The sequence below is a fragment of the Notamacropus eugenii genome, chromosome 6 (assembly GCF_028372415.1).
Source record: "Notamacropus eugenii isolate mMacEug1 chromosome 6, mMacEug1.pri_v2, whole genome shotgun sequence".
Taxonomy (NCBI): domain Eukaryota; kingdom Metazoa; phylum Chordata; class Mammalia; order Diprotodontia; family Macropodidae; genus Notamacropus; species Notamacropus eugenii.
Window position 1 is genome coordinate 160,251,342 of NC_092877.1, and position 72,089 is coordinate 160,323,430.

The following is a 72,089-nucleotide window of genomic DNA, read 5'->3' on the forward strand; positions in this document are numbered from 1 at the left end:
TCACACAACTCTTCCCACACATCTCTAAGACTATGCATTTCATCATTTCTTATGGTGCTATCACAATCCAAAAGAACCTCTACTATATACCTTGTTTCTTTTAAATATGCAGAAACATATTGCTTTTGAAGTTATGCTTATTTGTCTCTCTCTGAATCTCTGTTTCTCTTCTGTGCATTCTTTCAAATGCTTCCAAGATCAAATATACAATTCTCAGATTTTTAAAGCTCTTCATAATCTGACATCTTCCTGCCTTTCCATTCTTCTTACACATTACTCTCTTCCACATATTCTATGACCATCCTTGTTATTACTCAAAAGACAGTTTATCTTCCAACTCCAGGAATTTTCATTGGCAATCCATTACTCTTCTATGTCTGGAACTCTTTCCTTCTTCATTTCCACTTCCAGGTTTTTCTGACTTCCTTCTAGTCTCACTTGAAAATATCACCTTCTACAAAAATCTTTTCCCTATCCTGGATAATACTGACTATCTGATAATATCTCTATTTTATTGTGTTTATATCTTATTTTTACATGGTGGCTTGCATTTCATCTCTTCCATTAGACTGTAAGTTTCTTGAGAATAAGGACCATGTTTGTTTTTCTTTGTATCCAAAGTATTCAGCACAATGCCTACCTGGTAGACATGCTGCTTGTTGACTTTGGTGTCCTTTTCTCTTTTCCTTATTTTTTCAGGGCATTAACCAGTCAGTCAGTATTTACTAAGCATCTGTCACATATGCATTACCACTATCTCTGTTCCTCCTAAAGAATGCCTCTCATGTAATAAATAAGCATGATCAACAAAAACAAATTCAGTAACTGAATATATCCAAAAATGTGTGCTTCATTCTGTACCTCTAGTCAATCACTTCTCTGTCAGGAGATGTAACACATGTTGTGTTTTTAAGTCTTGAGTATCCAGGGTTGGTTATTACATTGGCCAGATTTATAGAATGGTTTAGAGCAGTGTTGTCAAACCCAAATAGAAAAGAGGGGGCACTAAACAGTATATAAGGATCCTTGCTGCCACATGTTAACTTAGAAAACAACATCTTAACATCACATTCTGTTGTATCTTTATTTTGTTAAATATTTCTTAATTACATTTTAATCTGGTTCAGACTACGCTTGGAAGTGTGATGGTAACCCATGGGCAGCACTTAAACCTCTGACTTAGAGGTCTCAAAGTATTTCCATATATTGTCTTCTTTGATCCTCGAAACAATTCTGTTAGTTAGGTATATACAAATGGAGTTTGAATGGGCGAGTGACTTATTCAGTGTCACACAGCTAACAAATTATAAGAGAAGTAAGCAATGTTAGCTCAGTTCAATAAAAAAAAAATCTATTGCAGATCTAATATGTGCTGGGTGCTAAGAATACAAAAAATACAAAGAGTACAAAATGTTCTTTTCCCCTGATTGTTTCCTGAGGTAACAGAATTTCATCAGAATTTGGATTACCCATAGTATAATGAAGTCAGTTCTTCCTTTTGATCTTACACTAAATAAAACACAGCCATGGAAAAACCACATAGTAGAAACACAGCACGGATTTGTTCTTGTTATCCAAGACATTCCATCTTCCTCTTTATGGAGCAGGGAGGGAAAGATAAAGTTCATTAATTCTAGAATATTTTTGATTTCTCAACTATAGCCTTTGCTCACATTTGCTAAAAAAGAGGTTTCTAAGTTCTGTATATAATGTTTCAGTACTATTTGGAAAGTTCAGCTACATTTGTTAAAATATCTGTCTCCTCTGTGTCTACAGGAATATGGATTTTTATGTTCAATTCTTACAAGAGAGAAAACTTGAGGCTTCTTGCTGATTGTTCTAGGAAAAGTCCACAGCTCAATAAAAAGCTTAACATGTTACTGACATTATTTTATGAGGGCTTAAGTTGAGGGGAAATGAGAATTGAAACAGCCCCCTCAATCTTTTTTCTTGATATGCTAGGATAGATGAGTCATAGGAGATGATTGGATAGGACTTTAATTGGAAGGGCTGAGGAATATGTGACTGGTCATTTAGGACATGAACAAAGGGTCAAGGCCATGAACAGCAACTAGAGCAGGTTAGGTGATTCAAACCAGAGGTATGGATAGGCAAGAAATAAAGTTCTAGGAGGCAAGCCTAAACAGAAGGGTGTTCAGGCAGGAAAATAGTCCAGGCAAGTAAAGAGCCAGCATGGGAGACCCAAGTAATCAAGGTAAAAGCTCGTTCCTGGGACAGAAGGTTTTTATCTTTTTGCTTTATTTTTACTACTTATTTATTATTAGTGGTGCCATGTCGTCAGATATTGATTGTGATGACAATATTTTTGTAAGTGATTGAAAATGAATATAAATGCCAAGATTATCTCATAGCCAAATAGCTATGTTCCCTATTATCAATCCTTGATCCTGTCACCTGCAACTTCATGCCTATATCTTTTGAAAAAAAAGCAAAAAAACAAATATTGAAAAAAGAAAAAGTAATGATATCAAAAGAAAATAGCCTGAGTAGTTATAAAGGATGTTGAAGGGCAATTTCTACTTCTGTCCATTCAGAAAGGAAAATGAACAAAATTGAAATCTATTTCACATGGCCTCCCTGATCTCAGGTCCAGGTACTCAATTTTCCCCTTGCCCTTTCAAAAGAAAAGGAGGGAAATAGACAATAATGATGTACTATTCCTTAGAGATCAGAGAATCTGGTTTTGAGTATTGGCTTTTGCTGTTCCCTATCTGTATCAGTTTGACTAAGTCATTCCTCCCCAGGTAAAATTTGTAAATGAGAATGGTTCAAAATGACTTTTAAAGTCCTTTATTGTTCTCAAGACTATGATAGGTTGATCTTGAAACAGATGCAAATCTTTCTGCATCATAATATATTCTTTACCTTTTTCCCATCACCCTCTTCTCACACACCTTCTTCACTGGGAGAAATCTTATAGCTGATGTGACTAGTCTCAGACATGAGTCAATAGTAAAAAGAGAGTCATGAGTCACTTTAAAATTCTTGATTTGCCCAGTGAGGGTTTATAGGTTTGTTAAGATCTATATTTAAGCAACACAAGTGGGAGTTGCAGACAGCGGGTTAATTTTATAATAAATTTCATAATGAAATAGAGCAACTGAGAAATTAGTGGGTCAAAAGTGAATGAAATTCCAGTGGATATGATGGCTAGACTGATCAAGCTAAAATAATTGATGCCTAATTCTCACTTCAATTTTTGCTTTTTAGATGTAACCCAGACTATAGTTATTATTAGGGAAAGTAGCTGTGCCAACAGAATTATTGGACATTTTGTTCAGTGAAAGTACTCCAAATGTGTAGACTTTCTGCAGAGACATCCCCACTTATATTTAAAATGAATCGATTTTATTACCAATACTTCAAACAAATTGCTAAAAGAATATCAGTAATTCACTACATGAACCCATCATTTCATCTGGCAGAAAGAAGAAAGAGCCAGTTGAATTTAAGGTCATATTTTTAACATATTTTTTGAACAGTGGTAGTTACTTTTGACCACTAAGTAAGGATATTCCTGATTAAAAACCTACTTAATGGGCTTATTCATAGTTTTAAAAACTAGTGGAGATTATTTTAAAATAAATCAATTTTATAGTCATATCACCTGATTAAAAAAGAGTCTAATTGCAGTGACTAATTTGGAAACTTCAAAGCAATTTGAACCATTTGTTTTGCCTATATACAAGAATATAGTTAAGTCCAGACAGCAGAGCACCATATAACCAGATTTGGGTCTAAATTGATTCATAATTTGCAAATTAAAGTAAGATAATTGGAAAATAACACTTCCTCTGCCACCATGCAAGCAGGAGGACAGGTTGGGCAATGAATAGAACACTGAATCTAGTCATGTAATGCTAATGACATTAAAGCTCTTCCCCACCCATTAATGGCCCTACCCATAAAGGGGAGTTTGATTAGGGGAGATTTGTAGGAAGACCCACACCTTTTGTTAATGTGGCACTGCCTGTCAAGGGTTGTGATGTTCTCTGGCTCCGAAAAGTGGATAAATACTCTGAGAGGAGGTTTTACTTTGGAGCCTGCTCATTGGAAGTGTTTGTTTGGCCAGATTCTGGGCAACCACTAAGAAGTCCTTCTGATTTGAAAACCCAGATGTTAGTGCTTCTCTCTCTGATAACTATGCAGGTACGGTCAGACATTTCTCTATCTGTTGATCAGTAATGTATGCACTGCTTACTGTCAGGAAATTGGAAACCCTGTCGTTTTTAATTTCTGTGTATTTTCTCTGAAGTTCACGGTGCTGACTTTTCTCCTTGAACTAAGTGAATGATATATGTACATGATTAAAGTGATTGTTCACCCTTCAAAAGTTGGTTTCTTTTTTAGAAAAGCAGACCAAAGAACCTATATAGCAGGCCCTCTGATGTATGCCAGGGGTTCTTGCTTTTATAAAGCAGGAAGACCTGAGCTCAATTCTTGACTCAGATACTTTCCAGATAAGTGACCCTGAGCAAATACCTTTCTACCTTAATCTTTTTACCTCTAAAATGGGACTAATAGTAACATAAGATTGTTGAGAGCATCAAATGGGGTAATATATATATATATATGTATATGTATATATATATATATATATATATACACATACACACATATAAAATATATATAATATATATGATGTATGTGATATACATATATCTATCTATCTATCATCCTTTATATATGCTAAGGAGCTATATACATTTTAATTTTCAAGAAACAGGCCATAAATGTAACACATGATCCTATTTGTAGAAAGAGAAGAAGGAAGAACCCATAACATATGATCTTTGGCTGTAAGGAGTGAATCACTTATAGTGATAGCCATACCAGTGACATGTGGAAGCTACCTCGATAGGGCTGAAAGGTGCCAACTGTAAAATTTGAAGTGAAAGCATTTAAAATTTCAGAAATTAACAACATCGGGGATTGATTTGTTGTTGTTACTGTTTGTCTTTGTTCCTGAAGTGGGCCAATATCATCAGGAAGGTGGTGTCTTGACTTGCAAGTGAACTCTATTTGAGTAAGGAAAGGCTGTCCAAAGTCTCCAGTCTCACTCTCTCTTCCAGAACCATCTCGGTCCCCTGGCAAGATGACCAGAGATGGTCCTGGATACAGCAGTAGATCCTGGCAATTTTAAGCTAAGTTCTTTTTCAGGTCTCAGCTTGTCTGAAGCAACACCTTATCAGTAACTAAGGCTTGGTAAGAAATCAAGTAAAAATGGCCTCTTTTACCTACTTAAAAAAATCAGTTTTTATTGCTTTGAGGCTTGAGAGAATGATGGGGAAAATATTAGAAATATAGCTTAAATTTAGAAGCATACAATGCATTAATATTTTTTGTTCACTCTCAAGAAGTTGGTGATTCAACAATTGCCAGCACGTGCCTGGTTATACTCCATTTTGATGAAATCTCTAAACTTTTTCTGTCTAGCTAAGAAATAAAAACAAAATGTTAATATTTTCAACAAGCATCTGAGTAAATTTTGTAATCAAAGTGATTTAAAAACAAACTTACCAATATGATCAGTGCTCATTCAGCTAAATAGGAAGGGAAATTTGATATAGAAAAGCCTTGGATTTAAAGACTCAGGGCCAAAACATTTATTCAAATACCAGAAAGATGAATCCCAACACCAGAAAACCAAAAATCCATCACAGCAAAAAGATCTCTATACACAATAACAATGAAGGGGGTACTATCATCCCCAAGCCTTCCCTCTCTTAGTCTTCCCACACACCAGCTCCCTTGAATGAATCACAAACATGCTCCCTTAAACAAAATGACAAATATGTTCTCCCACTCACTCTAGTTGTTGCTCCAGCTGTCTGCTTTCTCTGTCCTTCCCAGCTCTGACTAGTCTGACCATCTCAGCTCTGCTTCAGGTGTGCCTCTTTCTGTTACTAGTTTAACTGACAAAAGGTCAAAAAGAAGCAAAGAGACAATAATCAGAAACAGGGTAGGTATAGAGTCAGTTATGCTTCTGGTGTCCATGATCCCACTATCATAGCTTCTTTCACTGTTGCTTATTGTTTTCTAATTTGCAGTTTGGGGTTCATCATTCTGGCTAGAAAATTTCCTCTTCTCCCTTCAGATGTGAAGAACTTGGATACATTGTTTCAGGAGGATCTGTTGGGGCAGCTCTTATTTCCCTGCTCAGTCTAATATCAAAACTTTTGAAAGCAAAAGAAATTCTGCTGTAAGGTCCAGGATCAGCCACAGTCTGTCTCTTGGTACCAGACTATTCCTGTTCTCTAGTTGCTGCCTTCCACTCACCCATTGCAGAGATTTCTCTGGGGGATCCTAGAAGAAAGGAAAAGGGGTAAAGAGATAGGACATATGGTCTGACAGCTCAACCTTGTTCAAGACAGTATAATATGATTAGCTCAGATTCAATTTAATTCTACCTTTTGTGAAGCTTATTTATAATTAGTAAAGACCAGAACCATAAAACTCTTCTCAATTTGAGCTCAGAGCATCTGGAACAAAACTAGCATTTTAGGCAAAGGGGTCAGACCTCAATCTTTCTCATAGTATTCCAGTACCAACGTTGTTTCTATTTCCCTTTCTCCATTCATGATTAAAGACATTTATACATCTAAAAGCACTTGAGATTATCTCATTTTTATAGTGACTAAGCCAACTTTGGTACTAATTAAAGTAGAAAGAGTAACCTGTAAATAAAACTTTAAAGGACAGAAAAATTTGGAAGAAGAGAAAGAGTGTGTATGTGGATGTGCTTCTGCGTGTGTGCACACTCACATGTGCAATCCTTGCCTGTTGAAAGAATACAGATACTTTATAGAACCACGAAAAAATAACAGAATTCTATAGCGCAACAATGTTGTCTATGGGGTTTTCTTGGCAAACATTCACACATCCCCTTGTAATATATAAATATGCTTGTTTCCTGACAGCTCTCCAAAATTTATTATTTTTTTTGTCATCTTTGCCAGTCTAATAGGTAAGGGGGAATATCGGACCTGTTTAATTTGCATTTCTTTAATTAGTAGTGATTTGGGACATATTTATTCATGCAACTATAAATAGCTTGGATTCCTTCAAGAACTGCCTGTTTATAACCTTAGACCATAAGTCAATTGGAGAATGGCTCTTATTTTAATAAATTTGAATCAGTTCCTTATATATCTTGGAAATGAGCCCTTTATTAAAAGAAACTTGCAACAATTTTTAACGTGGTGTTATTTTTGCTTACTTTGTTGAATTTATAGAAACTATTTTTTGAAATTTTATATAATCAAAATTATTTATTTATCTTCTGTGATTCTCTCTATTTCTATTGGTCATTACCTTTTTTTACTATTAATAGATTATGAGAGCTAATTTTTTCCATATTCTCTAATATCTTCTTATAGTATGATTGGGGATTTTCTTGGTACAAGGTGTGAAATGTTGGTCTAAATCTAATTTCTTCCATATTACTAATTTTCCCAGGAGTTTTTGTCAAATAGGAGTCTGTACTTCAGTAGCTGTGGTCTTTGTTTTTATCAATTTATATATTTATATAGCAAGTAAGTTTTCTTCTATTATGTTATGAATTAATCTGTTCTGCTGATCAAACTCTCTATTCTTAAACTAGGACCAAATTGCTTTGAGGATTACTGCTTTGTAGTATAGTTTGAAATCTGTCACTGCTACATCTCTCTCATCCCTACTTTTTTCATTAACTCCCTTATTATTCTTGACCTTTTTTGCCTCCATCAGAATTCTGTTATTTTTTCGTAGTTCTATAAAGTATCTGAATGCCATTACTTTTTCTAGTTCTATAAAATGATCCTTTAGTAGTTGATTAGTGTAGTATTCAATAAGTAAATTTATTTAAATAGAATTGGAATTTTTGTTATTGTGACTTGTTCTACCCTCAAGCAATTAATGTATTCTTTCAACAGGCAAGGACCATTTTTATTGATTTATTTTATGAACACAATGTTGATGTTATTGCTTTTCACTATTTTTTTTAAAATGAGCCTTCTATCCCTCTTCTTGATGAGTACATTAACAAAGAGAGAAGAAAAATGGCATTTTGGTTCTTATCACTTTTATTTATTTTATGAACACAATGTGAGATGGAAGGAAAGGCTCTCATTGGCTAAGGAATGCTATTTTCACTTCATTCTATTGAATTTTGTTTATAAAAATATAAAATCTCACCCTGATAAGCAGAAGTAAAAAACAAAACAGATGTAATGAAGACACAATTCCAAACACTCCAACTGTGTTTCCTTGTTTTAATGCTTGTGTTTGGAAAGATCAACTACTAAAAAGAAATGATGTTCCTTGAAGTTCATCCCAGTATTTTCCTTCTTTGGCTGTGCCTGTTGTATTGGGCAAAAATAAAAGAAAAATAGTTAAAGGACATGAAATAAAAAAAAATACCATAGAATGAATGAGTGTAGGGGATCAGCTTTTGCTGGGAAAAGGCTGCCAATCTTGGGAAATGATTTCCAAAATGACATTTATATTTGTTCTGTGTAGACATTTGTATTAAATTTTCCAAAGCAGTAAATGGGAATGACTATAAGCATGAATGAATTCTTAGGGATAATTATAAATGAATATAATATATCTGTGAGTTATTACATAGGAATTCCAAAAGAACCTGTTTCATATTGTGTTTCCTCCAGGCTTTTGTTTACCTTTTTGTTTATCTCTGAACTCCTACCTGAAGTTGGTAGGACATAGAAAGAATGCAATTTGGATAAACTTAGTATTACAAACATCTTTACAGAGGATTTCTACTGCCAACAAATATAAGAAACTTAACATAGTGAAGAAAAGATGTCCTTTCATATATGACAGAAAAAAATAAGAAAAAAGGTAAAAATCTCAGCAAAAGAAAAAAAGCTAAGACTGAAGGGACTGAGAATATTTGTTTTTATTAGTGATTAACATTGTGTGCTATTGTCTATTGTCTCCAAAAAACATACCTCATCATCAGGATCTTCTCTATTTAAATCTCAGAAGGACATGAGAATATATGAGTTTCCCAGTAAATTGTTACGTTTGATATTTAAGGTAGCTACTATAGCATACACTATGTTGGTGGAGTTGAGAATTTGTTCAACCATTCTGAAAAATAATTTGCCTGTACTAAGAACATATCTAAAATATCCATACCTTTTCCATCAAGACATACATTGTTAGGTATTCAGCTCAAATCAAGTAAAGAAAACATTTTAATTCCTATAAAAATATTCATCTTTCTGGTGTCTATGTTTATAAAATTGACTAACTTGTTGGAAGAAGAACAACTTTTCTTAGAAAAAAGTAGGGTACTAGAATAATGTGGTAGAGTGAAAAGACCCAGAGGGCCCACATTTAAATGCCGGCTTTGTCACTTATTGTTTATGTAACACTGAGTAAATCATTTCACCCTTCTTGGCTTTACTTTCTTCTTTTCTCATATATAAAATAGGAGGTTTAAGGTACATGTTCTCTGAAGTCCCTTCTAACTCTAAATCTATGATCCCATAAATTTTAAGAAATTTTGTCATTTTTGCTTTAAAAAAAAGAAGAAGAAAATTAAAGATGCTTTGGGAAAAGTTTTGTTCATTTAATAGCATTGGCCTGAAGTCAAGAAAACCTTTATTCAAATTCTAACTCAGATGCTTATTAACTGTATGACCTTGGGCAAATCATTTAACCTCTGCTTTCCTCAGTTTTCTTGTTAGAAAGAGATAAAGTTTGTTTGTCCTCCACAGAAACAAATATCTGGTAGTGAAGTGATTGGGCGGGAGTACTGAGAAAAAGATATCCCAAGGTCATGCTTCCGCAGTAGAGGTATTCTCTCAAATGAACTTGCTTAATAAACTTCATGCATATTAACTAACATTCCTCACAAAGAATTAGAGCCTCGTTATCTGCCCACACTATGCATGCAGAAGAGGAGCATGTATGTGGTGGGAGTAGATGGGAAATTTTAACACAGAAGGATCAGGAGCAATCCTTATCTGGAAGGGAGGGGCCTTTAAAAATTAACACTATGAAGGTTTGTTCTGCTTCTGTATTGGAATTCTCTTTCAAGCATTTCAGGCAGGATCCCCCCTTCTCATGAGAATCATAAATAAATCTTTCCTTCTCTCACTGTAGTGTATAAGATTTTTTTTCCTCTCAGGGTTTCCAACATCCTGAACTATAAAATGGGGATAAGACTAACACCAACCTCCCTGGGTAGTTGTGGGGAAAAACTGTGATCAAATTTGTAAGGTCTTTATCATGGCATCTGGCCATGTAGTAGGTATTATATAAACGTTAGCAATTATTATCTAACAAACTATTTTGACTCTATCAGAATATTGGGATAGGTAGAACTTGAGGAATTTTTAGATCTAATATTGTTCCATTAAAAAATAGCAGCTAGCGTCTATATAATGATTTAATGTTTAAAAAGCACTTTACAAATATCTTATTTTTTTCCTCACAAGAAACTTGAAATATCAGTGCTTTTATTGTTTTCATTTGAAACTGAGACAGATGTTAAATGCCTTACTTGATCACACAACTACTACACCTGGTTCTACTGGGTTCAAATTTGAACTCGAGTCTTCATGATTTTGGTTTCAGCACTTCATCCACTGTGTGAGAATACTTCTTTTTCTTAGTCCAGATAATATTATCCTGCCCTTTTTTTTGTCTTGATTCTTTTAAGGTCCAACTTTTATTTTTGTCATTCATATAATATCAATTTATTTGATAAGAACCCCCATTGTTTTACAGTATTTAAATCCCAAATCCCATAATAGATTATTAGTGTTGAAAGACAAGTTGAGGCCAATCAATGCTTGAAATTTTATGTATATTTATCCACATATATGTTATATACATTACACACATTTACAACACATATGCAAAATAGACACATACACATCACACATATGTATATGTGTGGATGTGTATACACACATTCATGTACACATATACACATACAGATACATACATATGTATGTATGTATGGATGGATGTATGTATGTATGTATGTATGGATGGATGCATTCTGGGCCCTCACCAGTCATCTTGACCTTTGTCTTGCCACTGCACTTCAATGACTCTGAAGGAGAGAATGAGGCTGATGTCAAAAAACAACTTTTACTGGAAGAATTCTGAAAAGGACTAGTCCTCTATTTTTTGAGGCAGTTTGCTCTACATGGGATAGTGCTAATTTTTAGGAAACTTTTTTTTCCCTTTCCTTACATGAAAAACCTAGACTTCCCTCATTGCATCCTCAGCTCTTCCCTTTAGGGTCAAATAGATCACATCTAATCCTTCTCACCTGGCAAGTCATTAAACTCTTGGAGACAATCTTTTCCTGTACAAACATCTCTGGTTTCTTTTTTTAAAAATTGAATTACTTTATTTCTTTTCAGTGTTTGACAATCACTTCCACATATGTCAGATTTTTTCCACTCCCTCTCCATCATTCCACCCTACTTCCCAACTCTCTCCCTGAGATGGCATACAATCTTATATAGGTTCTACAGGTACATTCCTATTAAATGCATGAGACATATAAGAATTAAAATGAAGGGGAGAAACCACAAAACAAAACAAAATATAATACAAAAGAAAATGGTCTGTTTCCATCTGTGATCCAATTCCATGGTTCTTTCTGTGAATGTGGAAGGCATTTTGCCTCCAGAGTCCATTAGAAATTTTTTAAGTCTATGTATTTCAATGAAGTACTATATCTACCAGAAAAATTCCTCACACACTGTGGTTGTTGCTGTGTACAAAGTTCTCCTGATTCTGCTCCTTTCACTCAGTATCAGTTCATAGAAGTTTTTCCAGGCTTCTCTGAAGTCTTCCTGCTCATCATTTCTTATAGTACAATAGTATTCCATTATATTCATAAGCACAACTTGCTCAGTCATTTCTCAATGGATGGGTACCTCCTTGATTTCTAGGTTTTGGCCATATAAATATACTATACTATAAATATTTTCATACATGTGGGACTCTTTCCCATTTCCATGATCTTTTTGGAATAGAGTATCAGAAGCAATATTGCTAGGTCAAAAGGTATGCACATTTTTGTAGCCTTTTGGGCATCATTCCAAATTGCTCTCCAGAATGGTTGGATCAGCTCCCAGCTCCACCAACAAATCTCCCACATCTTCTCCAACATTTATCATCTTCCTGCTTTGTCACGTTAGCCAATCTGGTAGGTGTAATGTAGTACCTCAGAGCTGTTGTGATTTGCATCTCTCTAATCAATAGTGATTTAGAGCATTTTTTCATATGATTATAGATAGCTTTAATTTCTTCCTCTGAAAATTGCCTGTTCACATCCTTTGACCATTTATCAATTGGGGAATGACTTGTATTCTTGTACATTTGACTCAGTTCTCTATATATTTTAGAAATGAGGCCTTCATCACAAACACTACTTGCAAAAATTATTTTCCAGTTTTCTGCTACCCTCTTAATCTTGGTTGCATTGGTTTTGTGCAAAAACGTTTCAATTTAATGTAATCAAAATTGTCCGTTTTGCACTTCATAATGTTCTCTGTCTCTTGTTGGGTCACAAATTTCACCATTCTCCATAAATCTGGCAAATATACTATTCCTTGCTCCCCTAATTTGTTTATTGTGTCAATCTTTGTACCTAGATCATGTATACATTTGAACTTTATTCTTGTGTATGATGCTGACATCAATGTCTGAACATTGGTCTGTGCCTAGTTTCTACCACACTGTTATCCAGATTTCCCAACAATTTTTGTCAAACAGTGAGTTCTTATCCCAGAAACTTGGATCTTTGGGTTTCTTAGAGACATGCTTGACACTCAAAAAGGGTATCAAGAAAAACTTATTAAAAATGGAGTTCTGAGGAGGACAGGCCTAAATTCCTTCACCTGAAAGAATGGGTAGCTTTGAGAATGCCCACCGGAAGAACTACAACCAGAGTGGGATGAGGCAAGACCCTTATAGAATTTGAAACTTTGGATTGCCCATGATACCATCCCCTGGCCATGTGACTTCAAGTTCTCCTTCAATAGGCTTTCTCTCCACAACTTACTGAATATGCACAGCTGTTTTCTGACCTTCATCTCACTGTACTAGGTCACCCACATCCCCCATCAAAGTGTGGAAATAAAACTTACTTCCTGTTTTCTCACAGGTTTATGAAACAGTAGATTGTAATATTCATTAACTACAGTGTTTTGAGTAGCTAACATATTCCACTGATCTACCCCTCTGTTTCTTAGCCAGTACCAAGTGGTTTTGATGATTGTTGCTTTATAATACAATTGGAGAACTGGTAGAGCTAGGCCACCTTCCCTAGAATTTCTTTTCACTAGTTCCCTTGACATTCTGGAGCTTTCGTTCTTCCAGATGAATTATGATATTATTTTTTCTAGCTCTAGAAAATAATTATCTGGTAGTTTGATTGGTATGGCACTGAATAAGTAAATTAATTTAGGTAGAGCTGTCATTTTTATTATATTAACTTGGCCTATCCATGAGCAACTGATGTTTTTCCACTTACTGAGATCTGACTTTATTTGCGCAAAAAGTGCTTTGTAATTGTGTTCACACAGTCCTGGGTTTGTTTTGGCAGGTAGACTCCCAGATATTTTATAGTGTCTACCCTAGCTTTAAATGGGCTTTCTCTTCCTATCTCTTGCTGCTGGGCTTTGTTAGTAATATAGAGAAATGCAGAAAATTTATGTGGGTTTATTTTGTAACCTGCAACTTTGCCAAAGTTGTTTATTATTTCAAGTAGTTTTTTACTTGATTCTCTGGGATTCTCTAAGTATATCATCACCTCATCTGCAAAGAGTGATAACTTAGTTTCTTCTATGCCTATTCTAATTCTCTTAATTTCTTTTTCTTCTCTTATTGCTACATCTAGCATTTCTAATACCATTTTGAATAACATGGTGATAATGGACATCCTTGTTTCAGCCCTGATCTTATTGGAAATGCATCTAGTTTTTTCTCACTGTATATAATGCTTGCTGATAGTTTTAGGTAGATATTGCTTATTATTTTATGGAAAGTTCCATTTATTCCTATGCTCTCCAGTGTTTTCAATAGGAATGGGTGTTGTATTTTGTCAAAAGTGTTTTCTGCATCTGTTGAGACAATCGTGGTTTCTGTTAGCTTTGTTGTTGATACGATCAATAATGCTAATAGTTTTTCTAACATTGAACCAGTTCTGCATACCTGGCATAAATTCTGCCTGATCATAATGTATTATTCTTGTGATAAATCACAGTATTCATTTTGCTAATATCTTATTCGAAATTTTTGCATCTATATTCCTTAGAGAAATTGGTCTATAATTTTCTTTCTCTGTTATGACTCTTTCTTGTTTAGGTATAATAACAATATTTGTGTCATAAAAAGAATTTGGCAGGACTCCTTCATCAGTTTTCCCAATTAGTCTATATAGTATTGGAATTAACTGTTCTTTAAATGTTTGATAGAATTCACTTGTAAATCTATTTGGTCCTGGAGATTTTTTCCTAGGGAGTTTATTGATGGTTTATTCAATTTCTTTTTCTGATTTGGGGTTATTTAAGTACTCAACTTCCTCTTCTGTTAATCTGGGCAATTTATAGTGTTTTAAAATAATCATCCATCTCATTTAGACTGTTGAATTTATGGACATACAGTTGGGCAAAGTAATTTATAATTACTGTTTTAATTTCCTCCTCATTGGAGGTTATTTCGCCCTTTTCATTTTTCATATTGGTAATTTGGTTTTCTTCTTTTTTTAAAATCTAATTGACTAAAGGTTTATCAATTTTATTGCTTTATTCATAAAACCAAATCTTAGTTTTATTTATTAGTTCAATAGTTTTCTTAATTTCAATTTTATTAACTCTCCTTTCGTTTTCAGTATTTATAATTTGGTATTTACTTGAGGATTTTCAATTTGTTCCTTTTCTAGCTTTTTCAGCTTACATGCCCAAGTCATTGATTTCATCTTTCTCTATTTTATTCATGTAGGCATTCAAAGATATAAAATTTCCTGTAAGAACTGCTCTTGCAGTATCCCATAAGATTTGGTAGATTGTCTCATTATTGTCATTCTCTTGAATGAAGTTGTTGATTGTTTCTATAATTTATTATTTAACCCACTCATTCTTTAGGATTTGATTATTTAGCTTCCAATTAGTTTTTGGTTTATATTTCCATGGCTTTTGATTACATATAATTTTTATTGCATTATGATCTGAGAAGGATGCTTTGACTATCTCCGCCTTTTGTACTGGATTTTCAGGTGTTTATGGCCTAGTGCATGGTCACCTTTTGCATATGTGCCATGTACCCCTGACAGAAAGGCGTATACCTTTCTATCCCCATTCAATTTTCTCCAGAGATCTACCTTATCCAGAGTTCTATTCACTTCCTTAACTTCTTTTTTGCTTATTTTGAAGTTAGATTCATCAAATTTAGAGAGGGGGAGGTTGAGGACCCCACCTGTATAGTTTCACTATCTATTTCTTCTTGCAAGTCCCTTAACTTCTGCTCTAAGAATTTAGATGCCATACAGTTTGGAGTGTATATGTTTGGTAATGAAATTGCTTCATTGCTTATGGTGCCTTTCAGCAGGGTAATAGTTTCCTTCCTTATCTCTTTTGACTAGATCTATTCCTACTTTTGCTTTGCCTGAGATTAGGATTACTACTCCTGCTTTTTTTACATCAGCTGAAGCAAAAAATAATCTGTTCCAACCTTTTAGTTTTACCCTGTGTGTATGCCCCCATTTCAAATGTTTCTTGTAAACAACATGTTGTTGGATTATGGTTTTTAATCCATTCTACTATCTGTCTCTGTTTTATGGGAGAATGCATCCTATTCATATTCACAGTTTGATTACTGTCTTTGTCTTTCCCTCCATCCCCTTTCCCTTCGTTTATGCTTTTATTTCTTCCTTTTCCCTTCCCCCCCAAAACAGAGATTTAGTTTTTGACCACTGCCTCCCTCCTCCTTCCTTTCTTTCAACCCCACTCCCTTTTAATCCCCTTTTCCCTTACTACTTTTTCCCTTCCTTTTAGCCTCTGCTCTCTTTTCCTTCCTCTTTCCCTCCTACTGCCTGTAGAGCTAGTTGTATTTCTATACTTCACTGAGTTTGTTGCACCCTCCTTGAATCCAATCAGATGAGAGTACCTCTCAAACAGTACTCATCTCCTTCCCCCCTTTCCCTGTATTGCAATATATTTTTGTGGCTTTTCCTGTGATGGAATTTATTTTTTTCTGCCTCTTCCATTTCACATCTCCCATTAAAATGCCTTTGCACCTTTAAATAATATTTGTTGTCATCACATCATTTAATTTATACCCATTCCCTCTATGTATATCCTTTTTATATTTAATAATAAATATACAATTCACAAGATTAGCAAATATCATCTTCCCTTAAAGGGATGTAGACAGTTTACCCATATTGAGTAACAAGTTTTGTTTTTTTTCTCCTGTTTACCTTTTTATACCTGTCTTGAGATTTACGTTTGGACACTGAATTTTCTTTTGACTTCTGGCCTTTTTATCGGGAAGGTCTGGAAATCTCTTATTTCATTTACTGTCCATCTCCTTGCCTGAAATGTTATGCTGAACTTTACTGGGTAGTTGATCTTTGGTTGTAGTCCCAGCTCCTTTGCCTTATGGAATATTGTATTCCAATTCCTTTGATCTTTTAAAGTAGAAGCTACAAGGTCCTGTATGATACTGACTGTAGCTCCTTGATATTTGCATTGTTTCTTTCTGACTGGCTGCAGTATTGTCTCTTTTATTTGATAGTTCTGGAATTTGGCAACAATATTCTTTGGTGTTTTAAGTTGGGTCCCTTTCAGATGGTGAGCAGTGTATTCTTTTGATGACTATTTTGCCCTCTGAATCCAGGACTCGTGGGTAATTTTCCTTGATGATTTCTTGGATATTGTTCATGCTCTTTTTTTCATCATGGCTTTCTGGTAGACCAATAATCCTTGGATTTTCTCTCCTGGATCTGTTTTCCAGGTCAGTTCTTTTTCCAATTAGATATTTTACACTTTCTTCTACCTTTTCATTCTTTAGAATCTGTTTGACTGATTCTTGATGTCTCATAGATTCATTAGCTTCTACTTGCCCAATTCTAATTTTTATCAAATTGTTTTCTTCATTTAACTTTTGCATCTCCTTTTCCATCTGTCTAATTGTTCCTTTTAAGTAGTTATTTTCTCCAGCTAGTTTTTATACTTCCTTTTCCATTTGTCCAATTGTCCTTTTAAATTCTTCTGTGATTTCTTTCTTCATATTTTTAAAGTCATGCATGAGTTATTCTTCTCCTTCTCTAATTTGGCTTTTAAAATTCTTCCTGAGCTCTTCCAAGAAGAGTCTTTGTGCTTCAGACCAGTTCATATTCCCTTCTGAACTTTTTGTTTTGCTTCTTGCCCCATAGAAAGATTCTATGGTCTTTTCTCTTCTGCTTTGCTTCTTACTCGTAATAATCACCCTTTCCCTGGCTTTTAAAGTAGACCTCTGTGTCTGGGGCACAGGGTCTCGGTTGCACAGTTCTTGTGCCTAAAACTTTAGGCTTTGTGTGTTGTGGCTTCTGGTTCTTTCAGCTAGAAGCTAACATTCTACCACTTACCTGGTACTGAGTCAGCTGGTGTTTGAAAACAGAGGCCAGATGAGGTCTTTTTGGTTTATTTTGTAGTTACCCTGGAGCTAGCTGGTTAAGTGTGGGGGAAGCGTGGTCTGGGGACAGGAGGTCTCCTCTGTTGAGCTAAAGCACAGGCAAGCTTAGTGGTTGGTGATCCCATCTGTGCTAGTGCCTTCCCAATTCTCCTGGAATGCTGAGACATGCCTGGGGTCCTGGCATTGGTAGCTGCTTGGCTTCATCCCCCAGGGGCTCAGGATCTTCTCTCAGTTTGTTGAGGTGGGGCTGTCTGAGGCAGTTCTGATCCTTCACTGGTCTCCTTCAGCCCCAGCAAGAGGGTCCCTCCTTAGCAATCTTCCTAGATTCATGTGCTAAGGTCTGTTAACCTCTTTAGCTGCTCCCACTGTCCCAGGTGTTTTCCCAAGGAGATGTTCTCTGGGCTCGTCAAGTTCAACAAGGGGAGTGAGAAAGCAATTCCCTATCACGTCTCCATCTTGGCTCCCAGAACCAGAAAAATAACATCTTTCGTTTCTTAAAATTCATGAACTCCAGGCCCATCACCATTTGTTTATCCTATTGGTGTTTCCCAGCTTATCAGTAAAAGATCATTGTGTACCATATTGTATCACTGCCACAATGAACTTTTGGTATAGCAATTATCCTTGATTCTCATTCATTTTATAAGTTAACTCCAGCTTACCCATGTCTTCCTCATGCCTTGTTTGATGAAAGGAGTTTCATTGTCTCTATCCTCAAATCCAAAGTGCAACAATAGAATCAGTAATTTTAACAACATATAATATCATTGAGGGAGGTATGGAAAAAATTATTTGTTCCTCTTATTTTGTGATACAGACTATTAACCTCACTTGAGTGACCAGTGCAGTGATTATTTTAAAAAGTCTTCTTTTAGCCAAACCATCAAACGAAGCTTTGCTTAGGAATTCTGATGTATGTGATGACAGCAGTAGCTGAAGTTCCATAATTGGCAGAAAAAACTATCAGAAGAACTGTTATGCAAGGCAACTAACTTGTCCTCTTAAGATAAAGAATAATGACTTAAGTTGTTTCAGACACTTGGATAAAAAGCCTGAACTCAAGGAATCCCTAGAAGCCACAGCATTAAAAAAAAATTATGGAAATATTTAAGAAAATTGAAATTTCTGGGGGCAGAGCCAAGATGGTGGAGTAGAAAGACACACATATGTAAGAGCTAGCGTATAAAATACCTGTAAAGAAGAGCTCTCAACAAATTCTAGAGCAGCAGAAACCACAGAATAATGGAGTGGAGCAGATTTCTATCCCAGAGTGACCTGAAAGGCTGACGGGAAAGCTCTGTCGTGCACCCAGATAAGGAGCAGAGCCCAGCCCTGCCTTGGTCACATGGCACCAAAAGGAGCAGATCCAAGCAGGCTTCAAGGACAGAATCTCCAGCAGCAGCGCAGATCCCTCAAACCACAGACTCCAAAGGTCAGTGAGAGGGTCTTTTTGGCAGGTTGAGAAAGGAGCAGGGTGTCCCCATAACTTGGGCCTTCTCAGGTGGCAGCAGTAGAGGCAGCAGTGGAGGGGGCTCCCAAAGCAAACAGTAGCCTGCATCCATTGTTGAAGGTCTCATCATAAACCCCCTAAGGGAACTGAGCCCTGTGTGGCAGCCCTGCCCCCTCCTGAGCAGCTAATCTTAATCTCACACTGAATAACAGCCCTGCCCCTGCCTAAAGCCCCTGAGGCTTTGGAGCAGCTCATCTGAATATCAGACCCCAGTGCTGGCTTGGAGGAGCTGGAGGAGAGGTGGTTGTGGAGAGGAAACTCAGAAGTCAAGTAACTGGCTGGGAAAATGTTCAAAAAAGGGGGAAAAAAAGACCATAGAAGGTTACTTTCTTGGGAAACAGATATCTCGCCCCATCCTTTCAGATGAGGAAGAACAAGGCATACTGTCAGAGGAAGTCAAAACCTCTCCCTCCAGGGCCTCCAAAGGGAACTTAAACTGGACTCAGGCAATAGAAGACCTTAAAAAACAAGTTAGCAGCTTACTAAAGGAGAACCAAAAAAATGCTGAGGAAAATAACAGCTTTCAAACAAGGCTAACTCAACTGGAAAAAGAGGTCCAAAAAGCCAATGAGGAGAAGGAGGTTTTAAAAAGCAGAGTTAGCCAAATGGAGGAGAAGGTTCAAAGGCTCACTGAACAAAATAATTCGTTGAAAGAGAGAATTGAATTCAGGGAAATGAATGACTATGAATTAAACCAAGCAGTTAGTAAACAAAACCAAAAATTTGAAAAAATAGAAGATAATGTGAAACAACTCATAAGAAAAATAACTAACCTGGAAAATAGATCCAGGAGAAAATTGAAATTTCAGGAGAACTAAAATTACAGATGTGCCTAAAGCGGCATGACTATGTAGATAAGTGCTATATCCCACCTTCAAATGTGTCTTATTTGAGGTCTAATCCAAGAGTAGATTGGTTTTGTTTTCAAAGTTTGACTTATTAAAAAAATCAAATGGAAGTTGAGAATCTTCCACAAAGTAAAACTATATGAAGGGAGTTAACCATTTTTGAGAAAAGACTAGCCAAGGTGATAGTAATTAAAGTTCCCAAAAATGCTATGGAAAGAAAAAATGAATAATTTCTTCTTCATTGCTAACTTAGAAAGGAGTGGTTCTTCACTCCTCTTCAGACAAAAATAGCCATTTTAATGAGGAGATTTGTAGCCAGATGTCATTACCCATATCATGCAGGGTTCAATTTGCTCAATAAGGACTGCATTGAGTATAAAAATACAGTTGAATAAAATGATTTCTGTCACCTTGCCCATATGAAAAAAATTAAGCCCATAAAAAGTACAAATGAATGTCCTGTAAAATTTTATTGGCTATATCTACAAACATTATTCCTGTTTGCTTATCGTTTTCTTGACTAACTGGTTTAAGTTTACAACCTTGGTCTATTTGATAATTCTAATGAAATAATTTAAATCTGGATTCAAGTCTTGACTCTGGCATTTGATATATGTATCTTCCATAGCAAAATTTATCTTTTCTGAACTTTTGTTCTTTTATATAGGGGCCATATGGGTCATAACACAAGTCATACCAGACTCAGCGTGTCACTATGAGTCTCAAATGATAGAATTTCTCTAAATCTCCTTAAAGCACTATATAAGTGGTAAGTATCATTATTATTTGACCCATGTTGCTATGTAAAGGGTAACCACTCCTATGGTGTGCTAACTCTCATAGCAAGGTGTCACATAAACCGAGTAACCAAGAAGTCAGGGTAATAGAAGGGACATCAACAGGTTATTTAAGTCATGATGAATGATGGCACAAGTTTGGAAAGAAAGACTACAAAACAGATAGTGAAGACATTGAGAGAATTCAGAGTGTCTCAGAAGTCATTTGGTGACTTTGACAGTGATCTGAGCATCATAATATAATCGATGATTTCATTAGTATGGGTGTTCCTTTTACTGAAAAAGATTGCAGTCCCTCCATGCCTTTAACTCCTTGTCCTACATTTCCTTATAAATACTAAGTAGGCCTGCCTGACATACTAACTTCCTTCTTCTTTTAGTATTATGGGTATATCAAAGCACCACTCAGGCTGACCATCTGTTGTCTCTCAATCTTATTACATGGCCACCCCATTTCTACAAAGTAGAAATACATTATATGTTATTTATTGTTGAAATAAAAGTCTCCTGGTTGTAATAAGTATAATAATTCACATTTATATACTCCTTTAAGGTATGACAAGTATCCAGTAGTACTGCTATTTTAATTGATGCTAAAATAAAATAAGCATTTACTTTTTAAAAAAATTATATTTTGTTGCTGTGGAAATACCTCAGTTACAAACTTCCCTATTCTTTTAAAAATAAGAGTAAAAGAAGATGTCATAGCATGTAACTACGTGTTTACCATGGATAATATTGCCATATATTCTTGATACTTATACAACTTGTTACTTAAGCTATGTCATGTAAGATACATGGGCAGTCCACTGAGTTAGTATATTAATATGCAGATAAAAGAGATGTTAAGGAATGTTACAACCAGAACTTCATGAAACAATTGGTGGGATTAGATTGGGCTATTGGAAAGAATCAACAAATAACATATGAGGAACTTCTTGTGGCAACTTGAGATGATCAGTTATATACCATGGCCCTTTGTGTGTATACACACACATATAATACACATATATACACACATATATACATACATACACAAATATTCATATATACATATACACATACATATATACAACCATGTATATACATGCACACACATATACATACCTATATGTATGTGTGCATGTATGTGTGTGCATGTGTGTATATCCCAGCTTGAAAAGGGAATAGTGAGTCATTGTTTCTTGAATCCCAACCTTGGACTAGGGTATGTTGAATTTTTAAATTCCTATGAGTACATCTTCAGAATCCAGTAAAGCAAATTGTCAGGAGGAGTGAAGAGTCTGGGAGAGCAACTGAAGTAATTGATCCTGAAGGTAAGATCCTACTTAAAAGACAGGTGACTTCAGACCCAATGTTACTTTTTGGTTTTAGGGAATGGATTCTAGTTCTTTGCTACTTTAGCAAGTACTTGGAAATATCCTAGAATGTGACTTTAGCCTAAAGACAGGGGCAAACAGTAAAACAGTATCCAGTGGAGACTGAGAGACCAAGATTGGCAAGAGTAAAATGAGAGCATCTGTGGCCCTGTAACTCTGCAGCATCAGAAAGATGATGTTTTCCTTGAATGTGTCCTGCCCATATATGTTCCTTATCCTTTTTTTACATTTTTTGTGGGAAAAAGTAGCACAAGTATTGTAGAAAAACAATGAGTTGGTTCTATAATTGCTTTGGGAAAAAATGGAATGGACTATACCACCCCAAAGAAGTACTTTTCCCCCACACAAATGCTCTCATGATGAGACTATATAACTATAAATCTTATAATAGTACAGGCTCTGAGGAATCAAAATTGTAGGTGACCCAAAAAGCTATGGAGAGATTCATGGTGAGTCCAAGTGAAATGCCATATAGCTCCAGTAATGTACAATATCTTATGAAAAAAATGAGGTAGCTCATCACATGGATATGGGTAATCAATAAGTGCTATATAATCTTAGAACTTTATTGGAAACCACAGACTGTCTAAAGAGCCAAAGGGAAACCTAGAACATGGGAGAAGATGGCCCACAACACTCCCAAATGCTGCCCAAATCAGATTAAAATGTAATTGGGAAATCTTACTAAAATAAATAAAAATACAACAGAACATAAATAATAATAACTATGGTTATCTAAACCAATATATTGTTTATAGAGATTAATTTCTATTTGAGTTTTAGCACCACAGTTCTATGGAAACCTTATGAAAGCATATAAACAATAAAACCAAGTTTTATGGGCAAGTTACAACCAACACTAATAAGAGAGGATACCTTCATCAAAGAGATCATCTATCTGGTCACATATTAAAATTATTTAATATTATAAATAAGTATCATCTTTTGAATGTGCTTGTTTTTGGAGGATGTCATTTGTAGAGGATGTATGGCTACCCAAAGATGGCTTTGGATATGTGGGGTTCATGGGAGGAGGAGGATATAGTCCAGGTTCTTGGTGAGATTCAGATATTAAATGCAGGCTAAAAATCTCAGCCACTTTGACTCATGGAACACTTGACTTGGCTTTGAGGCTCATGTGTTTTTTTATCTCATTTATTCCTTTAAAAAATCGTTCTTATAGTTAAAAAAACCCCAAAACTTCAAATTTCCTTTTCTGGTATTTTTCTGATTTTATTATTCACACCTGAATTTTTTGCTTCTTTTTGATTTTTTAATAGAATAAATAGGCTATGATATTTAAAGAATATCTATATTGTCAGAACAGTGTACTGGGTGAACTGGGTGCAATATATTGAGAAAATAGCAAGAAAAACCCTTAAAAAGTAACATAATAATGTTATGCATTGATTTGAGCATTGATTGTGCAGGGTAAAGGAAGACACATTCCTTTTAAGCTTTAAAGACAATGTGACATTTATCTTTCAGCCATAAGGAAGGCAGAATTGAATCATGTCCCCAGAGGACAAGCACAGAATTTTCAAGAGGAAGAAGAGGCCAACTAGGAAATATTTTCACATAAGAACAGGCAAAAAGCGAATGACAAATATAGGTGTGAGTTTTGGTAAAGAAGACAGAAATTGAGGAAAGCTTTAAGTCCTTACAGACATAAACATTCAATGTAAAGCTTCAGTTTGTATTCTCCTCTTCCAGGACTTGTGATAGTACCAAGAAAAGAAGGCTTACTCTTCCCCCAACTTCCCAGTCTAGTACTTATACATTATCAGACTCTGTGACATGTTTCAATTAACCTGAACCTTTTTACCTAAAATGTAAAGTAGACATTAGTAATAGAGAAACATGAATGTGAATCAGGGCAAACAACCAAATGGCAGCCTAATTGATTCCTCAGGAATTTTCCCAGCTGAATTATTTTGATTCTATTACTAATATTTCATTTTATATAAACTCTATAAAGCAGCAGAGGAAAGGACATTATCCATCTAGATGTTATAACAGTCTGTGGTTGATTAAATACTCAAAGACAAAGCTGGTAGGGAAAAGAGAGTGGTAAAAATGAGGACCAACCAATTACAACCTCCACAACTTTTCCTATAATTACTGGTGCAACATATAAGAAATGAATTAGAGAATTACAAAAGAAAACATTATACAAGCTCTGTCTTGGGAAGATCATACACCATTAGAAAATAAAATAGAAAATTTTTGTATTACTTTTCAGGAAACTACTTGCAATAACTATTTTATTAAACATATCCTCACTTTTAATAAGTCATTATATGCTACCGAATTTCCCTTTAAATGGACTACATATAACACACATACTTTTTACACTTGCATTTTAAAGTCTGATAACCTTGGAATGACATCGACCATTTCCTCACTCCTTATAATCAACAAATTATGTTAAAAGTCATGTATTAAGCTTTTACTATATGTCAGGCACTGTGCTAAGAACTGGAAATAGAAAGAAAGGCAAAACAGACAAAGAAAATCAGATAAACAATCCCTGCTCTCAAGGAGCTCAAAGTCCAAGGGAGGAGACAACATGCAAATCATGTACAATGAAGACAAATTATAGTAGTTCAATGTCATTTAACAGACGTACTATCTGATAGTTTCTTTCCCATTTTTGTAGAACAATCCATTCTGTTATTGAGCAATTTAGCTAAAGGACATGTATACAGAAAGAGTCCTTAAAAATCTATTGCTTATGCTATTCAGTACGCAAATCGGCATTGCTATGCATTAAAATAAGTAAATGCAACAGTCCTTGAGGATGGTGATTTCTTGTTTTTTCATGACTTTTCTCAATTATTTTCTGTCTGAAACAACCATAAAGATGTCATATTCAGAGCACTCCAAGAGTGGCAGTATGAATTCAACTAACATGCATTCCTGACATAAGAATTTCAATATTCTCAGATGTGGCAAATTAATAAATTCATTCTCAAGTCCTTTGAAGCACTGATGAGATGTGAGTAGTCCTGGATTGGATCAAAACAATGGCAGCTGTCATCAGCCACTAATTGTCATTTGTTATTGCTATAACATTCTTGTGTATTTTTCACAGTACACTATGTCTTCATTTCATGTATTTCTTTCTATATTGGGAAATGATCATTAAATTTGAAACCCAGACAAAAAATGTTTATATTATTCCCTTTATTGTTTCAGGTGGTATGCCAATCATTCTGGACTACACAGTATTTAATGACAATTTTATGTTTAAAGGCCTTTCAAAGTTGAATTTTTGTTTCCATTAAAATTCTTTAATGGAGGTGATGGGCATCACTGTGGGGTTGGCAAATATGGCTTTTTAAGTGTACTGTGAGTGAACTTGGTCATAAATTTTAGATTTATCTTTGTTTTCTGTCTCTCTGTCTCTGTCTCTGCCTCTCTCTCACTTTGAACATCTAAGTAGGTACCAAATCTTATCGTCTTTCAAGTCTTATCATCTTTCTTCCCAAAATCTCTCTCATATCTATCTCTCAAACTTTTCTACTCACTCTATCATTATCAAACTTCAGACCTTCAGTATCACATTCCCGAAATTTTGAAATAGTTTCCTTCAATGTCTACTGTCCCTAAATTCTTCTCCCTTCATTCATTCTTCATTGCTAGATTAATTTTACTAATGAATTTATCTTGTCCTGTAATTCCTCTAGTTCATACTATTGATGACACTGTGGCCTGCCAAATTAAATTCAGGCTCCTTTCCAGGCATTCTAAGCCCTCCAGAAAACAGTGCCATCCTTTGTTTCCAGCATTTTTCATTTTACTTTGCTCCAGTTGCTCTTTGTCTATGTTTGCCAAATTGCTCAGGATCTCCTTTATATATCCTGTATTTTCCTGAAACTACAATTTTAATTCCATTGATTAAAAAATAAAACATGTTTTATAACAAGACTAAGGATAGATCCCTTCTCTCCACTTTTTGGACTCATAAGCACAAAAATATGTGTGGTGGCAAGGAATGAAAAACTGGGGAGGTGTTCATCAGTTATAGAAATGAAATGGTTGAACAAATTATAGGATACATATATGTGATCCAATACTGTTGTTGTGGTGTCAGAAATGATGAAGTTTTCAATGTCAGAGAAATGTAGAAAACCTAGCATTAACTGATACAAAGTGAAGTGAACAGAACCACGAAAACAATTTATACAATAACAATAATGTTGCAAAGACAAATGACTTAAATACTTAGGAGAGTCTGATCAGCACAATACCCAATCAGACTTTCAGAGGATTCAAGATGAAACATGTTATCCACCTCCTATTAGAGAACACAGATTGAAACATATGCAAGTATGTGCATATGCATTTGTATGGCATATATATCATATATATATGTACGTAATGTGCATGGAAAATATTACTTCATTTCCTTTTATATCATTACATATTTTAGCATATGTACTATATTATAATATAATTATATATTTACTTAAAGAAAAACAACTAACTTTTGTTCTGGTTACTCAACCAATTCCAAATCTACATCATTTAAGGCTCCTTGTTGAAGAACATAGCATGAGAATCTTTACCAAATACTTTGCTGATAGCTCCCTTCACATCCTCTTCTATTAACCATATTGGAAAGGGAGATGTAGTTAGTCTGGTTAACTGTTCAACTGACCTTGTACTATATTTAATCAAATACATGTTGTAACCCACCAATAGAACTTATGTCCCTTGAGAACAGAAACTGTTTTGCACTTGTTTTATAGTCTCAGTGCCTTCACCATTATTAATAATTAGAAAATATTTATTCAACTGAACTGAATGTTAAAGTAATAACACCTGTTATGCACTATACCAGGAGTGACCCATTAACCAATTAATGATCTAATGATGAAAGGAAGTTGAAGGTGTAAGTAGGAGAGAGGAATATCAGTCTTTCAAAAACATGGTAAGGTTGAGGTTCCCCAGAATGGAATGAGGCAAAGAAAAGGAATGATAGAATACCTGCTCCCTATACTGTGCCAACCAAAGCAATTTTTGACTAGGCATTAAGGTTAACATTGGAAATTCTTGTAGCATGCACAAATAACACTGGTTTAGGATTCAGGAGGCCCAGTTTCTGATTCTGGATTTGCTACTAATTCTGTGACCTTGGAAAACCTAATTAAGTTCTTCAAGCTTTTTTCCCCCTCTTCTATGAAGTAAGGAGACTGGGCTATTTCAGCTCTCAAAAATTCTGATCATGCTATTAACTTACCTGTCCTCATTCCTTTCTATTTCTGTATCTATTTCTTTTCCCTTAGTTTATTTCTAAAATTCCTTCTGAAAATCTCAACTTTGTCTCTGCCGAAATAAGGAGAAATTTTTTTTTCCTTTCCCCAATATCTAGCTCAATATTTTTAGGAGTTCAGGGAATGCCTCATTCAGATAGCTTCTAAGCATAGGAGAGTTGACTAATGTAAGACAGTCAAATACAAACTAGGAATCAAGGGAGGGGAAGTTGAATTGAGGCAGCTATGAAGTGCAATCATTAGCCCTTTACCTCAGAACCTCAACAAGATTTCCATTCACATCTCTAAGTCATATCTTTTCTCTCTCTTGGAATCATATTTTGTAAAGCTTTTCCTTGTCTATATTCTGCTTAGCACACTCTGCTATTAGTCATTATTCAGAGAAAAAAACATATTTTATAAAACACTCTGTGATTTTGTATGAAGGAAAAAGCAAAAATAACAATTTATCATGCTTCAAGCATATTTATACTGCATATACTGATGGCTGCCAACCCCTTTTTGGGCCTCTTTCTACTTTTGGTGTCCACCTGTTCCACCTAACTCTCACATGTGGTTCCAAGAAGCTGCAGCTTGCACAGCAGCTACACTCTGGTAAACTGTTTCAAAAGATGAGCCAAACCAGGTTGAGGGTAACAAAGGCTTCTCAGACCCATTGGGGAGTTAGGGGGGTATCTACCCCAAGCATGTGAAGACTTCATCTGGTGGAATGGGTGGATGAGAATGATTTGTTCCAACAGCCATGAAGGCAGATGAAGCAGGCAATGTGGAGTGTTTAGAGCTTGGTTAGACATCAAAGGCTCCAAAGTCATCCAATGCATCCTGAGCCATTGCCAGCTGTCTTGACTCTATCCTGCCACTAGACTATGATGACTCAGGAGGAGAGAGTGAGGCTGACGACTTCGTGCAACTCTGCCTCACTTAAATCCAATTTACACATGAATCAAAAGACGTCACCTACATAATTTCACTATTATGCCTCAAAGTCCTGTGGCAACTGGCAAGTGATGAAGCAGCAGGTGTGCATACCTGGTTGGTAGCTGTAGTCATGACCCTGCACACAGGAGGCTCAGGCCATAGGGTCATTTCTCACTGGAAGCAGCACTGGGACTCAGTAGATCCTGGGTGTCTGAGGAGCCTTTTAAGGATCACACCATTCACTGCCAGGTGTGAGGAAGGGGGCTAGAAAAGGTGCCCTAAACATTGCCTGCTTACCCAACCCTGGCCTGATTACCACGGTAGGCAGGAAATCCCACTATGTGGTCGAAACACAAAAAAAATGTACAAAATGTACAAACACATCAGCAAAGATGACTCCACTCACCATCGTCACATGGAATGTGCACACACTAACAGACAACACAAAATCCAGTAGACTTGAAAGAAAAACTGCTCTTATTGCAAGAGAACTCAACAGGCATGGCATCCAAATAGCAGCTCTGAGTGAAACAAGGTTGGCAAAATGAAAGCCAGCTTACCGAAGGTGGAACTGGATACACCTTTTTCTGAAGTGGGCACAGTGAAGAGCCATGAAGCTGGTGTGGATTTTGCAATCAAAACTAATCTAATCTAATCAGCAAGCTGTTATGCCTGCCAAAAGGAGTTAATGACAGGCTCATGAAAATGCAATTGCCACTCACAGGAAAATGCCATGCCACCATTATCAGTGCCTATGCTCTTACCATGACAAACCCTGATGAAGTCGAAGAAAAATTTTATGAAGACTTAGAGACCCTTATCATCAATGTGCCTAAAGAGGACAAACTTATAATACTGGGTGACTTTAATGCTAGTGTAGGCTCAGACTACCAGACTTGGAAGTGAGTCTTAGGGAGGAATGGAGTTGGAAACAGCAACATCAACACTGTCTTCTGTTTACCTAAATACAATAAAACTTCATGAACGCACCCTTGCAGCAAACACTGGCATCTAATAGATTATGTGATTGCAAGAAGAAGAGACAAACAAGATGTGAGAGAGACAAAGGCAATGTGTGGTGCAGAGTGCTGGACTAATCATAGACTTATCTTTTTCAAGCTAGATTTTCGCATCCATCAAAAGCACTGCCCCCAGGGCAAAATGACTACCAGAAGAATTAATGTCAACAAATTAGAGCTCTTCTCTGATCACACAGTTTGCTGGGAAAGTTGAGCCAACATACAGTCGGCAACAGTGGAGCAGAAAAGAAGTGGGCAGCTCTCAGAGATTTGGTGTACAGCAATGCATTGCTCATCTGGGTCAGAACACTCGCAACACCAAGACCGGTTTGATGAAAATGATGGGGAAATACAGAAGCCGCTAAATGAAAAATGTGAACTCCACAGGATTTACCAAAAGGATAGTTCATCCACCTCTAAGAAGGTAACATTTAATTTCATCAAAAGCAAGTACAAGCAAAGCTTAGAGGATTCCTGGTTGAGTAAGAAGGCAAATGAAATTCAGTTTTATGCTCATAGTAACAATTCAAAGCACTTTCATGATTCCTTGACCTGGACCAAAAACTTATGGTGCATCACAACTACTCAGTGCTGATGGAGTCACATTGATTAGTGATAAGGACATGATCCTAGAGAGATGGGCTGAACACTTCCATAGTGTTCTCAACAGACCATCATCAATTAATGCTGAGGCCACTGACCATTACCTCAGGTTGAAGTCAGTCCTTCCTTAGCTGATCTTCCAACTGAAGAAGAGGCTTTGAGGGCCATTAGGGTCCTTTCATGTGGTAAAGCACCTGGTGCTGATTCTATTCCAGCTGAGATTTACCAGGTAGGGGGACCATTGCTCATACAAAAGCTGACTGAAATGTTCCAAGTTATATGGCAAAAAGAATTTATCTCCCAGGAGGTCAAGGATGCCTTCATTGTCCATCTCTATAAGGGTAAAGGGAATAGATTGTCCTGTGATAATCACAGGGGGAATCTCTTTCTTAGTCATTGCTGGCAAAATTCCTACTAGTCCTCCTTAATAGGCTGATCCTTTACCTGGAAGATGGGCCTATATCTGAGAACCAGTGTGGCTTCAGAAAGGACCAAGGAATAGTTGCTATGGTGTTTGCTGCTCCAGGTGAAATGCCAGGAGTAGAACAGAAGTCTGTGCACAACATTTGTAGATCTGACCAAGGCCTTTGACACTATTAGATGTGAGGGCTTTTGGAAAATTATGTCAAAATTTGGTTGCCCAGAGAAGTTCATCAATATTTTATATCAGTTTCAAGATGGAATGTTTACCCGGGTTCTGGATAATGGACAAAGGTCTTGTGCCTTCCCAGTCACCAACAGAGTGAAACAGGGCTGTGTGCTTGCTCCCATGCTTTTTAGCATGATGTTTTCATCCATGTTGACAAATGCTTTCAATGAGGATGAACAAGGCATCAAGGTCAACTACCATACTGATGGTAAATTTATCAATTCGAAAAGGTTACAAGACAAGACCAAAGTGGAGGAAGTGTTGGTGCATGATTTTCTGTTTGCAGGTGATTGTGCACTCAATGCAGCCTCTGAAACTGAGATTTATTATGACAGTATTCCTTGATGTGAAGCACTACTTCCTGTGGAGTCAGATGAGTGTTAATCTCTGATCCCTGAGGATCTATGAAGACCTTGTACTATGTATGCCTTTCCCCATGGAGTTAGAGAGTGTTTTCTATCTACAAGGATCTACTTGATAAAATGTGACTAGAGTCTATTAAAAGTGTTAACTTGAAAGAAGTTGAAGTAAACAGTATAAAGAGACAAGTAGATATTTTCTGAGGAAGTGATTTTCAGTTTGATTTTATAAAGATTTCTTATATTTTGAGAGTCACTAATGCAGTGTATAGAGGTTCTAGCCTTGTGAATAACATCACTTACTGAAAGTTTAGGGATTTGAGCTGATTTTAGTGGTGAAAATAGTTATAGCCAAAATATTGCATGTGCATGTATGTCTCTCTGTGTAGTATGTATGGATCAATGAATTTATTATTTTACTAACTTCTTAAGTCTTATATTTAGTGGTTTTAATATCTGACAAAGTAGTGTGCATGTTTATTTTTATTATTAAAATTTATGAAATAAAACAAGCATTTCCATAACAATAATACAATAACAAGATGATTGCATATGAAACTACAAATCTATTATGTGCAACTTGCTATTCATTTAAATACAGGGCAAATTTCTCATGCAAAATTTTTTCCTTCCCCCCAACCTAGATGGATACCACTAGACATGTGCATATGTGCATATGTGTGTCCGCATTTGAGTGTGTTTATAAAATCATTCTACACATACTTTGGTATGTATCAGTTCTGTGTCTGGATGAAGATAGTGTCTTCCCAGTTAATTTGTATATTTATAATAGGCAAAATGATTTAGTCTCTCAAAGTTGTTCTCAAAACAATATTGCTTCATTTGTTTATAAATAATGCACAATTAATAATTGAGAACACACTGGTGGGGGCTCAGAGAATAAAGCGTTAGTACTGTAGATACCTACAAGAGTTATATATAAAACCCTGAAAGCAATTGTAGTAGCTGAACCCCTCTGGGAGAACCCCAGTTTGTTAGTGTGAATGTGTGTGGAGGGTGCATGCAGATTGAGAGAAATAAGACCATGAAAAATAGAAAGTCTTGGGGGATTGTACTATTGCACTATATGTATAAGGAGCATTTTTAGTTATTTGTAGTTAGAAGGGTTATCTAGTCTAATACATACCTAAAGTGAAAACCATCTAGAATATATTTGGAAAGTAATAAGATTTTGTTGGAAGACAATCCTGTTTGAAGAATGTGATAATGTCCTCCCCCTTTCCAAGCTTTCTTTTCTCTAGGCAAATTCATCCACTAAAATGCTTCCTGTGGTGTGAAGGTAACCTATGCTCTCTCTACATTCATTGTGGTGTTGATGTAACTTTGAATTCTTGAAGATTGTGTTAGCATATACTAGACAAAGCTAAACCTGGAAAGGTTTCAAGTATAGACCTGATGATGAATATTGTGCCCATCACCTGAAAATCAGTCAAGCTAAATTTGGCAAAGTTCATCATCCAAGATTGACTGCGAGATGTTTCCTCTTCCTGACCGCCTTTTCCAAACACAACGATTCATGAAAGTGGTCTACTAGGGCATGGACTATTTGCTCTCTTTACTGGTAGAGAGAATACTCACACAAATAAAAGAACAGACTCAAAATTTTGAAGTGTGTCTGTGTTGGAATATCATTGTCATTGAAACAAACAAAAAAGTAATAACATGATATTAGATTTGGTTGGAATGGAAAATTGCCTTTATAAACTTGCAAATTTCACTTTTTATAGTTTTGTGTCACAAAGTAAACACCATGCAATCTTTAGCATCTGATCTACTAGTCTATTTTAATGTATAATTAATTTAAATTTGGAAAGGCCTCCTCATCTGTAGTAAAAGCATGTTCTCAATTATATACTGAATTAAATAAGAGATAGGAAGATTCTGAGAGGTAAAAATTTATAGTTTCATTAGGCTGAAAAATTAAACTTAAAATGTGGAAAAATCCACATTAATCATTTAGTTTCAGCACATAAATGTAAATGGCTTGGAACTGAGCTTCATTTCAGACTGTAAGTAATAATTATCCAGAAACACTGCATGAGCTTCATTAGATCCTATGTTTAATAAAAGTGAGGAGCACAGGGGACCTGCACAAATAAGGGGATTATGGTATTTAATCAGCATCAAGTGGCAGCCTTGAAGTTTCATTATGAAGGCTTTTCAAAAACCAAATCAGACAAGGTGATCTCAAAAAATGGAATAGGATTTTCAGGTTGACAGTTGCTTTAGCAAAATGCGGCTAATCTTGATATTTTTTTTCCTATATCAGATGAGCCAAGACAAAGTTAAAACAAAAAAGTCAAGAGAATATTGGGTATTCTGAGAGCAGAGATTGTATTTGCTCAGTGCTTTCAATTTCCAGATTGACATTTTCTATCTCTCCAATGCCAACTCTTCAGAAACTGTTCGTAGGAAGATTTCTGGTACTTAAGGAGGGTTCTCTTTCTAATTCTTAGTGTCCTGTAGTGAAAAACTGTCTTTACACACTAAATTTAGGAATAAACTGAAACAATGACTTTTTCACATTTGGGGGAACACTTACTGGGGGCCCTGACTAGTTTCCCATTAAATTTGAGGAATCATTTCAGAGATACTATCTTCAAACACAGGAGGTCGAGAAAATATTGGACCTCATGTTAGGAGGACATGGACTTGAATACTGCCTCAGATACTTATTAGCCATGTCTGACACCCTAGACAAGTCAGTCAAAGTTGTGAGCCTTTATTCTCTAATCTACAAAAGGAGAAGGTTTGAATTGGTGACCTGTAAGGTCCCTTCCAACTCTATGTCTCTGAACGTGTGGGGTAAAGCCTGTGAGGTAAAGGGTGTTAATGGTATGTGTGTGTGTGTGTGTGTGTGTGTGTGTTTTCAATTCAACAAATCTTGGCTTTACTTCTTACCAGCTGTATGATATTGGACCAATCAATCAACCGCTAATAGCCTCAGCATATTCATCTGCCTAATGGGGGAAATAATACTTGCTCAACCTATCTCAGCAGTGGTTGTAAGGAGTTCTCTTTTTAAATTTTAAGTTACTAAATTCATATGAGTTATTATGACTAAATGGCATAAAAAATAGAATACTTTATATAAATATGACATTATTTGCCCATCTGAGTGCTGATTTTTAAGTAAATATGGTATGGAAACCTGCTAGCCTCTCCATCAAAAAAGCTAAATATGTGCTCCTGACATAAAAAAGCTATCTGTGGCAATACCTAAAATATTGGAAGTTTTATGGGAATAAATCCTATTGGCATGCACAGTTTGCATGATTAAGTACTAGAAAGACTATCAGTATCACCGAGAGCCACTAATGGAGGCTAAGAAGGTTCTTGCCCCTTGAGGTCTTCAGGGAATGGCTGGATGACCCCTTGCACATGTTGATGTATGTATATGTTTATATGTATAGGTGGAGATCATGTAGACCCATATCTGTATATATATATATGCAAACATATACGTACTCATATACACATACATATACATTCATACCTGCACACAATAAACACACACATACATACATGTATATGCATATGTGACCTTAACCAAGTCACACACAAGATTAAAGTTGTCTGGGTCTCTAAGGTCTCTTCGAACTCTAAAAAGATATGATTCAAAATATGAAAGAGAAAGTACAGAAGTCAAAATTTGCATAGTGAGGTAAATTGGAAATGTTTTATCAACTTTGATAATTAATAAAAACCTCAATGATTATCAACATTTATTCCTATTTTATGAAAATAAATAATTTAATATTATTAAAATCCTTTTATTGATAGTTGAGTATTTCAATGGATTGTTTAATCTGTCTAAGCACCACTTCCTCCAATACCTAATCCTACATGTCATCTGATACAGTGAAATTGTTAAGGATGTTTTTTCATATAGGATTCATTCAGCATGGAATAGAAAGAGCACTTTATCTGGAGTCAGAGAAATTATGTAAAATTCTCTCTTTCATACTTAATAGGTAGATGACCTTGTGCAAAATTATCCAGGTCTCAGTTTCCTTACCCACAAAATGAAAGCATTGGAGTAGATGGATTCTAAGGTCTCTTTTATCTTTGAAATTATGATCCCAAGACTTTCTCTGTTGTTTTTTTAAGTCATGTAAAAACTATCAACATAGAGCTTAGCTATTCTCTTTTGGTCTCTCCTTTTTGATATTTAATCACCCAACTTATTTTCTAGTTCATGTTCTGGTCTGAAATTCTAATTTCATCAGTATAAGGAAATCTCTTTGGAAGAAATCCCTCTAACCATCACTATCAGAAACTATTTTGGAACTTATAGTGTTAGAAAGTTGTTAGGGCATGAAGAGGTTTAAATGACTAGCCTCATACTCATATAACTAATAATACATATCTAAGTCCAGTTTTTGTCTATTATTTAATACCTTTTTCTTATCATACATGCTTCAAAAATCTTTCTATCCCTTCTCTTGGACAAATGATCTTTCTTAGCCTCCTTCAACCTGCTATGCCAACCAAGCATTTTTTCCATTTTCTTTTGGTTTACCTGTCATATTTATTTTTCTGCAGTGATGATTTTCCATGATTCCAAGACATTCAGTATTTCTGAGGGAAATAGTATTGGCATTAAAAATATAGGCTTTTGTGGAAGCAAAAAATGTGAGATTAAAAACTTTGATTCTTTTCTAAAATTTATTTATTTATATTTAGTTTTCAACATTCACTTCAGAAGATATTGAGTTCCAAATTTTCTCCCCATCTCTCCTCTCACTCCACTCCAAGATGGCATGTAATTTGATATAGTCTTTACATATACATTCATACTGAACCTATTTTCACATTAGTCATGTTGTAAAGAATAACTAGAACCAATGGGATAAATCAGGAGAAGAAGAAACAAAGAGGGGAAAAGAAAAAGAGAGCAAGAGAGAAAGAGCAAATAATATGCTTCAATATACATTCAGACCTCATAGTTCTTTTCTTAGATGTGGACAACATTTTCCATCATGAGTCTTTTGGAGTTATTTTGATCTTTGCTTTGTGAAGAAGAAACAAATCTACCAGTCAGTCATTGCACATTGTGGCTATGTTCTCTTGGTTCTGCTCACTTCACTCAGCATCAGTTTATTCAAGTATTTCCAGGTTTTTCTGGTCTACCTGTTCATCCTTATAGCATAATAGTAATCTATTACATTCATATACTGCAACTTGTTCAGCCATTCCCCAATTAATGGGCATCCCCTCAATTTCCAGTGCTTGGCCACCACAAAAAAAGCTGCTATGAATATTTTTGTACATGTGGGTACTTTTCCCATTTTTATGATCTCTTTGGGATACTGCCCTAGAAGACATATTGCTGAGTCAAAGGGTCAGATACGTATGATGTGGTATCTCAGAATTGTTTTGATTTGCATGCATTGATTCTATTAAGAAAACATCTTTCTCAATGTCTTCTTTAACTACTATATTTAAATTTATTCCTAGTTCTTTTCTGTATCTAGTGCTGATCTGAAATATTTGTTCAAGATATACAAATATATGTATGTATGTATGTATGTCAGTCATTCATTTATTAAAGATTTATTCTGTGCTTAACACACAGTGATAATTCCTGGGAGTAGCTAGAAAGTTATAGAACTTGCTATATACATATACATACATACCTACATATATACATATACATACATACATACACACATATATACACACATATATGATTAGCTATTTTAAAGCATGGCTTACTTAATACTATTTTTCACTCTTTATTTCTTCTTGTAGAAAATGTCTAAAATGGATTTTTTATGTGATTGCATATGCATAACCTGTTTTGAAGTTTTTGCCATCTCAGGGAGAGGAGAGAGAGAAGGAAGGAGAAATAGAATTTGGAGTTCAAAACTTAATACAAACAAATTAAAAAAAAATTTCAATATATACCAGTGAGTCAGATTAAAGTAATTAACTGCATTTTCTACCAAAAGAAACAATAGAAAGAGCATTATTTGGAGACAACAAACCTGCCTCTGGCACTTACTAGAGTGAGGTTGTTGCTGGGATCAGAATGTCTTAAGCAAAACAAAGCATCAGGTGACATAAGTAGTAGGTTATAATCACTATATTTGTCCTTTTCATTTAAATCTTTCATTCCCCATCTTCTTGTTTCTCTCTCTCCCAGGAAAGTGTAGTTATTTTGGGGGAAATGATCAATGTGTCAACAAATAATGGCATTATGACTAAATAAATGAACTAAGAATGCAAATTCATTTAAATATTATTTGTCATTTTGGGGTATTTATACTTCTTGGGAATCTTGATGATTGTATTTGTAGGAAGTTTAAAGATGTGAATTTGGATTCCCTTATGTTCAATTTCATATCATGAATTAACATTCCTTTGACGTGGGCAATCTTCTTGGAGGACTCAATTAAACATAAAATGATAGTAATAGGCCATCAACAAGAATTTACTGAATGCCTTCTGTGTGATAAAGGGTCTTTTGTGTGGAGAAGCAGAAGAAATTTAATAGAACAAGCATTCTTAGACCAGAGACTCAAGTTTGAGAAGCTTCTTTCTTGACAAGCAACACTCATGAAACAGTCTAACCTTATTTAAAAAAAATAGAATCATGTTTCTTTATATGATCTTGGTTTTCAATAATATTATAGTCACCTTTTCTCCTTTTCTAAGATATTTAATACATATACTGAGTCACCATGAATGTCTACAGATATTGTTTTTAAAAATCTAGGATACAAGTCAAACACTCCTAGAAATATATTTATTTTTCAAACACATATGGTCTAGTATTTAAACTTCTAACTGCCCTATACACACATACATACACAAACACACATATGTGTGCATGTGTGTGCGTGCACACACATTAATATATGTTGGAAATTTTTTTTTCTATTTCTAGATTCTTCTGTAGTATATCAGCTGTGGAACCTATTTAATTTTTCCTTTAATATCTGAATTCCTGGGTTCTTAATAGGGCAATATCAAGAAGTTTTTGGAGAAGCATTGTAGGGTAATGGAAAGAACACCAGATTTAGGAGTCAAGAAACCTGGGTCTTCACTGAAGGCTGGGCTCTTTTTGGCCAGTACCATTACAGTTGTGTAACTTCCCTTACAAAGTAATTATGGACAAAGGGCTTTGTAAAACTTAAAGTGCCACATGATTCTTGGTTGATTTTTGTTTTGTTTTGGTCAAGATCTGTCTGATTTTGTTATAGGGGACTCCAGATGAAATATATCTTTCTACTAATGCTCTTTGGCATTTCTCCTGCAATTTATGGTGTTAGAGTGTATCTCATGCTGCCAGGTAGCTACTTATCTTTCAGAAGATCCCACAGTAATTACTTAACAAATATAAAAACCCATGGATAAATCTGTTTTGGGGTCTATCGCAGGAATACCTTGAAAAGTCAACCACTCCATTATCCTGGCTCTAGGCAGATGTGGATGAGCCCGAAAGACGTATGTTGAAAAGTATAGGAGATTGTGAATCTGAAGACCAGGGCTTGAAATCCTGGTTTTACCAACACTGTGAAATTTGACTTTCAAAATCCACATAATCTTTGTATACCTCAGTTATCTTATATGTAGATGGAAATAATATCTGTACTCTACTGCGCTTGGCTATTATTAGGATCAAGTGAATAAAGTATGGTATGCCACATACTTTATAAATTGTAAAGTACTGGATGTCTATCTACTAATAGCAATGATCTCTCAAAAAAAAAAAAACTTTACCAACTTTGATAAATGTTAGAACATTGACTAACACATTTGATGTTTTGATATTTTTTGGAACAACGAAGGGAGGTATTTGATGTTCAGCTACAAAGAAACAATAAAGAAATTATTTGAAGTTTATAGTTTTCATGATTACATCCATGGAGATAATGCTTCCACTAACTGAGTTACGAACTCCTCTACATCTTTATGGGAAGTTTGAAGGATTACCATGGCAAATAAAAAACAAGAAAACTGAAAAACTTGTAACCTAGTGGCCAGTATTCTAGTGATATTCCCTAGACATGAACTGACTATATATGTTTATATCTATTCATCCATCTATCTAATCTACCTACCTACGCACATATATATTTATACATATATATATATTCATACATATATTTGTTTGAATTTAATCCCAAGACAGTTGATGAGTCAGGAGAACAATGCTCAAAGATTTTCAAGCTTATTAGGACTTGCCAGAGCTTATACTACACTGGCATAGTCCTTGAGAAATGAGGATTACTTACCTTCAACGATACATCAACAGAATAAGTGATGTTAAACCTAACCCCTCCAAAAAACTCACAAGGAATATGATTTAAAGATTTCATCTTCAGGAAAACATTTTAGTTTTACTGGGGCAGAGGGGAAATCACAGTATTGATCCAAGGACTGAGACTATCACTCCTCAATTCATAATTCACCAACTATTAGCACAGGACATACCTAACAATTTAAATGTTAAATATTTATTGACTTTTCTCCAACTCAATTCTCTCCCCTCAAACTTATTATTAAAATTATTTTAATGCTAGCCTTTACATGTTTCTTTTGCTTTTTAAAAGCTATTTTCTGTATTTATTGCTACAGAGATGTCCCCTTTGTGATTGTATCATCTGTGGTGTTTAAAATCAGCCAAGTATATTTCTGAGCTAGCCTCTACTTCCATCTACTGTGTAAGGAAGCTGTCATGTTCTTAGTCAACAAACAACAGACTATTGGGAAGCTAGTATGGCAGGGATAAAAAAAAGAAAATAAAGAAAAGACTGAGATGCCAAGAATGACAGGCATACATTAAAATGAAATATGGGGGTATGAGGAATTTAAAGACTCCTAAGGAAGAAGACTTTTTGAATTAAAAGATAATATATTATGGAAATGCACTATAACAGTAATATATATATATATGATATAGAAATATATGTATGAATACACACACACATATATACACATATATACATAGGTAGGTGGATTAGATAATGGATAGATATAAACATATACAGTCAGTTCATATCTAAGGATATATTGTGATATAAAGACTTAAAGTATCAAAGGTTAGATATTAGATATATAATATTGAGAGTATAGGTTTGACTTGAATAACATCATACATATAGATAAAAAGAAACAGTATATACAAGAGCAGATCAGACTAGATTGCATCAAAGACTTCAGAGTATTCACAACCTTCAGTAATTAGCATGGAACAGAATAATAAAGGGTTAAGAACATAGTATTTACCATCTAATAGCATAAGTCTCATCTCCAGATCTGCTGCTTACTAGCTATGTAACCTTAAATGAGTCATTAATATCTCTGGGCCTGGGTCTACTCATACCTAGCATTTATACATATAGAGTGGTTTGACTAAATGACCTGTAAATTCCCTTATACTTTGAAATCTTGCAGTCTATGATCCAAGTAATTAAGGTTTCTGAACCTACAACAATTAAGAGAGGGAGAAAGGGAAGATAAATTTTCCACACTGTTTTTTGAAAAAAATCTATTTTTTCTATTAAATCTATTAAATAGTACTGTGAACTTTTGGACATCCCAAACTTTTTCATCCAGATTCTAACAACCCATTCATTACCTCCAACGGTCAATAGTTTCAGGAACATAATGATAGACTTTGGAGGAAAGAGGTTCACAGATAAAAAAGGAGTTTTGAGTACAAGGTCATGAGAAAAATTAGATTTTCAAACACATTTTTTGAGCACACTAGTTCAAAAAGAAAATTGTTACATAAAGAAAGAAGAAATGGCTGTCAGTCTGGCAAGCTGCTCTTATGAATTGAAGGAAAGAATAGGAATTCAATTTGCCATTTCTTTTGAAACATTCTTTGCCCTCCTGGCATTCTTTATAGAGACACATTTAATATTCAGTACCATAAACATTGACTGACACTATTGTCTACATGACGTTGAGAAGTACAGAAAGTCAACTAATTTAAAATTCAGTATCTTCTAACTCAGCAGGGCTTCTACACACAAAACTATGCTATATAACACTGGACCTGCAGTATGAAGCAAAAAATGATCTAATTCAGGAACTCATGTGAACAGAATTTATGTTGGTTGCCGCATCATTCTCTTGGTAACCACATTTGTCCACATATATAATCATTTTCAGGTTTAATATTATTGCTCATAGTAAGGACAGTAAGAGAATAAAGGAGAAACATCCACTGTAGTTTGAGTACCCTCATAGCAACAGTGTTTGTCCTACTGTGATAACTTCCTATTTCTACTCCATATGTTCTTTCTTATGTTTATGGAAATCCATTTTACAGCAAATTTTTGTTCAGTTAGAACTGGAAGGAAAACAAAAGCAGTTAGTAAGCATTTACCATGTACCTGATACTTTACAAATATCTCCTTTGATTTTCAGAACTCTGGGAGATAGGTGCTGTTATCATAATATTACAGTCCAGGAAACCGAGGCAGAAGTTAAATAACTTGCCTAGAGTCACAGAGCTAGTAAGTAACTGAAGGAAATTTTGAACTCACATCTTTCTGACTTCCATCCCAATGTTTTATCAACTATGCCATTCTGCTACTTCATAACAAAGCCTCCATGATTGTTTTTTCCTTAAAATTATTCATCATCTGTTATGTAGAAAGGGATTCATATGAGGAATAAATAACAAACTAAACAAAACAAAAAAACTTGGCCTTGCTCTACCATGCACCAGCTGTATGACCTTGAACATGTTGCCTTTCTTCTATGGGCCCCAAATGTCTAACTTATAAAATTACAAAGTTGAGTGAAATAACCTTTAAGGGCTCTTTTCCAACTCACGACACCAATGGTTAACTAGGTTCTTTTAACGTGGGATAAAAGGAACTAGTTAGTATTTAAGATAGGATATTTCCAATTGTTATATCAGCTCACCTGATTTTCATAATATTCTAAAGTTTCATTTTCAGCACACTCATCAAGAAAACCATTTTTTTCCCAGTCATTTCCTTGGTCTTACTAAGTTGAGGAATTTTGTTCTCTTAATAGCAATAATGGTGTAGCAAAGAGGCTATTTCTTCCCATAGGGAATTCTCAGTGCTGCCATTCTTGGTTCTGGATGCCCATGTGGAAGTTTTGATGGGAAGAATGTCTTTTTCAAGTCATTTGCAAGGACCTTAACTATGAGATGATGTAGTCCCCTTATCTGTATAGGTGGAGGAGATCATAACTCAATGAAGATAGAAAAAGATGTAACTTACCCCATTACCCCTCCCTTCTATTCTAACTTATAATCAAATAGAATTGTTTTGTATTGGATACCAAGAGTTAGGTAGGGTAGAGACCTATCCTTTCTCCCATCCTAGCTGTGAGCACACAAATATATATCTTCATATATTGTGAGTAGGTAATCCTGAGCCTGAGTTTGGGCCTGCTCTCTTTTTGTATTTCTTCTTTCCCATTCTTAGGTGAATAAGTATGCTGCAGTGGACATATTCAGGTTTGGAGTTTGGAGCTATGTAGACCTTGGCTTGTAAAACTCTGGAAGACAGGGAATTTTCTTCATTGAAGAGCATGGTTACCAAAAGGAAGACTGCCTCAAGTCTGACCATTTTACCAGCAGACAGGTATCAGGCATTGTTAGAATAGCTGTTAGGCCAGTTGGAGGTGAAATGGTAAGTGATTAACTAGTAGTGTTACAAGTTTTTTTATATTCTGAAAAGTTTAAATATAATCATTTCAGCAGATTGTGATGGTTACTGAATTTTGTTTTGTTAATGCATGCTTATAAGTTCTTTATATTGCGCAGTTCTTATTTTTATACTAATACATTACCTTCTATCATACCTGTTATACTGTTCATTGAGTATTTTTTCTCCCGATTCTTTTAGAAATCTCTAGACATGAGCTATAGGTACAATTATTCCCAGATGGTCCTAGTATGATGGACTTAACCAGGATATAAGAAAAAGGAGCCAAACCCTTCTCATTAGAGGCTCAGGAATGAAACGGATACAGACTGAATTTCTATTTGTCAAAAAGTAAAGAGGAGGAAGCAGATGTAGTATCCTTGCCTCTGTGGACTCAGCAATGCAATCTCAAGGTTAGAATGAAAATAATAATTCCCCACATTTATAAATTTATAAATCGGTGACGAATAGAAGTATGTGTATAATTGTTTTATGCACACACACACACATACACTCACATACCTATCCATGTCTAATGGTACTCATCTTTAGGGTGAGGGTAAGAAAGAAAAAAGCAAAAAAAATAATTTTGTTATATACTTGAAAGGAATAACAAATTATCCATGGTAGATTTGCAGTTTCTTGTGTAATCACCTTTTTATTGTAATATGTCATAGGAACGCTCCTTTTATTCCATAAATTAAAAATAAAATAAATTAACCACTGTAAAAAATAATTTATAGTAACAAACCTTTTTACGCTTTTTATTTGAAAATAAACATGAGTTTTATATTAAAAGTATTATTCTCCCCATTTTCCAGATGTTGAACTTGAAAATCTAATCTAACAAGCATTTATTGAATATCTACAATGAGAGAGGCACAAGCATTCCTTCAGGTAATTTATATTCTTGTAGAAAGTTAAGTGTTTTTCAAGTGCTTGGTTAATAAGTAACAGAGCGTATATTTGAGCCAAAGTCTGGGACTCCAAATCTCGTACTTTTTCTACTACATGAAGATACATAGGAGAATGGGGGAGAATTATGAGTTCATCTGACAGAATTTTTCAGTTTCTTTGGTACACAAAAAAAGAGTTGACCAGTTTACCATGACTGTCAAGCCCAAATTACAGGTTATATCAAAACATGGTTCTCATTTTATAATCCAAAAGGAGGACTTTGTGATTCTCCAGTCAGTAACTCATTGATAGTAGAGAAAATTCTCTTAAGCATGGCAAGAGAAAACAAAGAAATAAAGCAAAGACTCAAAGAAAATGAAATCTACATAAAATTGACTCTAATTCTGTTGACCAATAGGGCATTATAATCTACTGATTTCTTCCTTCACTAAACATTCATTTAACCTTTGATAGTTGTTTAACTGCAGCTACATAGTCAAGGTTAAGGGACTGAAGTAAATTTCTGTATAGGTCATCAACCCTTCCAACCACTGAGAAGGAATTTTACCTAGTGTGGTCAACAACTTGAGAAGCATTGTGATGTAGTGGAAAGTATGTTGGGCTTGAGACAATAACAATTGGTTGCAAATGTTATATCTAATAATTACTAACCATGTGACCACAAGTAAACCATGAAACCTCCCTGAATCTCCATTTGTAAAATGAAATTTAAACAGTACTTACTGGTGTTTCCAAATTCCCAAAAGATATTAATCTTCTGGATTTGGTTAAGGGCAATCAGAATTCCTGGGAATTCTCAGGAATTTCTGAAATAAAAAAATTATTCTATATTTTTCATAAAGCTTTATTTTTGCATCTTTAATAATGTGTGACCACAATAATAAGCACTGAACTTATTTTCAGTGATATGAATGTATTCAAATTTTCAAATGTTTTCTGTAAAAAAAGTAAAACCAAAAGCACGATTTGTTCTCACTGTTGTTATTATTAATCAATATATTCTTACAATGATTTAAAACAAATTTGTCCTTGGACTGACCGATTTTCTTTTGTCTTTCTTAAAATTCTTACAACATTCTTTACACTCTTTACTCATCATTACGGAACTAGGATTATTTAATAACTAAAATACATTAATAGTATTTATGAAGGAGAGTATTCCATAGAGACTAAAAACTGGAAATGCCAGCAAGCAAATTGGGTGGTACTCAAATAATGTAGCATCCAGATTCCCTAGCAGTAGTAACAGAACTACTCAGAAAGAGACATCTAACAGTGAAAATGTAAAGTTTTCCTTTCCTCCCAAAATTTATTTCTAGAAACACATTCATAGAATTTTTATAGAGTATAATATGCATAGGAACTTATTAAGATTTATTTTATTTGCAATAATGACTCACCATTTGCCAAATGCATGGCCATGAACACATACTTTTAACATGCCAAAAGTGACAAGCAGTGATGACTTATTTGTCCTGACCAGTTCTTTGTTCTATGTTCTGGTTCCTTGGAAATGTTGACCTTAACCTTTAACTCCTAGTGTCACCATTTTCTTCTCTTGCTTTTAGCTTGATGTCTGTGGATTCCTTCAAACAGCACTGTCTCCTTGTTCATTGAACCTTTAATTCTTGCTTGAAAACTGCAATAATCTTTTCGCAATGTCTTGACTGATTTTTTCTTAGGGATTTGGAATTTTTAAACATGCAAATTTCCCTAGGAAATTCCAAGAAGGGATTGCAACGTGGAAAAATTAGTACTTGCAATACCTTTTTCACAAAGTTATTGTGAGATGAGGTCTTTGAAAAGTTCAAAGTACTGTATAAACATCAGATATTTTTCTTACAATTGAGACAAAAGTGTTTTTGTTTTTTTTTTGGCTTAAATTTTTGAGACAATTAGCTAACTTAATGAGTACTCTTTCCTTTTGTGGACACAGTATTAAATTCCTTCTCCTTCCTCATTTTCCTTCCTTTTTTTCCTCCTCTTTCTCCTTCCATTATTGTTATCATTAACATCATAACTATTTTCACTTCTTTTTTCATTTATCTTTTGTAGAGGGCCGAGCTCTGGACCGTGGCCCCCTGGTGAGCCCGGAGATGCCGGGGGTGAGAACCCACCTTCGGGTGCTGGGAACGCCCCTTACGGAGCTGGCTCTGCCTCCAGGGCGGAACATGGGAGGAGCTACGGCAGGGTACATAAGGGGGAACACGGGAAGGTTGGGAGGACTGGGGTAAGCCATAAAGTGCAGTAAGCAGCCTCCTCGGGTGAACTGTTTGGTCATTCCCCTTCCGCACAGGAGGGGGCCAGAACCGTTGGAAGACTGGTAACAGCAGTTGGCTTACAGGAGAGGTAAGCTTCTAGGTGACAGCTCAGGGCAGGCCCCGAGCAGCTGGCACCCTAACAGGGACCATAGGCCCCCGTAGCCGGGGAGAAGGACCAAACGCCCTGTTAGTTGGCGTATAGAAGGGAGAGCCCCGCTGGGAGCGGGAAGAAGTTGCTGGGTGCACAGAGTGTCCTGCTGGGAGCGGGAAGAAGTCACTGGTGTCAGCGCCTCGCTGTTAGATGGCCATCATGGGTCAGGGTTATAGTATCCCACTGATCAAGCCCGAGGAGAAGGCAATGTTTGCTAGTCACTTATATAAGCTTTGTAAGAAGGAAGGAATTAAGCCCCACTTAAGCCATTGTCGAGATTTTGTTGAGCATATTTGGAAGATATCCCCATGGCTAGAATATTCGGGGATTACAAAGAACGATTGGACGCTGGTAGGCCAACAGATGGTGTGCTATGAAAAGACCATGCCCGGTATGTTAATGGACATGGATTTCACCATGTAAGGGCTGATTAAGATAGTCCTCCAAGCCGCGCTGCGCCCTGCTGTGGCAGTGACCTGTGCAACCCAAGTGGGGGACTCCCTAGGAGAAACTTCTGAGGAGGAAGGGAGGCCCCAGCCAACTGTACCCCCATTGTGCTGGTGTCCTTCGGATGCTGTGGTGCAGCAAGATGGCACATGGCCTAGGGCAGTGGTGCAGCAAAACTTTCAGCCTGGAAGTCTCCCCCCCGCCCCCAGCTTGGCACATCGCCCAGCTCCCTTGCGCAGCAGCTAAAACAACCCGGAAGCACCTCCGGCGCTGGTGCAAGGCCCAAACCAGTGAAGTACCACCCCAGAGAGGAAGAGGTGGAGGCAATTGCTGCTGATCTGGCCACACTGGCGATGCCCAGTGAACCGCAATTTGTCTTTGGGCACAGTGGTAGGCCCCCTGGTGGGAGTGTAGTGACCAGGAGCCTCCAGGAGGCCATGAGGAAGGGGGAGACCCTGGAAGGATGGCACACCATACCGTGGATGTTCCCAGTAAGAGATGCCCCAGGGGGACAAAGAACCCATGAGCCAGTACCATTCAAATTACTCAAAGACTTAAAGGAAGCTGTGGCGAAATATGGCCCTTCAGCCCCCTATGTTTCCCAATTACTAAAGAACGCCACTTCCACCTGGCCATGGACCCCCGCAGACTGGAAGGATGTAGCACAAACAGTCCTTACTCCCGGCCAGTATGGGAGGCATTGTGTAAGAGAGAGGCTGACCTATATATTGGAGAAAAGGACATTACTAATGCTGATGATGCCTATGAGATGCTCACCGGCACTGGGAAGTGGAAAACCCCTCCCAGCCAACACGACTATGCCCCGTTAGTTTTTGCAGGGGTCACGGCCTGCGCTCTGCGGGCCTTTTCTAAGTTAGAGGCCCAAGGAGAAGGCTGCTCCAGGTTTACAGGCCCGAAGCAGTGGTCCACCCCCACTGATTTCGTCAGCAGAGTCCAAACAACAGTACAACGCCTCCTTGGCCTGGGAGCAGGCACTGAATTGGTCATTACCCAAATTGTGAAGGAGGGGCTTAGAGGTCCATATCAGAAGGCATTGGCTGGTCTCAGCGCAACTGCCTCTCTGGCAGATGTGGTGGACCACCTCCTGAGTACACCTGGCAAGGACCCCAAGCTAACTGCTATGGCTACCGCCATAGCTCAGGGGGTTGTCTCCAGCCTTAATGGCAGGTGAGATGCTGGTAACGGAAGGAGGGATGCTGGAAACTGCTTCCACTGTGGCAGGCATGGGCATTAGAGCAGGGACTGCCGGTCTGACCCTAACCTCAGCTGTTGGGCCTGTGGAAAACAGGGGCACCGTGCCAGCCGGTGCCACAGCAGGAGACAGTACAGAGCTTCGGTTCCAGGAAATGGGAGAGGGGGCCCTCCTCATGGGGGCCCCCACCCTGGCAACCTCAAAGCTATCCCATCCAAGTAGCCCCAGAGATCCCAATAGGACCACAGCCACTCCCAACAGGCTTGGACGAAAGATATCGCTGAGGGTTGCAACAACTGAAGTTCTAACGTACCTCGGCAGAGGGGGAAGGAGAGGAGCCAGATATTGTCATTAAGCCGTGGGACACGGTGGCAGTCCATGTCCCTTCAGCCTCCTTCCCCTGGTTAGTGGTAGGGCCTACCGGGTATTTCCCTGGCATAGTACATATACAATTACTTCTGGCAGGGGGTTCCGCTATCTACATCACCAACCCCCACTGTTATCCTGTTACTTTACCCCCGGGGACACCCATAGGCTGATCATCGCCCTCCTATGGGTCGAAGAGAACATCCCGGACATAAATTGGTGCCAAGTCGTAGATAAGCAGAGGCCTATGATGACGCTTATGTCAGAAGGACACCCTGTTCTTGGGCGGACTCTGGAGCGGACCTCTCTGTGATAAACGCGGAACAGTGGGCTCCCACATGGCCTCTTGAGACCTTATCTCTCACGGTCGCTGGAGTAGGAGGAGACCAGATAGCCAGAAAGGCAGCCAGATACTTGACTTGGAATTATGCAGAACAAACTGGATTATTCAGGCCTTTAAGGATAGCAGGGCTGTCATCTGCCCTCTGGGGCCGAGATGTTCTTGAGCAAATGAAGGTGCACTTAGTCACCCTGGAACATACGGTAAAAAACTGATCAGGGCCACTTGTATGGTGAGATGCCCACAAATTGACTGGACTTCCCAACTCCCTGTGTGGGTAGAACAGTGGCCCCTAAGTGCAGAAAAGCTCACCGCCTTAGAACATATAGTGAAGGGCTTGCTAGAGGCAGGCCATATAGAACCCACTACAAGTAACTTCAATTCTCCTGTATTCGTAATTAAGAAAAAGGCTGGCACATGGAAAATGTTAATAGACCTACATGCCATCAATCAATGCATGCGGCCCATGGGCCCTTTACAGACTGGTTTGCCATCCCCGGCCTTTATACCAAAGGATTACCACGTACAGATTATAGACATTAAGGACTGCTTTTATTCCATCCCTTTACACCCTGAGGACCGATATAAATTTGCCTTTTCAGTTCCTTGCCTTAATTTCCAAGGTCCCTCTCATAGATACCAGTTCAAAGTCCTTCCTCAAGGGATGGTGAACAGCCCCACAATGTGGCAAACTTATGTAGCGGCTGTCATAGCCCCGATAAGGGAAGCCTTCCCAGAAGCCATCATCCTTCATTATATGGATGATATTCTCCTGGCCTCTCCAGATGCGACCAAGTTAACAGCTCTCATAGAAGAGACGCTGCAATGTCTGGTGGAGTATGGCCTCCAGGTGGCGCCACATAAGATACAAAATACTGCCCCATACCTTTATCTGGGCCATACCCTGCAGAATGATTGTGCTTCACGGCAGCCACCCAATATCAACCTTCGGAAAGTCTGTACCTTGAATGACTTCCAAAAATTGATTGGTTTTCTCCAGTGGTTGCGGGCCACAAAGCCCATCCCCGAGAACCTCATGACACCATTGTATGACAGCCTAAAGGGGAATAGTGACCTTACCTCCCCCAGGGAGTGGACTCCCGTGGCCAAGGAGGCCCTTTCTGAAATCCAACACTGATCTGACAGCTATATTGTACAGTATGACCCTATTAGCTCCATTTTTGCCGTCTTACTTAACACTGACTCCCTTATTGCCTGTCTGTACCAACGACACGGAGCAATAGAGTGGGTGTACCCAAAGAAGGCAAAGAGAAGCCTTCCAGATAAATACCTCCTTTTGGCACAATACTGTTTAGACATTGCTCAATGTGGTCTCCAAATCTTTGGGATGTACCCGCAATTTAATTTTCCCACTGGCGAGGAGGTCCTCCGCCTTTATGCGGAGCGCCAAGAAGAATGGGCTGTTCTCCTGTCTATGTGTGTTTTCGTCTCATTACCTTTGCCACCATTCCTTCGGGGGTGGACTGCGCTACCTTTATCTCCTCCCTCTTGTGTCATGTCTTCCCAAACTGTCTCGGGCCCTAATGTTTTTACGGATGCCACAAAGAACAGACGCGCAGCTGTCTATGCCCCATGCTGTAAGCTGCTTAAGGTTTACTCCACTCCTCACACGTCTGCCCAGAAAAATGAGCTCTATGCCATTTGCCAGGCTCTTTGGCTTTTTCCAGCCATCCCATTCAACCTTATAACCAACAGCCTGTATTGTGCTTTCTGCCTTGCCATCTGCGGCTATCAATCCCCGCCTGTCTCCAGCGGCTTCTTTGCTGTGATGTGCAAACCCTCCTCTAAGCTCCCGCTCAACCTATTTACATTCTCCATGTTCGTTCTCACTTGAGTCTTGCTGGTCCTATTTATCAAGATAATGATATGGTGGACAAGGCCTTACTATGCCCCATGATGGCCGATGCCCAGCAAGCTCATTCCAAATTCCATTTGTCCGCCCATTCCTTGCTCCTCCTCTACGGCTTATCCAAAGAGGAGGCTCATGCCCTTGTCAAGCACTGTACCTCTTGCGTCCCTTTTCGCCCACCTCCCCGGGACCACGCTATTAATCCTCGCGGTACCTACCCCAATGAGGTGTGGCAGATGGACATCACTCATTTTGGCTCATCCCTCCTACATGTGATGGTTGACACCTTTTCCAATTTTCTTTTGGCTTCTTTACAACCTGGTGAAGTGGCCCCTCATGTTACAGCACACCTCCTTCATTGTTTTGCCCTCGCTGGACCCCCCAGAGTCCTTAAGACCGACAATGGTCCAGCTTACACTTCCCGCGCCTTTGCACAGTTCTGTTCAGAATTCTCCATTTCCCATGTTACTGGCATTCCCTACAACCCCCAGGGCCAGGCCATTGTGGAGCGTGCCAATCACACCCTCAAGTCTCTCCTTGTTAAACAAAAAGGGGGAGCTGGGGGTAGCCTCTCTGGAGCCGTGCTGGCCCAGGCGGTGTTCACCTATAATTTTTTGACTTTTTGGGATGACAATACCATGCCCGCTTTGCTCTTCTTTGTCCCCTCTAGTCCTAAGACCAAATTATCCCTCTCTGACCCCTATCCCTCCACCTGCTTAATAGGTACATGGGTGATGTGGAAGTCACCGACTGGGGGCTGGGAAGGCCCCGGCACAGTTGTTATTAGAGGACAGGGTCACCTTTGTATTTTACCAGATGGTAGAACAGAGGCTGACCAACGGTGGGTCCCAACCCGATGGGCAGCAGAACTCCAACCAGGACAGCTCGGAGGGCCGGCCTCAACCAGAGCTGGAGCAGATGATGAGACAATGGCAATGTCATCGGGGGCACTGCCGCCGACCCATGGCGCGCACCAGGAGACGGAGGAAATGGGCGAGGGCAATGGCTGAGCTGTTCCTCTTGCAACTCAGTCTCTCCACAACCCAAGCCTCAGCTGAGCACTCCAAATGGTATGACCTCACCAGCCCCCAAAGATGATGAGCGGAAGAACAAGGCCAGCACTATTGGGCAGTAATGAAAGACCCCCCCAACCGTGAGAGTGCTGAGGTGGGGGAATGGACCCTCAAAACTCTTTGTCAGAGGCAATGCCTCCAAGTTAGTGGGAGACAGCCCCTCAGATTACATCCAGCGAGGCGCCAGGATGGGTACTCTCGAGGCTGCCACTTCACACACTTTCCGGCGCCCCATGACTTTTGTAGCCTATACACAACCTATTTGCTTCACAGCGGCCAACCTCACCAATCTCACTGAGTACTGCTTGCAGCTGCGAACATTCACCATGACTTCCAATCCTCATTTCGCTCCCAACATATACAATCATACTGCTCGACTTCATGTATCTCTGCTGGCAATACCTCACTCCATAAACTGTACCCAGACCCAGAGACAGTCATATCACCAGTATTCTACGTATTTCAACCACACCCATGCCCCAACCCCATGTCTAGAAGGATATGGAGGCATATGGGAACCCTACAAGGCTTGTTCCACCGGTGTGTTCTCTTGTGGACCAACTGTAGGCAACGTGTCGCTCCATTTCTGGGATCATGTAGCCAAGTATAAGAGGTACCGACAGCTTCCAGCCCCTGCCCCTGTAGCCTCCCCCTATGGAATTTTACACTTGGAGATCTGGAAAGTGGGACTTGCCTTCGTCCCCACAAACACCTCAGTGGAGATATGGCCATGTTTCAACTCCACAAAAGCTCTGACCCCCTGCCGTGACTTCGCATGGATTACTTGGAAGGCGGTATTCGGAAATTCCTACAGTACATGCCACCATCCTAACAAGGGCAAGGATTCGCTTTGTTACCAGTTTCACGCTTCCATGGGCACCCCACCAGATGAAGCTTTCCTTCTCTGCCATTCTGAAAACACCTCTATCACACCAATGTCACCATCAGCGGGGTTGCCCAGACACAATGTCACCTGCTTCAATGCAACTCTTACCGACACCATTGATGTCCAGTATAAAGACCACCTGATCTTCCTGGTACGGCGAGTCCCCTACCAATTGCTTCCTGTCAAAGCCAAACCTTTTGCTCTTACACCGACTGACGAACTGTGGCAACGCATCTCCACAAACCCCCAAAGGCCCCTTTGACCGACACTCTCCAAGAGGCAGGCAGCACCATATTAGGACTCCTGAAACTTGCTATTGAGATCTACAAGGAGTTCCAGATCCAAGAACTGCAACAGAGCTTAGATGTCTAGGCGTCCACTCTTCAAACCTTCATGCAAGAAGAACTGGGCACTTGGGCTGTCCAAAATTCCATCAATACTCACTTCCAGCTTTCCATTAGAGCCCTTGCCACCACAGTCCTGTGGCTGGGAGACAACCTTCAGGTTACCCAACTCTACATGTGGCTACAATGCCACTATAAATATGCCCTGCTTTGTGTCACTCCGTTGCCTGTTACTGGACCCAACACCTCCTTTCCTGGGGACTGGGACAGTGTTTGCGCTGCTCTGCAGGGCACCCTTCTTGCGGAAAACGCAACTGGGGACATACACCAATTAGCCCTGTTCATCAAAGAGCTACAGAACACCAGTGTCGAGTTCCAGTGACAGCACGCTCGAGAAGCCGATGAGCTCATCCACTGGCTTGATAGCCTGGTGAACTTTCAATGGCTCACCACCTTTATAGTTCCTGCTGCGTTCCTGCTATTGACCTGCATCTGCCTCCCCTGCTTGCTGTGATGTATCTGAGCACTGATCAGACGAGCTATCCTAGAAGCGAAGGCCGACTTGCGTTCCCTCCTTGCATCCCCGCAACTCCCCGATATGCAGGACACCACCCCTGTTTAAACAAAAAGGGGAGTTGTAGAGGGTTGAGCTCTGGACCATGGACCCCTGGTGAGCCTGGAGATGCCCGGGTGTGAGAACTCGCCTTCAGGTGCTGGGAACGCCCCTTACAGAGCTGGCTCTGCCTCCAGGGCGGAACATGGGAGGAGCTACGGCAGGGTACATAAGGGGGAACACGGGAAGGTCGGGAGGACTGGGGTAAGCAATAAAGTGCAGTAAGCAGCCTCCTCGGGTGAACTGTTTGGTCATTCCCCTCCCCCACAGGAGGGGGCTGGAACCATTGGAAGACCGGTAAAGCAGTTGGCTTACAGGAGAGGTAAGCTTCTAGGTGACAGCTCAGGGCAGGCCCCGGGCAATCTTTGTATCTCCAGTATCTAACATAATGCCTGAAACATAGTAGGTACCTAATAAATGCTGACTGAGTGATCAATTGATTATTACTTTAAAGTCTTAAATGTAATTTTTGCCATGGCACACATGACAAACTTGTGTGCAGAAGGGAATGGAAAAAAAAACCACACCTCATAATATGTTCCCATTCTGCTTTAGACTGAGCATTTACAAAAACCATTCAGCTGTGACTACATTGTAGCTACAAATTGATGAGTTCTGATAGAAAACATCAATCCTCTTTCATGATGCAGCAGATATAATCCTCAAAGCATACAGCCTTGGAAAGAGTATTTCCTACTTGGACAGAAAAATCAACTAAACTCTCTTTTTTAGTCCCATGGTATAGTCTCCAAGTATGTTCCACGGCTTTCCATGGCCTTACCTTATCCTAAATAGATAGGATTGTGGTTTACAACAAAGACCTTACCTGATCCTTTCAGTTATCATTGTATTCATGAAGAAGGAAGGAAATAGAAATGAGCTGTAGTCATATAATAGGTTGGTGATCAAGGATCCTTCTCTTTCCAACCCTCCTGTGTGGTACCATGCTCCCTCTGAAATCAAGACATGCTGAGTTCTTCAGAAGGTAAAGCAGGAAAGGAAAGTTCTCCCATTCTTAACTAGTCCCTAACACATCCCTTGCAGTCTTAACCACTTAAGTCTGTTTCTGTATTGTAATTACAGTGGTTATTGGTTCCTTGTTTTTATTCTTGAGTTACATGATAATAAATTCCTAGTCATACTAATATGAAGGATTGGTGTTTTAGAATGAAAAATCATAATGTGACAAACTTTACACAGTATATAGCAGTCATATACTAAGGGGAATCATGTTCTGAATGAGTTTCTGTACCTTCTTAAATGCCTGTATCTTACTGTTTGCCCATGAAATACATCAGAGAGTCTACGCTTTATGAAATAGCACCACTGAAAATCTTAAAGAAATAAAATGAAACTATCAAAACTATGAAACCATCAAAAACTGGTTATTTTATCTGAACAAATTTTGGTGAATGTCCTTTTTCATTTTTACCCCATTGCTATGTACTATAACACACATATTCATGATGTTTATGAGATTACCTTTAAGTCAGAAAGACAATTTCAAGTTCTGCCTGTATCATATAATGACTATGTGGCCATAAATAAGTTATTTGACTTCTCAACACTTACATACAATTTTCAAAGATGATAAGTTACAGACAAGATGCTAATCTGTAAAAATAGAAGTTTTCACATAGGAAGTTCCCTACGTTGATAAATTGATAGAGATAGATAGATAGATGGATAGATAGATAGATGATAGATAGATGATAGATTTATAAAATTTCTGTGATATACTAGGAACTGTGATAAGTGCAGGAGGCACAGATATAAACAGACAAGGCAATTCTTGAATTCAAGGAGTTTACACTGTAATAGAGAAACATGAAGTATTCAAGGATTCTGGAAAGGGGGAGGGGACCGAGAAGGTGTGCCATGGATAAGTTCAAGTTTTTAGTGGGATGAAGATGGTCAGAGAGAGGGACAATGAAACTATCCATCCATCTACCTATTTATATTACACATACAACATGACTATTTCAATTAAAACAAGGAGTGGTATTTTATTGACTGCAAAATATGACTTCAAAATTAATTTCTTTAAAAATACAGAATTATGATTGGTGACAAAATAATAATGAAAGAATTTACATCTTGAAATAATTAAAAAGTCCAATATAAAGAAAAATCTCATCTTATTAAGGTTACCTGTGTTAATAATAACTTTAGGTCCAAGGTCCAAGAGCATCCCTCCTACCCAGTCATCTTTAGCTGTGGTAGAATAGTGTCTGTCTGCAATCTGAAAAAAAAATTCTGCAGCTAATTAATAATTGTTAGATCACTATTAATCTTTTAAAATATTTCCTAATTTTTTCCTTTGTGTCAGCCCTCAAATAGGGAGTGATGAATAAAGTGTTTCAGTTATGATATTTTTCCTTTAAAATATTGACAAATGGATATATAATATCTGCTATAATATATATCCGCTATAATTTATTTTATACTTATTTTTGCATTCATTTTAGCATTTCCTCTTTTTTGTTTGTGGATATTTTCTGTATAATTTTTGTAAGAGTTATATATGCACCCATATATTTGTATCATATGTGTGTACATGTATGTGCACGTATATGCACAAATGGGAAGCATAATGGCTTAGTGAATAGAGAGTTATCCTTCCATTCAGAAAGATCTAAGTAGAAATCCTGCTTCTGACCTATACTGGCTGTATGACTCTGCATAAGTCACCCAACTTCTCAGTGCCTCTAAGAATATAATTTGCAGAATAATTGAGGATATGTTTTAGAATCTGGAATTTCCTCATTGAGGAGTTCTCTAAAGTGATAGAATCATAGCTGCAGATGCCAAAAGTTAATAATACATAAAAAGCCCTTCACTATTTGCCCTTTTAACTAATCCCTAACTTTAAGTGACAAATCAAATCTTTATAAGAAAAAACAAACAACAAACTAAAAGCCATGGGATATTGGGGGAAAGAACATACAATACACTCAGCTGTTACTTCCAGATTAGCAGAGATGAGAGATATGAGGAGGATAATGCTGCCTATACATACAAACAGATTGTGAGCCACAGAGTCATGAGAATGAAAATGTAACCAAACAATCATAAGTACTGCATGTCTCTTTCACATATATTTGATCTTTCCTTCACTCATCCTGGCTCTAGTTCCTTGATAAATTTCTGTTATTTTATCATGTCTGTATTTGGTGTTCGTGTGTGTACATGTTCTCATATCTGGTCTGTGCTCTTTTACTAAAGAAAGGAAGTCATATGTGATTGCGTTTAGTTCAAATAGATAGAAGTTTCCAAATTTGTATGTTGGGAAAGTATTTGAATAATGAAATGACTATACATTTTAAACTTTCAAGTTGGTGTATGACTGACTCTATGGGGAGTAATTCTGCTTTGATTTGTCAGGAGCTATAGTAACTGAGGTCCAGCACAAATCCATGTTAAATGTTTTCCAATTAGTGTCTAGAATTCCCATCCCTATCAGTGAAGTCCAGACTTAATAGTGTACATTTTAGCTCTGTAGCTATTTTTTTATGGCACTGAATTACTTGGTTTCTTTGGATAGTAGTCTTCCATCCTAATTTCTGTTAACAGGTCCCTGCTATCTCTGACCACTTGTCACATGGCACCCTCATTGATCTAGCTGGTGAACTAATAAGTGGAGAAGTCCTCATTAGGGCTTAGAAATCCACCAGCAGCATGTCTCATGTAACATAAGAGAGGAAAGTATGTGTTCTTCCTAGTGTTGATTCAAATTTACTGAAGAGACTCTCACATTCTTCTGACCCTTGTCAGTTTTTCTTCCTCCTTCTCCTCCTCCCTCACTGGGACCAGGGTCCAGGAAAAGGGACTAATGAAAAAAAAAGATCCAATCCTTCTTCATCCACATCTTCTAAATCAAAAGACATTTATTGAGTGACCACAATGTGCCAGGCACTGTGCTAAACACTGGGAAAGCAAACAAAAACAAAACAAAACACTATTCCATTCACACACAGATGACAGATACTCAGCTCATTATGCTAATTTTGGCCTTACAATCAACACAAAGAAAACAAAGGTTCTCCACCAGCCAGCATCACACCATCCATATGTAGAATCATCAGTTACAGCAAAGGGAGAAATTTTGAATGCTATGGACAAATTCACTTACCTTGGCAACGTACTTTCCAGGGATCTACGTACCTATAAGTGAAGAAATTGATACATGTATTGCCAGAGCTAGCTTAAAGTCTGGGAGTTTCTGAAAGAAAGTGGGGGAGACTTAATTGGGTTGCCTATCAAACTGAAAGTCTAAAAAACTATTGCCCTGACTTCATTGCTGTAGGCCTGTGAAACCTGGACAGTCTATCATGCCAAGAAACTGAATCTCTTCCATCTGAATTGTCTTAGGAAGATTCTGAAGATTACCTGGCAAGATAAGGTCTCAGCTAATGAAGCTCTCCCTTGAATTGAACTGCCAGTTGAAATGCCTGCTTCTACCCAATGAGCTGGTTACATAGCTTGAATGCCAAATGCATGTTTATCTAAAAGATTATTATATGGAGAACTGGCGCAAGGCAAGTGCTCACAGGAAAAGCAGTACAAGGACTGTCTCAAGGTCTCTCTGAAGAACTTTAGTATCAATTGTGAGACATGAGAGACGTTGGCACAGGACCTCCCAACTTACTGTTTCTGTATCAAAAAAGCGCTGTACTTCGTGAGCAAAGCAGAATCACAGTATCACAAATTACATGTGAGCTATGCAAATCCAGAGACATCTCCTTTCAAAACGTTCTAATAGACTACTTGTACCTAACCTGTGGTAGAGCCTTCTGAACTCCTACTAAATTAGTCAGCCATAGCCAAACACACTGTACCCTGACCCCAATATCATGATTTAATTGGCACCTCTTCCAAAACGAATGATGAGCAATAGCATCTTTATGTATATAATAAATGCAAATGAATGCAAAATAAATTATCTTATTGCTATTGTTATAGAGAATTGAGAGTGGGAGGATCGGAAAAGGTTTCATGTAGAAGGTTGAATATATTCTAAGCCTGAGGGACAGCTTAAACAAAGACATAGAAATGCAGTCTCAGGGAAAACAGACATTAAAAAATGAGTCATACGGCTCACTTAATGAGCTTTTAATGGAAAATATTCTGAGCCCTGACTTTTTTTATTTGTAAAAATAGACAACATTCCTGTATCCCTAAAAGCCCAGGATGGTTCTTAGAAAAGTATTTTACAAACTGTGCCCTATTCCTCCTCTTCCAAGTACTGTTGAAGGAGATAAAAACAACAGAAAATCCAATTTCTATCCCTGAAGACTTTTGGAGAGCCAGGCATACACTTAACACAGAAATGGAAACAAATGTCTTTGTTACAAAACAAATTAGTGACAATTGGACAAAAGCTGTGGTATAGTATAGTTGTAGTAGTGTAGACAAAACCATTAGCAAAATGTGTCTCATCCAGGAGAGTGTCTTAGCTGGCAATACTGTACCCCATAACCTTCAGTGGAAGGGATATGGGATATTGAGCCTGGAGAAGAGATGCAAGAAATATGGTAATTGTCCACAAGTGTCATGAGTCATTCTAGGACTGGGAGATTAGGTATCCTCTCTGTGGATTTAGATAGCAGAACAGAAACCAGAGACTGGGAAAGGAATTTTTAGCTCAAGAATTCAAAGAAATGGACTTATCTCAATATAGTGAAAGTGAGTCAGATCTGATTCCCTAAATAGGGAATCGGAAGAGTTTAGTTCATGTTCTACCTCTGGCTCTCATCTATTATGTAACTTAGGAGTCACTCCCAACCCCCAAAATGTGCCTCAATTTCTCTTTGTAGATAATGAGGTAAATGAAATAAGAGATCCTTTTATTTCCAAGATTCTTTTTACTCTAGATTTATTTCTAAGATGTTATCATTTTTATTGGAAAATAAAATAGTGTGAATTGAGGACAAAAATGTTGGAAGAATATTGGGATGAAGCAATGGAAAAATAAAAGAGGGTATGATGTATCAATATTCCTGAAAGAAGTAGCTTTTGAGCTAATTACTGACTGGTCCCTGATAACGAAAAAAAGTCAGCTGATGAAATCATTGTATTCTTCTCATGGCAAAAAAGTAAAAGCTCTTTTTTATCATCCACATCAAATAAAGAAGAGGTTCATAATAATCCACAAAACATATTTACCTGGCTCAGGAGTATAGAGCCACTTGGGCAAGAGAATTTTAACTTAAGACTTGCTGACAATCTGATAAGAGAAAGAACATGATGGGGAAAAATTGTGACTCAAAGTTCTTTCTACCACTATGATTAAGAGGACACTGCCTCCATTACCCCAACTACGCAAGAGAAACAAGCCCCAGATAGTGTTCTGACATTTCCGATATAGAAACCTTATCTTCCCCCTTCTGAGATGTATGCCCTGATCTTTCTCTCTTGATTTCTATAAAATCCCATTGTAATCATTCACATTCTACATAAGGTTGCTGAAACTGATATTACAGTGTCTCTCTGCTCCCTGCTCCTCCACATCCATCCATACTGATGAGCCTGTACTTGGAGAGTAAATAAAATCTGCAGATAACTATATGTGAATCACTGATTTGGTGACTGATAGCAGTACCTAATCAAAGAACCTCTGGACAATTTTTATTACAATACCCACCCCTTCATTCTCAACCTTGTTTCTGGTTGCTATAGAGTAAGGTAGTTACTTAGTAAAGAAAGTTCTAAGACATTAAGTAATGCATAGAATGTATAATCAACTCAGGGCTTATCACCATTTATTTGATCAGCATCCAGTGCATGAATGTGGTTTATGAGCTCAGTCTTTTGTTTATTTTGGTCATCACAGGTTGACACTAATGTTCAGATTTTTCATTTCTTAAGGAGAAAATCAAAGGTTCATGTCTGAATATACGTTTTTATGTAAGTATGTATATATACTTTGACACTGTAATCACTCAGCTCCTGGACCTATTCTGGCAGACAACTAGCCTCTTTGTGGGTATGGCTTCCGGGTAATGCTTTTGTTGGATGGAGAACAAAGTGGAGCTATTTGTCAGGATATTGTAAACAATACTTCTGCATCAGGCAGGGAAAAAGCTGGACAGATGACCTTTCACGTCTCCCTAAGCTCTGAGATTCGACAATTCTGTGAGATCTTTGAATAAGGTTTTACACAAGGCATAGAGAAGTGTGCACAAAACAAATTAAACTCCATACTATTGTGGTTCACTCTTTTAAGGAAATACAAAACTCTCAATAGTAAGAGAAAATGTCAGCAAATGTCAGTTCTAGATCTTTTACAAAATAAAGCAGAATATTTTCCTGGAGGTAAATAGTATTGCACAAGCTTATTGGAACTCTATAAATCACGTTCAAAGAGGAAAGAGAGACCTCAATAGAGGAGAATGTCAACATTAATAGAGTCAAATAGAAAATAAACTAGCACATTCAGTGCAGATGGGAAAAAATGAGCCATCACCAACAGCCTTTATTTTATATCTTGTAATATCTTATAGAATTACTTTTCTTTTCTGAGGCATGCAGAAGGGGAAGGAGAAAAGTAAGGAGAAAGAGAGCTGCATGTGGAAGCAACGTTTGTTACAAGCAACAAATCAGGTTTTTATTGCTAGGAGAGTATCCACTCACCTATCTAATTTACTGGAAGGAAGAAATGCATATTTTGTTGCTCAGAGTCAGCACAACTATCAATATTAATAATGGCATCATAGAATCAGGCAATGGGATATTGATTATTAACAATACTTTGCATTTAGAATTGACAAATAAAACACAACCTTCTTAGAGTTGCCTTCAAAATCTTCCATAAACTTGATTAAAGCAACCTTGCCAGCTTTGTTTGACCGAACTTTCATTAATGAAATAACAAACCTAATTTTTCTTTCTGAAAATTCCTTTCAGTTCCTGGGGCTATTCCCAGTCATCCAGGAGGAGAAAGTGAGCCTGGTGACTTTGCACAGCCCTCTCTCACTTACACCCAATTCACTTGCAAGTCATAAACTCATCTTCCTGATGTCATGATCCTCTTTCGAGAACGAAATGCAAAAAGCAGCAATAACCTTTAAGTATGTGAAAATGGTTATGTTGTCCCCCATTAGTTTTCTCTTCTCTAGGATAAATTACCAGTTATTTCAGCTAGTGATCATATGGATTGAACTCCATCAGCTTAGTCAATTCAATTTAGCAAACATTTATTAAGTAATGAAAAGGTTTCAGAAATGTCACTAACCACCCTTCACATATACATACATGCATACATACGAACATAATGCGCTATTTAAAAAGTCACTATCTTCATTTTATAGAAGGGAGATAACTAGAGAGGTAAAATCTAGGAAGAAGAATGGATGAAGAGCCAGCTGCAGAGTCAAGAAGACCCAAGATTAAGTCCTGCCTCTGACACATTGTAGCCCTGGACAAATAATTTAATCTCTCAGGGCCCTGATCAAAATTTTGTAACTATAAATTTCTGAATAGTTGGTGATTTATATTGAAGTTTCTTCATGAGAGAGCCATGATTTCACAATGGGAAAAAAAAAAAGAGCTCATATCACAGGATTTAATAATTTTATCTTTCTTTGGTAGCATTGTGCTCAGTTTTATCCACCACATTTTTAGAAGTGCCTGAAGAGTGCAAGCAGGTTTGTGAGCCATGTGAAGCAAAGTTGGGAGAAGTGGGCATTTTTAGTCCTAAAAGAAATATTGAGAGGTGTGGGGGGGGGCGGGGAATGACATCGATCTTTGAGGGGCTATCCAGTTCATTCTTCCCTCAATACAATGCAGCTAATCAATGTAATTCTAATATATTTAGTATTTGAAACATACTATCTCATTTGATCTTCACAGCAACCCTGAGAGGAAGGTGTGATTATTATTACCATTTTATACCTGAGAAAACTGAGGCAAACAGAAGTTCAGTGGCTTATCCAGAGTCAGGTAGTATCTGAAGTCAGATTTAAACTCAAGTCTTCCTGATTTCAGGCCTCGTGTGCTATGCACTAAGCCACCTATAATTCCACTAATTCTGGACTCTTGCTGTCTTTTAATGTAGTATAAGATTTCAAAGGAATGGCTAAAAAATTATTAAGGAAAAAGTTGGGTTGTATCACTATGAATCAGATCCCAAAGCATCACATCAACCAGTTCACATACTTCTGTCCAGAAATAGAATTAATACTTATAGAATACTATGAAATTTACAAAGGTTTTCACACAATCTTGAGAGTTGAGTGATTTAACTATTAACACTCTCAATCTGGAGCTTATAGAAGTCATTTTTTTCTAAGAATTACCAATTTCTGTTATTTTTACCATCATCTTACTATTGGCCATATCCTGAGAAAGGCTACTCTATCTCAAATTTTTCCCTTTTCTCCCCTTCATAGACTTTCAAAAAGAATTCCTCTTTCCATTCTGGTGCCCAATAAAAGCCTTCCTGTTCCCCCTTCACAGTTGTACTCCTTGGACTAAGGCAGATATTCATCCCTCATCTGCCTTTTCTTGAAGTGAGAATAAGTTAAAAAAATAAAATAAAAAATAAAATGAGTTACACTGATTTATCTGCATATATCCAATTATTTATGTGTACACACATGTATTAGATAATATTTATAAAGCATTTTATAAATCTTAAAGCCCTAAATAAATGTCTAGCTATTACTATCGTATATACACAGAGACAGAGAAATAGAGGAAGAGAAGGGAAGACACTACGATTGTGGATATTAAACCTAGAAGGATCATAAGAGGTCTAAATACAGTAGAAATCCTTCATTTCGTAAAAGGGACAGTATGATGTAGTGATAAGGATGATGAATTTGATGTTCATAAAGATCTGCCTTGATGTTCATTAAGATTCTGCCTCCAACATATTTTAGCTTAATTTTAATTTAATTTTTCATGCTGGCAAAATCTTTACTTGTCTAACCATCACATTCTTCTTCTTTGCTTGTCCCCATGTTCTAACATCCAGCCATACTGACCTTTTTGCTACTTTTTTTTTATAGGATACTTTCTCTTCTGAGTCAGTACCATTGTTTCTGAAATGGCCTCTCTCTTCAAATATGTCTCCCGACTTTTTCCCTGGCTTCCTTCAAGATTGAACTCAGATACCAAGTTTTTCAAAAGGCCTTTTTCTATTCCCCAACTCTACCCCATATGGCTAGTGCCTTTCCTTTGAGATTAGTTTCCATTTGTGCTGTATACGTTGTTGGGGAATTTCTCAGCCCAGGGAGCCTAAGATATTTCTAGAGAGTAATTCCTCCCACGCAATTCCATTTGACTAGAAGTCAATAAATCAAGAAGCAAGGCTAGAAGATGGAGTTTAATCAGCACCAGTTGTTGGCAGTTGCCAGGTGGCTTGTTACTCTGCAGAACAGCAGGAGATACAGTCTTACATAGGGTTTCACATAGTTTTAGAGTAATCACAAAAGTAGCCTATCTTATAAGGCTGCTTAGCCCCTCTTTATTTGGCAAGATAAGTAATAAGGAAAGACTTTCATGTGATTTGAAGGTGAGGGAGAGCAGGAGAGAATATTATAATTTTGAAGTCACCTGGGTGTTGTTTGAAGTCCAAGGTCAGTTAGGTTGTGGTTACTAGTATTTCTCTTTCCTATGGTGAATCTTGTCAGTGTTTCTGAATATCTACGTTGGACCAAAAGTCTAAAACACCTGACGCCTCCCTTTGAGATGGAATTGGTCTGAGATAGAACCTTGCTATTTACACTTCTTTGACCTCCAAGGCTACTATTTCTAACGAGATGGTTTTTCCCCCCAAACTTATAGCACATGGGGTTTGTATATTTCCTTTGAAATATCACATTTGTCCTAATTTTTGCATGTTGTCTCCTCAACAGAATGTAAACTTTATGAGTCCAGGGATTATTTTTGTCTTTCTTTGCATCTTTAGCACTACCATAATATAATAACTGGCACATAGGAATTATTTTAAAAAGTGGTTGGTTCTTCCTCCATGAAATGAGGACAAAATACCTTCCCCTGTTTTTCTTTCAGAATTGTTAGAATCAAAATGAGATAATGAATATAAATTGCTCCACTAATTTTAAAGTACCCTGGCCAAGTCGCTTAACACTCTTTGTCTCAGTTTCTCATCTGTAAGATGAGCTGGAGAAGAAAATGCCAAACCACTTCAGTATCTTAGCCAAGAAAAAGTCAAATGGGGTCCCAGAAAATAGGACATGACTGAAATGACTGAACAACAAAAAAACCTAAAACACTATGTAAACGTCAGCCTTTATTATTATAACTGAATAATTGATGGCCAGAGAAGTTAAGAAGCTTACCTAAGGTCAGCTGAGAGTAGCTAATGAAACTTAGCTCTGTGTACTGGATTCAGTCAAAAGACTATGCTTGAGGATGTAGAGCGCCACATGTGGCTTCAAGACTACAGATTCCCCACTCTTGCCCTGGGAGAAAATGGGAAGTTGGGAGGAGATTCTGATCATACTTTCAATGGGAAGAAAATCAAGATGTTTTTCAGTAATTAAAATTCAAGTAAGAAAGGAAATTGATACAAGTTTATGATAAGAGGATGGATTTATCTGGAAGATTGTACCAGGATTGAAAGGAACAGTACTTCTTGAAGTACTTTACTCTGCAGTGCACAAATTATGACTTTTCATTCTCTTCAATTAATATAATCATAGACTGAGCTGATATTGTGACAGAGATCAAAGGAAATGGGAATGGAGTAGCAATAATACCAGACATTTATATGAGCTTTAGAGTATGACAAGTACTTCACATGCATTCTTTATTTAACTTTACAATAACACCATGAGGTGACATCTATAGGTATAATTATTCTCGTTTTTATAACAAAGACCTAACCTAGCAGGTTGAAATGATTTACTCATGACCTCATCCCTACTTCAGACTTTTGGTAGGTGGGGAAAGATTCAAACTCAGCTATTCCTGACTGAAAGTTAATGTAGTGTTACATCATATTAGTCATAAGTTTCTCACAAGATATATATTTACAGTCTCATCTTTCCTAACCCCCCCTAAAATAGAGAAATATTTAGGGTTTTAAATGCAGAAGACACATTTGCCATTGAATCTTGATAAAAGGAAAAAGGCATTAATCACTAGCCTGGTGTTTTTTACTTAGGGATGGAGAGAATTATTGATTGCTAGAACATAGATAGTAAAAAGATGTGCTGTTGCTAAGAAAAAAGAACTCACTGAAGCATAAATTGTTATTAGGCAAAGTTTCTGAATTGTAGAAAAACATCTAAGAAAAAGGCCACGGTGGAGGGAGCACTGGACCTGTAAGATGGCTGAGAAGTTGCCAACTGTAAATATTTCCAAATCCTAACCACCAAGAGAATGGAATTGTGCACACCATTTAAAGTAATAAAAAACTAAATTCATAAGTTAGTGAGAGAGAAGCACAAGAAAAGGTGAAATCCACATGAATTCATCATAGAATTTCTATATTTATTATTCCCATCCAGCAAATCTTGCCTTAACCACATCCATAGATCTGTAGCAGTGAACAAAATAATCTGGTAGACCTGAGACTCAGGGTATGCTTTCGAAGTTCCCTAAGGCAGTGCTGCTGAGCAGCCTTATTCATATCCCCAACTTTGTAGCCTTCTTCCTACAAGGAGCAGCAAACTCTGATTCTGTCCACCTATTGGGAGAAAAAGATGAAGGGAGGAGAGAAAAATCAGGCCAGGCTGTGCACTGGGAGTCACAGACTAGGGGAGGGACAAAGACTTTGGTATGATTAGAAAGGCATCAAAAACCATTGGAGGCCCAGGAGTCTCCTACTGAAGCAGTGTTTCTTGACCTAGTGTCTCTGAACTTGGTTGTTGTTGTTTTGAAATAACTGTATACGTTTATAATTTGTTTTTATTGTAGGCCTATGCATTAAAAAAACATTCTTCTGAGAAGAGGCTCATAGGTTTTACCAAATTGCCAAAGGGGTCTAAGATGATGGATGATGATAGCTAGGATATCTCTAGTGGTTTAAGACTTACATGTTAACTCATTGGATCCTCACTAGCTGTGACACAGCTAGTAGGTGTCTATTCAAGAACACAGTGTGCATGTGTGTGTACATATATGTATACATATGTACACACATACATATATGTGCATGCATGTATGTGTGTATGATATTTTTGTTCTCTTACATCCTTTGTGGTAGTATTTCATATCTGTGTCTTACATCTTACTTGTGCAACTATGTGGAAAAGTGGATAGAGTCTTGATTTGGAATCAGAAAAGCCAGGCTTCAAATCCAGCCTCAAACACTCACCAGTTGCATAGCCCATAGCAACATAGCAACTCATATAACCTCTGTTTGTCTTGGCTTCTTCACCTGTAAATTGAAGATTATAATACCAGCTACATACCAGGGTTGTTGTCAGGGATGAAATGAGATAATATTTGTAAAGTATAATGCCTGGCCCAAAATACACATTATATAAATGTTAGCTATTTGTTAAGCATGTGCTACACTGAGGGACAGTCAAGATGGAGGAGTAAAAGGACTGATCTGCAGAAGCTCTCCCCTCAAAGCCCATAAAATACCTGTAAAAAATGACTCTAAACAAATTCTAGAGCAACAGAGTAAAAGAGATTTCTAGCCCAAGGCAGCCTGGAAGACCAACAGGAAAGGTCCATCACAGTAGGCTTGGAGCAGAGCGCAGGCCAACACTGGCCACCAAGGACAGAACTGGAGCAGGCCTCTGGGTGTGGAATCATGGGTAGCAGCTTCAGTTCCCACATTACTCAGCCCACAGACTCCAAAGACAGCTTCAGACATTAGTGAGAAACTTCTTTCACCTGGGTGAGAAGGGAACAGAGTCCTGCCCTAGGGTGGCAGAAGTTACAGCAGCAGTGTCCCTATTTGGAATTCTGGGTCTAAAGACCCTGGGAGAATCAAGTGGTTGATCTGGATCTCAGCCCTGAGTGGCAATCCAGGAGTGAGGAGGAGCACTGGCATGGGGGAGCTGGTGGAAGCTCTAGAGAGGGAATACTACTTGGAGGTCCTGGACAGAAAAGTTTGTGATTGCTCCCAGGAGAGAGTGCAGTATAGGACAGGAGCAAACTCCTCTCCCTTGATTGTGCCACCTTGGAGGAACTGAGAACTTACAGGTCCCTAAAGTATACCCTCCACTTGACAAAGGACTCAAAAGTCTAGTAATTGGCTGGGAAAATGCCCCCAAAAGGGAAAAAAAATAACACTGTAGAAGGTTACATTCTTGGTGAACAGGTATTTTCCTCCATCCTTTCAGATGAGGAAAAACAAGGCATACCATCAGAGAGAGACATAAAAGTCAAGGCTTCTGTACCCAAAACATCCAAAAAACTGTGCAGTGGTCTCAGGTCATGGAAGAGCTCAAACAAGATTTTGAAAATCAAGTAAGAGAGATGGAGGAAAAATTGGGAGAAAAAATGAGAGTGATACAAGAAAATCATGAAAAGAGTCAACAGCTTACTAAAGGAGACTTAAAAAAATGTTTAAGAAAATAACACTTTTAAAAATAGATTAACCCAAATGGGAAAAGAGGTTCAAAAAGCCAATGAGGAGAAGAATACTTCAAAAAAGCAGAATTAGCCAAATGGCAAAGGAGGTTCAAAAGCTCACAGAAGAAAATAGTTATTTAAAAATTAGAATGGAGCAGATGGAAGGTAATGACTTTATGAGAAACCAAGAAATTACAAAACAAAACAAAAAGAATGAAAAAGTAGAAGACAATGTGAAATATCTCATTGGTAAAAACACCTGACCTGGAAAATAGATCCAGGAGAGACAATTTAAAACTTATGGGGTTACCTGAAAGTCATGATGAAAAAAGAGCCTAGACATCACCTTTCATAAAATTATCAAGGAAAACTGCCCTGATATCCTAGAACCAGAGGGTAAAATGAATACTGAAAGAATCCACTAATGTCCTGAAAGACATTCAAAAAGAAAAACTCCTAGGAATGTTGTAGCCAAAATCCAGAGTTCCCAGGTCAAGAAGAAAATATTGCAAGTATCCAGAAAGAAAAAAAATTTGAGTATTGTGGAAACAGTCAGGATAATATAAGATTTAGTAACTTCCACATTTAAGGGATTGAAAGCCTTGGAATATGATATTCCAGAAGTTAAAGGAACTAGGATTAAAACCAAGAATCACCTACCCAGCAAAGCTGAGTATAATACATCAGGGGAAAAAATGGTCATTCAATGAAATAGAGGACTTTCAAGCATTTTTGACAAAAAGACCAGAGCAGAATAGAAAACTTGACTTTCAAACACAAGAATTCAAGAGAAGCATGAAAATATAAACTGGAAAGAGAAATCATAAAGGACTTACTAAGTTGAACTGTTTGCATTCCTACATGGAAACATAATATTTGTAACTCTTGAAACTTTTCTCAGTATCTGGGTAGTTGGAAGGATTATATACTTATAGACAGAGGGCACAGGGTGAGTTGAATAGGAAGGGATGATATTTAAAAACAGTAAAATGAAGGAGTGATTGGGAGGAGAAAGGGAGAAATGGAATGGGGCGAATTATCTCTCCTAAAACAGGCAAGGTAAAGCTTTTTCAATGGAGAGGAAGAGGGAGAAGGTGAGAGGGGAAAAGTCATGCTTTCTTTCGTCATATTTGCCTTAAGGAGGGGATAGCATGCACAATTAATTTAATATGAAAATCTATCTTACAATACAGGAAAGTTGGGAAGAAGGCGATAAGTGAGGTGTTGGGGGATGATAGAAGTTAGGGCAAATGGGAGTAGGGGATAATTAGAAGTAAGCACTTTTGGGGAGGGACAAGGTCAAAGGGAGAATAGAATAAATGGGGGGTAGGATAGGATGGAGAGAAATATAGTTAGTCTTTCACAACATGATTATTATGAAAGTCTTTTGCATAACTACATACGCACAGCCTATATTGAATTGCTTGCCTTCTCAGCAGGGATGGGTGGGGAAGGAGGAAGGGAGAGAAGTTGGAACTCAAAGTTTCAGGAATGAATGTAGAGAATTGTTTTTACATGCCACTGGGAAATAAGAAACACAGGTAATGGGGTACAGAAATCTATCTTACCCTACAAGAAAAGTGAGAAGTTGGGGATAACAGAAGGGAGTCTTGAGAGGGGGAGGGGAAACATGGGGAGAAAATTCAGGAACTCAAAATCTTGTGGAAATGAATGTTTAAAACTAAAATACAAATAAAGAAAAAAGGAAAAAAAGCATGTGCTGTATTGTTTTGCAATTATTGTTGGACACAGAATGAAATTGATTAAAAATAAAATCAATAGAATGCAAATAAAATAAATCTGAATTTCTTGATTTCTCATTTCCCCTTTGATCAATGGAAGACTTGTCTTCCATGGATCACTCATCTGAAAGCTAAATTTCTAAGATTTTTAGTACAGTTAACATCACCAGTGCACAGTAACATAAAGCCTTTTTGGTGCAAGGTTTGAACAGTCTTACTACAGCAACTAATGCAAAGTCTAAACAGGATTATAATGCAATGAGGTCCTGTTTACCAAGAGTGGCTAATAGGTCATTTTCCTGTAGCTAAGGGAACAGAGAATAAGGATTCCACCAGGGGTCACTTGGAATGGGTGATTGTGTTTCTGCTATAACTTGCTGAATTTTGTGAAGCCTGGTAATTGTTTTCCCTCTTTTATTGATATAAGAAAAACAAGATCGATCATAGTTGCAGACCCTTCTCTAAGAGGCTGTAGGGAGATATAGGGCCATGTGGTTTTGTAAGGGCAATTGGGTTAAAAAGTCTACCTTAATTAGTAAGAAGGAAGTAGACTCACTGTGTCCTGAGCAAGTTTTCGGTTCTCAGGGGAAAGATTTTCAGGTGTTTTTTTCTTTTTTTCTAGAGTAGTAACTTCAAAGAAAGCAAAGAAGGACCAAAAGAAATCAACGTTATTTCCCTATTTATTTACTGGGTTCCTTAAGTCAGTGTCCCTAGTTTGATGTGTGTGCTACCAGGCACGCAAATTTCTGTTGGACCTCCACCAAACCAATCCTATGGTGTGACCGTAAACAGAGACTTAACAGAACTAAGTATGCTATACATCACAGTTTCCTTACCTATTAGGAGAGACAGATGAGAAAGCTTGTTTTTTTAAATGAAAAGTAGTATTGGCATAATTAAGCCAAAAGAGGAGTCAGGATGATCAATATTTTTAGTAGAGTTATTATTGAAAGTACAGGTCAAGTTGTAAGTGAGGTTAGCAAAATGCTGATGTTGTTTTGGAAAACTATGCTCAGTAGAGCTGCTGATAGGGTTCTGCCTAGAGACATTGTATAAAATAACATAACCACATATGATGGCACACCTGCTGTTAGATTGTTCACATATATATTACTTAAGCATTGGACAAAGAAATGTGCATAGTACAGGGCCAGAGAGTAAAGCAGGGTGACACAATGTCATGATTGATGCTTAGTGTTTAGTACGGGGGTCGGGCTTCATGTGGGAACAGTGTTTCCAGGAGTCCTTTCCCTAAAGCTTGGTTGTTGTTGGAGTGATCAGCAACACCTGGAATATTCCTTCCCAAAAAGGCTGAGTCCCATTGGTCTGTTGGAAATTCCTGGGTGAAAATCATGTACTGAAAAAATCAATGGTGCACTCCGTACCATTGCTCTCATTTTGTGGAGTTCATGCAGCCTGCTTTGTAGTTCCTGTATATAAGAAGCAACAGAGGTATGTCTTGAGATAAGAGATCGTTGATAAATTCCTCATGTTCAATGACCTTAACAGCAGAAATCTAAAAAATGTCCTGCGGCTAAAGCATTCCAAGAGCACAACACATAACAAGTACATACTTTGAATCAGTGTAAATTGTGGTGCTTTTATTTTTTTTTATTTTTATTTTTTAATGTTTAACAATCACTGCCATACAATTGAGATTTTATCACTCCCCACCTACCCCCGACTACCCCCCTTCCTCCCCACGACTGCATACAATTCTGTATAGATTCTACATATACTTTCCTATTGAGTATATTTTCACTATAGCCATGCTATGTAGTCAGACTAAAATAAATGAAAGAAATCGTATAACAAATCAGAACATGATACACAAACACATACACATACACAAACATGATCTGCTACATTTTGTGAGTGACTTCCATATTTCTTTCTCTGTGTGTGGAAGGCATTTTGCCTTGAGAACCACCTTTGGGATTTTTTTTTTATAAGAAGTTTTTGCGTTATTACAAAAATCCAAGTCTACCAGAAAAAATTCACACTGTGGTCGTTGCTGTGCACAAAGTTCTCCTGGTTCTGCTCCTTTCACTCAGCATCAGGTCATATAAGTCCTTCCAGGCCTCTCTGAAGTCTTCTTGTTCATCATTTCTTATGGCACAATAGCACTCCATTACATTCATATACCATAATTTATTCAGCCATTCCCCAATTGATGGACATCCCCTTGACTTCCAGTTTTTGGCAACTACATAGAGTGCTGCTATAAATATTTTTGTACATGTGGGACCCTTTCCCATTTTTATGATCTCTTGGGGATATAGTCCTAGTAGCGATATTGCTGGGTCAAAGGGTATGCACATTTTTGTAGCCCTTTGGGCATAGTTCCAAATTGCTCTCCAGAATGGTTGGATGCGCTTGCAGCTTCACCAACAATGAATTAGTGTTCCAACTCTCCCACATCCTCTCCAGCATTTATCATTTTCTTGTTCTGTCATGATTGCCAATCTTATAGGTGTGATGTGGTACCTCAGAGTTGTTTTGATTTGCATCTCTCTAATCAATAGTGATATAGAGCATTTTTTCATATGATTATAGATAGCTTTAATTTCTTTCTCTGAAAATTGCCTGTTCATATCCTTTGACCATTTATCAATTGGGGAATGACTTGTATGATTATACATTTGGGTCAGTTCTCTATATAT

The 72,089-nt window shown here is 37.5% G+C and overlaps 1 long non-coding RNA gene across 2 annotated transcripts; it reads right to left on the minus strand.

Moving 5' to 3' along the window:
- Positions 1–5,557: 5,557 nt before the first annotated feature.
- Positions 5,558–54,161, minus strand: LOC140512014 (uncharacterized). 2 transcript variants are annotated; one of them, XR_011969750.1, is made up of 3 exons: positions 54,009–54,161; positions 8,197–8,360; positions 5,558–6,327 (listed from the first exon to the last, which is right to left on the minus strand). It is a non-coding gene; the product is annotated as an uncharacterized lncRNA (long non-coding RNA). The 2 variants fall into 2 exon arrangements; XR_011969751.1 differs by lacking the exon at positions 54,009–54,161 and adding an exon at positions 44,342–45,458.
- Between the last annotated feature and the right edge of the window lie 17,928 nt (positions 54,162–72,089).